This window comes from Callorhinchus milii, unplaced genomic scaffold (assembly GCF_018977255.1).
Source record: "Callorhinchus milii isolate IMCB2004 unplaced genomic scaffold, IMCB_Cmil_1.0 Scaffold2, whole genome shotgun sequence".
NCBI classification, from domain to species: domain Eukaryota; kingdom Metazoa; phylum Chordata; class Chondrichthyes; order Chimaeriformes; family Callorhinchidae; genus Callorhinchus; species Callorhinchus milii.
The window spans coordinates 101,660,833-101,732,921 of record NW_024704743.1 but is presented as its reverse complement, the minus strand read 5'-3'; the positions used below and the strand labels follow the sequence as shown (position 1 = coordinate 101,732,921).

At 41.7% G+C, this 72,089-nt stretch overlaps 1 protein-coding gene across 1 annotated transcript; it reads left to right on the top strand.

Annotated features, from left to right (window-relative positions):
- Nucleotides 1-15,819: 15,819 nt before the first annotated feature.
- Nucleotides 15,820-68,088, top strand: sybu (syntabulin (syntaxin-interacting)). The gene is made up of 7 exons (XM_042332248.1): nucleotides 15,820-15,888; nucleotides 17,672-17,867; nucleotides 24,886-25,083; nucleotides 47,863-47,965; nucleotides 51,827-52,024; nucleotides 62,310-62,462; nucleotides 65,905-68,088. The coding sequence occupies exons 1-7, from the start codon at nucleotides 15,862-15,864 to the stop codon at nucleotides 67,133-67,135; spliced, it is 2,106 nt and encodes a 701-aa protein (XP_042188182.1). The 5' UTR covers nucleotides 15,820-15,861; the 3' UTR covers nucleotides 67,136-68,088.
- Nucleotides 68,089-72,089: the final 4,001 nt, after the last annotated feature.

Genomic DNA, 72,089 nt, shown 5'->3' with positions numbered 1-72,089 from the left:
GTAGCGTAATGATAAGTGACTGACGGAAATCTTAAGACACCACCAATCGATTCATCAATGTTAGTAAAACTAAAAAAATACTATGATAAATAGAACGTCAGGCCCTCCTCTTGAATTTGAATCTCCTAGGAGATTTTTTTTTTGATAAGTGTAATGTTTAACTTACACAGAAATACTTCATCTCTATTACTGCAAAAATGCCTTTAACCCTTACAATGCCAGTATGTTTGCAGAAATTCATCCCATAGAGTCAGCAGCTTCTGCACACCCTTTGCTCGTGCACTCAAATCTTGAATAAAACGCCAGGCTTTACAATAATGAAACAGAAACTATCTTTAGTTAAACTCAGCAAGCTGTATCCAACCGTAAGCCGCAGTGAATGTCCTTTAATGTGCGTTATCTGCAATTTGATGACTCCAAGTCACTGTGTTTCTTCAATTATCACCTACATATTGCTGCAATTTACAGCAATTCTTGCGACTTGCTTTGAGATGTTTCCATGATGTTAAGGTGCTAAATCAAATGGAAGAATTATTATTACCATTATCAGGATTTACAGAAAAGGTTATAGGAGTGAAACAGGTTATTTGGTCCAACTAGTCCATGCTGGTGTTTGTCCTCCACATGAGCCTCCACCCTTCCTATTCCCCTCTCCTATACCCTTCTATTGCTTTGTCACTCATGTATACAAATTTCCTTTTAAATATGTTGATGCTTTCTGCTTTAACCATAGCCACAACATCAACAACTTGCATTTATATAGCGCCCTTCACACTAGACGCTCCCAGCAATGAGTTCCACATTCTCATCACCTGAAGAAATTTCTCCTAAATTCCTTTTAGATCTGCTGCTGGCTAGTTTGTATTTATGCCCCTTTGTTTTGGACTCACCAATAAGTAGAAGCATCATATTAAACATCTATCTTCTCAAACACTTCTATCAGGTGCCCTCTCAGTCATCTCATCTCCACAGAGAAAGCCTATCCAAACTTTCTTATTAGCTGTATCCACTCAACATTGTCAGTATCCGCTCAACATTGTAGCACCCTAGTAAATTTCTGCTCCACTCTTTCCAATGCAACATTCTTCCTGTTTGCTGTATGTCTTAACAGAGTTCCATATAATGAGAAGGTCCTCAATAAGAAACCTGTTAAGAGATCCTGTCACCCCACTGTGGGAATAAGTTGAAGAGGAGTAAAGTAGATGTTGGGGTGTGGCCATCACATATCTCTGGTTGATGGAAGAGTTCCCATTTAAACACTTCAGATTCCTTGTTGAAAAATATCACCAATTAAACCACAAATTTTATCCAGAGGATGACTAACTACTGGAATTGTTATTTATTACCCTTCAAGGAGGATAACATGTTGGATCGCTTAAGGGAAGCTTGCCATTCCATTGCCAAGCATGTCATCTTGGACCCAGCTCAATCCAAGGAGACCTACCATACCTTCCCCTCCCTATTAGTCAACCAGAGGCAAACTGCTGTAGCTTCTTAAGCGGAATCTAAAAATAGCATTAATATAAACCCCATCTCTTCTCTCCTTTGGTTTTGTTTTCCACAGCTCTTTCCCGGTTTATCTAATCCTCCTGACCCTTCTGTTGATATGTTCTTCTATCTCTGCTCCTGCTGTGTTTTTTTNCTGAGCCAAATCGAGACGATCTTCCCAAAGGAAAATACAACCCAATGCATTCTTCAGCAGAAACCTTCAATTAAAGCCTGATCGATGTTTCTGTTTTATTGAAGAAAATAAACGTTGCGAACTCGGAATATTGCCTGATTCCACAGCGTTGTTGGGTGGATTTTATTTTTATTTGAGCCCTGGGTGGGGTTTGGTTGAATATTGAACATGTTGCTCGATTCCAGGTTCAGGTACCTGAGGCTTGATCCTGTGCTAGAACGTCTCTTGTTAAGTTTATTCTCACCAGGTAATAAAACAACATTTTAAAAAAAACATTCCTTCTTCAAGGTAAATGAACAAATACCAGTGGCAAATCTGTGGTTCTTGTTCAAGCTGTGAGCATTTGGTTAAAGGATGTGGAGAGGGAAGGAAGAGACATGTTATATGATGCGACTTGAGGTGAGCAGAGAGCACACACACACACACACACACAGATAGATCTCCAGCTCCTGATCTTCACTCGAGGTTATTTATTTGTTGTGTTTAAAGCGATCGCATTAGCGCAAGGGTTGATTTGTGCAAAGGAAACGTGGGTTTGGATGCCCCGAGAGTAAGCAAGTTACTGTTTTCCCCTTTATTCAGATGTATTGCCCGAGGAGGTGTGTGGTGTCAGAGCCTATCTGCCTCTGCCCCTGTGAGTAGCGTTGGACACAGTGTGTGAGCTGCAGTCACTGGCATTGCTGACTGTGAGTCTGCGCCTCTTGCTCTCCTCCACAAACAGCCAGGGCTCAGTGTCAGTCTGCAGCTTGACACACGGCTCCTCTCCCTCTCTTTCCTGCTACAAAAGCACAGCGTTGCCATTCCCACCTGTAACAGATCATCTTCTGTGTGTTTTGCTGACAGCAACATCCTCCAGGGTTTCAGTGTCATTCAAGGAGGCCGAAATTTTTTTCTTTGACTCCAGGCTTAAATTTATAAAAGGCAAGTATTTTGTATTTTATACCATCCTAAATAACTGTGTCTTGTAGAACAGCTTACAGTATGAATCCAGAAATTATTTCGAATATATATATCCATACACATAATAATCTTTGCATTTGATCTGGCGCCTTATCATGTTGCAAAATTACAATGCGCTTCATAGGATTTTACTGTAGAGTGTAGTGACTGTGTGTTTCGTAGTGTAGTGACGCTGTCCGGCGTAAAGGGCACTATATAAATGCAAGTTGTTCTACAGTTGGTTGTTTTGAAGACAAAGGCGGCAGCTAATTTGTGTACAGTAATATCTCAGAAACAGCCATGAAGCAAATGCTCTATTGTATCAGGTTATTTTTTATGGAGTCCTGTAGCTCAGTGGTTAGAACACTTGCCTCGCAAGCGAGAGACTTGGGTTCTATTCCCAGCAGGGCGAAACCTTGGGCAAGTTTCCTTACTCCACACGCCTAATAATAATTCCTCAAGAAAAGAAAACAATAATAAATTGGCCACTTCAATCCCCGACTGTTTGTGGGACACTGCTGTACACAATTGGCTGCCGCGTTTCGCCCACAAATATACGGTCAATTCACTTTACAGTATATTCTTTGAAGCGCTTTGAGACGTCTAGAAGATGTGATAAGGCGCTATATCAAATGCAAAGATTATTATTATTATATTATTATATAAGTCAGAGTAAAGGTATCCAGGGAAAGGAATGTCTCTGTAGCATTTCAGAAGAGGTAAATGATGGAATGTTTGCTAAAAGTTGGAGAGGCGAGTCTCTGTGAGAGTTTGTTGTTAATTTGTGGAAGGCGTTTATCATTATGCATGCAGCAGTCAATAAAGTCATATCCTAATAGTAAATCATGGATACAGAGATGGACTGCACGTCATTCAGCTCCTGAAGAAGGATTTTAAGAAGGAATGCACATTTTTCTAGTGCCTTGTCAAGCCAAAAATTTTTTAAAGGAATTCAAAAGAAATCACTGTCAAGTGTAGTGATTGTTTTTGTAGGATAGCACAGCCACTAATTATTTGTCCCGCAAGGCGCCACAAATAGCCATGCAGAGAATGACCAGTTACCTGGAGTCCTGAAGCTCAGTGGTTAGAGCACTCGCCTCTCAAGCGAGAGACCTGGGTTCGATTCGAGGCAGGGCGAAACAATGGACAAGTTTCCTTATGCCTAATAATAATCCCTCAAGAAAAAAAACAATAATAAATTGGTCACTTCAATCCACAACTGTTTGTGGAACACTGCTGTGCGCAATTGGCTGACGTATTTCGCCCACAAATGTACAGACAATTCACTTTACAGTATATTTGGTGAAGTGCTTTGAGGCGTCTAGAAGACGTGAAAAGTGCTATATCAAATGCAAGGGTTATTATTATTATTATTATTATTATTATTATTATTACCTGGGGGATTATTGGCCGTACCTCAGGAGACACTCGCTTTTTGAACAGTTTCAAGGGATCTTATAATAATAATAATCCTTGTATTTGATTTAAAGCCTTAGCATGTCATCAAGACATTTCAAAGTCCATCACAGAAATCACTGTATAGTGTATTTTGTCAGTGAACTCGGCATTGTTTCCCCAACATTGTATTTCACCGTCACCTAGACTATGAACTGCAAGTCTCGATGTGGAGCTTGAACCCATAACCTTCTGACTGAGAGGCAAGAGAGCTACCAACTGAATCAGGCTGACATCTTTAATATCCACCTGAAAAACAGGAGGACAGGACCTCAGTTTAAGGATGAGTTACTATTCTCATTGTCAGAACCTGAGCATTTGAACTAGAGAGGCCAGACTAAGAAAACAAGGGTATGAGGAATATAAATTAAATAGAAACTCACTAACTACCTATACATACAGACAGCTATTGGTTCATTAATAGATTGTGAAATGCTGGAAAGGATTATCTTACTTCCACAACCCTTTAACACCAGCACTTCACAATCCTGGGCAGTAATCCTTGATTAGTCATTACTTCGCAACTGCTTGTGGGATATGGCTTTCTCCAAATTGGCTGCCACAGTCGTCTACAAAACACACAGTCAAATGCAATTCCCTTTGAAGTCCTTTAGATGTTTTGACATTCTATATCAAATGCAAGGCTGATCATAACCTGGCTCTCTGTGCATGTTATTTTGTTCTTTCTTTCTTCCTGATACCTTTATTTTCCTGATCTGCCCACACTTACCCTCCTCCGTCCTAATCCAGCTCTGACAAGATATTTTACCCAAAACACTAATCTACATTTTAGATACTGACCTGATTTAGATTCTGCTGCTCTGGCAGTTTTGAATTAGAATTTTAGATTTCCGGTATTCACAGTTTTCCTTTGTGATCTGTTCCTTAAATCCTAGTTGTGTTGTGAAATCAGGTGACCTGATTGTAGGAGGCAGATGTCCGTAGCTGTTTGTCAGGGCCACATAAACCCCAGAAATCACTGGTTGTATTTGATCCAAAATAACATACTGAGAGTGAAAAATGTGACAAAAAAAATGCTGGGGTTGAAAAATAATAATAGGTTTGATGTGACACTCATCAAACCTGGTAAGAAACAGCAGATTTTCAATCAATAATTATTGATTGGTTTGGGGTGTGAATAACTCCTAATGTTAGCAAATTGATTTTGTCCAGACCTTCCTTTCAATATTGTTGGGCCACCCACTTGACATACCACTCTGCAATAGCGTGAGAGAGTAATATATTTCAATCGACCCTGGAGGCAGCATCTGAGTGCTGTGTTACTGGATATCCATTGAGTTAAGGTCTCTGTGATCTGGGGCAAAGAAATTGTCAGACGGTTTCATTTCACCTCACACAGCTGGTGTGGAACCTTGGTGTCTTGTTTCACTCCCTCCCTGTAACTGACATTCGAATCCTACACCTAGGCTCTCACTCACTCAGTTTGCCCTCACCACAACATTATGTACCTTCACCACTACCTCTCCCCCTGGGATGCTTGAGACTCTTATCCATGCCTTCGTCATGTCCAGGCTTCATTATCCCAATACCCTGCTCGTTGAACTCCCAGCTCCTTCCTACATAAACTGCAGATAATCCAAAAATCTGTAGCCCATGTTCAAATGACGACCAAGTTTCCATACAAAATACAGTCACCTCACTTGAGGGTAGCCAGCCACCTCTGACAGTTTGAGACATTTGATAAGTACTTTAAAAGAAGTTCTTTCTTGCTAGATTCTAAATTATTATTATTCTTGCATTTGACATAGCACCTTATCACATTGTTGAGACATCTCAAAGTGCTTCAGAGAACTTCTTCTTTTGCAGTATCCAGTGACTGTATTTATAGACAAATGTGGCAGGCAATTTGAGCACAGCAATGTCCCACAAATAGTCATGAAGTGAATGACCAATTTTATTTGGGAGATTGTTGGCCTGGACATTGGGAGAAACTCCCATTTCTTTTCAAATAATGCCATAGGATCTTTAGCATCTACTGGACCTTGCTTTATTAACGTCTCAACTGAAGGATGGCACCTTTGTCAATGCAGTGCAACCCCTCAAATATTTGAAAGTGCATCTGTTTTTTACCTATTGTGCCATCTGAGGTAAAAATATTTTAGTTAAGATATTCTACAGTATTTTAATAATTTATCATGGAGTTGTTTAATGGTTCAGTGTCTGTGACAACTTAGAGGAAGAATAAATATTTTGTGAATATCGCAACTTTCACCCCTGAGTTTCCAGATTGTAAATAGAATATCTGGAAATTTATAGCGATATATATTTCTTGAAAATTAAAAATATATTTATTAGAAATAAAAATAATTATCTAGTAGCTATCAATAGCAACTCAGGTAACCTAGCTAAAAATATTTAAAAGACTATTTAAATATATGCTAAACACTATTTAAATATATGCTAACCATGTTAAATATATTCTAACAAATTCTCAATCGACTTCAATCGACTGTACAGTACTTCATCCTCCATTAATGTCCATCCTGCAGCTGTGATTTACTTGCAAATGCTTGCCCTGAATTGCTGCCATCAGAAAAGCAAGCATAATAGAACCTCCATGATGTTCACACTAAATATTATAGAAAATAATAGTTACTCTAGAGGAGTTTCAATAAAATCTTATTTGAAGGTTCAAATGGAATTACCGGTAAGAGTGCCGTCTTGCAATGATTCCCAGATTAGTTTCCGTTTCTCATATTTGTCCCCATGTTTTATTATCAGGTTGGCTCAGTTGGTAGCCCAGAAGGTTGTGGGTTTGGCGCTATACCAGGAACCTGAGCTCATAATCTGGGTTGACACTTCAATGCAGTGCTGAGAGAAAAATTGCATTGTTAGAAGTGCATTGCTTTGGATGAGTCCTTAAATTGTGATCCTAATTGTGCTGTTTGTAGAGCAGAGGATGTTAAAGGTGCAATAGCACTATGCAGAAGAACCAAAGGAAGTTCTACCTGTGTCCTGGCCAATATTCCTCCCTCTTCCAACTGTCAACTACTCTGGCCTCTCGATCAGAGGGTCATGGGTTCAAATCCCACAGAAATGCCATCCTTTGGACAAAACATTGAATCGAGGTCCTGTCTACCTATTTAGGGGGATATTAAAGATTCCATAGCATATAATAACCCATACAATTTGTTCAAGCAAAGGAAAATTTTCCCAGTGCCCTCCAACAGATAAAATTGGTCATTCATTTCAAGGCTGTTTGTGGGACATAGCTGTGCACAAATGAGCTGCCCTATTCACCATTAAAATACAATCATTACTACGCTTTATAGTTTATCGTGTGAAATGGTTTGAGACGAAAAAAGCGCAGTATCAAGTACAAAGAATATTGTTATTGATATTTGTTTAATATTAATAATAATACAAATCCTTGTATTTGATATAGGGCATTATGATGTCCTCAAGATGTCTCAAAACGCTTCACAGAGTATACTGTAAAGTGACTGTGTATTTTGTGGGCGAAATTCGGCAACCAATTGCACATAGCAGTGTCCCACTAACAGTTGTGGATTTAGTGACCAAATTATTATTATTAGGGATTATTACCCCTGGAAAAGCAATTCACCAATTGACTAACATGTGGGTTCCCACTTACTTCTAGGTAAACAGAGGCATATGGAGCAAGGAATCTTAATGCATAGCTAAAGAACATCTTTGTGACAATACTGTTTGCTGGCACTGGTGTAATATAAAATATCATAGCATACACTACTGGGATGAGGCCGAATTTTGCCACACAGTAAATATGAAGTTTCTTTTTTTTAATAAAGCAGAAATAAAATATGCACATGGAAAAAGAACTACACATCTTGTTGGATTCCTCCCCAACCATCTGATTTAAGAATAATCCACAAAGATTTACTGGAGGTATCATTAATTACATTGGTTTCTTTAAAGGTTAGGTAGTTTTATCTGTCAATTCAGAAAAAGAATTATTTCATATGATTACCTGCTAGATATTTCAAGCTGGTGAAATATCATTTAACAAGCTATTGTATCCTTGGGTTCAAGTCCTGGAATATTGTGATTCTAGTTACCAGAAGGAGTACCAGAATCTGGAACTCAGATTTCTTATTAACTCCCACATTACGACAACAACTTGCATTTATATAGCTCCCTTTACATAGCATAATGTCTCAGATCACTTTACACGGACTCTGAGCAAGGGTGTGTTCGAAAAGGTAGGATTTGAGGTGGGACTTTTCCATATAAAATGTCTGGATTAAAATGTTTCCTCCAGGGGTACATATACTGTAGCCACAGATGGTGCTGTACTTGCAAACAGTGGTTGAAGCGTAGGGTTCAATTCATTGGGGAAAACTAAAAATAAAGAATGATGACTAACCACTATTATTCAGGCATGGAAAAAGCTAACCAGGCATGTGAAACAATGTTCTGATTCCGAGTCAAGCAACAGCCAGGTGGACTGTCCTGGCTTTTTTCCAACCATGAAGATCAGAAACACAAGATGTTTGTTACAATGTGAACCTAAGGTGGCAATCCAGTGCATTACCGGAGAAACACATCATGATTGGAGATGCCATCGTCTGAATATCTGTTAATAATAACAATTATTTATATAAGCATTTATACTGAACCTTTCTTTAAAAACACTAAATAGCTTTATAAAATGTAACTCATCATAACTGGAAAGAAAAGTTATTATGTATTGTAAAACCATTTACTTTTCTTTGTTTTCATTTTGCTACTTTGGTTTGTTCCGCTATTTCTGTGCAAAATTACGGAGGGCCACGAAAAATGTTTTAATTTCAACTTATATTAAACAGAGCGAATGAAACAGGCACGGTCACCCAGGTTGCATGGAAATAAAGGGACGCAAAATTAGATTTAAAGCCCAGCTGTACGAAGGAAATCGGACACTAAAAATAGCCATTCTACAAGTGGTTAAAACGAGGATCCGTCAGTCTATTCAGGTGGACACTAAAGGTCCGGATTTGAAAAGAGAAGGTGGTGTCTTGGCCAACAATCCTCTAGGCAAATTAATCAGTTATTTCATGGCTGAATGTAGGAAGTGGCTTTGCGTAAAATGACTCCTACAAAAGAATCCCTTCACTTGACAGTACAGTAATATACTGTCCTTGTATTTGACATAGCGCTTTTCACATTTCTAGACTTCTCAAAGCGTTTCACAGAATATACTGTAAAGTGAATTGACAGTATACTTGTGGGCGAAAGGCGGCCGGATTTTTGAAGGATTATTATCCTGGAAAAGTGATCTGCCAATCGACTAACAACAGGGTTCTTACTTACCGCTAGATAAACAGAGGCGTGTGGAGTATGGAAACTTTACCATTTCACCGAGCCAGGAATCAAACCAAGATCTCTCGCTTGCGAGGCGAATGCTCTAACCACCGAGCTACAGGACTCCAAGTATTTTCTCCATGTATTTTCTATGGAAAAAAAACACATTTCCTGTTCCTTGACTATCGAATAGCATTAACATCAACAGTCTAGAGCAAAAGGGATTGGAACTGGGAAGGGAAAAGGTGGAAGCAATGTGAGAAAAATGATATCAGAGAAAGGCATTACAGAATACAGAATACACAACTAGATAGGGAATTTAGATGTTCTTATCTCCCCTCTCTCTCTTCTCCATACGATTGATCAACATGCAATACAGATGCTTGAAAGCTAAAGCTTGAAGGATGTATCGCAACACTGACAGGTGATGCCTCATGTGACACTGTGATTGTGACGCTGATGGTGACACTGTGATAGTGGCATTGTTAGTGACCCTGTAAACGAAACACTGTGATAGTGACAAAATGACACTGCAATGGGATTTCTACCCTGATGGGTGCTCTTTTGGAATAAAAAAACCCTTTCAAGAAATTAACCTAAAATGGTCAGTGAGACTGTATAGAATCCTACATGAGGTACATACAAATTTCCTTGTATGAACATAGGAAGACTGATTTGAGCATGTTGAACTTGTTCCGACATTTAATTTGATCATGGCCAATATTTTAATCCCACTTCCCTATATTTTCTCCACATCTCTTTTTATCTTTGCTACCTACATGCATGCCTGCTAGCCTGCCTGTCTGTCTAATCTATTTATACAAACCTATTTATTTCATGCCAATCAATCCTGCATCTGTTTTCTGGGTTGTGTGTAATTGCAGTTTATTTCTTGATAAGCCAACAGTAATTATGCTGCATTGAGTTGTTCTCTTGTGTGACCATCATCCAACTAAGGCATGGAACAGACTAACAATTACTGTCTATGTTGGAGATTGCTGCTGACATACAAATAGACCAAAAGTAGAATAATTACACATGTAGCTGAAGCCACATAGAACATTACAATATGTTCAATAACAGGTTCCAGGACTGCTTACAAGACTGAAATCTAATATGAGTTCAAACAATGGTAATAAATTGTACAATTGTTCACTTTGTTGTTTCTCTCAACATCTGAATCTCTCCACTAGACGACGGCCTTGTGTTCACTCAAGGAATATATTCATTTGCCTTTGTTTCTCTCATGATATAATAAAAAATTAAATTTTAGCATTAAATTTTAAATTATAGCGCTTATCACACAGGGAGGACATCTCAAAAAACTTCACAGGATTTACTGTAAAATGTAGTGACCGTGTATTTTGAAGATGAATGAAGCTATCAATGTATGCACAGCAATATCCCACGAACATCCATGAGGTAAATGATTAAATTTATCTGGAGGAATGTTCATCAGGACACTAGGAGGAACACCCTTCAAGTGGTGTTATGGCATCTTTAACCTCTGACTGGACAGCCAAAGGGGGGGCCTCAGTTTTTAACAGTTTATTTTAAACCTCCAGTATATTTGTATTTTTTGTTTCATTTCAACAACAACAACACATTTACATTTATATTATCTTTCACGTCAGGAGGTTAGCAGCAATGGAGTCCAAGGTTTGTGTTTGATCACGGTTAACATGATGGGATTATATAATTGTGGCTTTTTTTTAGTGTAGTAAAATGTCCTTTAATAGGTGAGATACATGCCCAGGAACAAGAGCAATGCAACCATTCAGTGTCGATGCCATGTATGGCAAGCATGTGCTCTGTTAAATAAAGATGTGAATTAAAGGCAAAGAGTTCTGAGGGCATCAGTCTATACACACCCATTTGCATTACTCTGATTGAATGGCTTTCTGTCATGATCAAACAGTTCAATCTTATATTTTATGATTTGTGGCCGATGTATCCACAGACTGGCATGACAGCTGTTGAAATATTGACACTAGTAGCAAGCAAAGCACTTTACGCGATTGGAGATGATTATACAGTTGATTTTCAATACCATTTTCGTAATAATAATACCTGGTGTTAAAATATACAACAGCAACAAATTTTCACCAAGATTTCTGACCATTTGTATTAAAGCAGTGATGGGGTGACAACCTAATGTAATTCCATGTTCTTCCAATGCATGCTGTGCTGTACAAACTAGATTATGCTTATTATTATGGTTAAGCGCCTTGGGACGTCCTCCTGACGTGAAAGGCGCTTTATAAATGGAATCTTGTTGTTGTTGTTGTTGTTGTTAAGTGTTGGCATAAACAGCACAGCTACTTCTGACACAAGCCTTGATTACTGCTCTTCATTTCTTCACGTTTGAATCAAGATCAAAAAAAGGAGGTTGTTTTGACTCCTTTGAAGGGCTCTAGACTAGATTATCAGCACTCTTAGAACCAAATATTGAAAAATTCTCCCTGTGGCATTCTTAATGACTGATTTATTGATAACACACCAGAAATAATAATAACATATAATAATCAATGCTTTGCATATAGTGCCTTTCACATGGGGAACACATCGCAAAACACTTCACAGAATTTTGCTGCAAAAACTGTATTTTGAAGATGAAGGTGGCTATAAGTAGAACATTGCTGGTACAAATACACAGTCACTACTCTTTGCAATAATTCTTTTCAAATGCTTTGAGTCATTTTGTAAATTTGCACTTAGTTTAGATTTCAGTAGAGTGCCTGGGAACCACTGCCATCAGAGGTAAGATATTGAACCAACACCCCATCTGCCTGTTCAGGTGGACATCGAGGGTTCATTGCAATAGACAAAAATGGAAGGGAGTTCCCCCCAGTGTCCTGGTTAATTATCCCCCGGATAAAATAGATCTTTCACTTCAGAGCTGTTTGTGTGTCATTGCTTTGTGCAAATTGGCTGCTGTTTTTGCCTATGAATACAGTCATAACCTTTACAGCAATTACCTAAGAAGAACCTTGAGATGTCTTGACTGTATAATAATTTTAATAATAATAGGTGGATTTCAACAATAATAATCGTTGCTTTGAAATAGCGCCTTATCATGTCATCAAAACACTTTGCAGGATTAACTGTATGTTGTATTTGTACGATTGTATTTGTTGGCAAACCAGCCAATTGATACACCTACAAACAGCCATGAAATAAAGAATCAATTTTGTTTGGAGGAAAATTGGCCAAAGCACCAGCATCTTTGACAATGTAATGTTTACCTAGCACTGCATGGAGTTTCAACCTAGAGTCAAGACACAACTCACAACCTGTAACTCAGTGGCAAAGCATGCTATTAACTGAGCCACACTAACACCTGTCTGAGTTGTAGTGCTACAAAGTACTTGTTTAGCCTTACTACGTGCATCAGGTAAAACCTTTAATTCTGGAGGAATATCATGGCTGATAATTGCTATTACCAGTGCGAGCAGTCCTGATAATTTGCAAGTTATGAGCTTCTGAATGACCTTAGATCAGTAATGTGTATAATATATGTGTATCAGTCTGCTATAATCTCACCAAAGAGTCCTGTAACTCAGTGGTTAGAACACTCCCTTTGCAAGCGAGAAACCTGGGTTCAATTCACGGCATGATGAAACCTTTGGCAAGTTTCCTTACTCCACACGCCTGATAGTAAACCCTCAAAAAAAAATTGGTCATTTCAATTCACGACTGTTTGTGGGACACTGTTCTGCGCAATTAGCTGCCACATTTCGCCCACAAATATACAGTCAATTCACTTTACAGTCTATTCTGTGAAGCGCTTTGAGACGTTTAGAAGATGTGATAAGGCGCTATATCAAATGCAAGGATTATTATTATTATATTATTAAGCACGTTTGGTTTGCATTCTTGATCTATAATAATTTGCATGAGACTGTAATAACTATTAGAACCGCTGAATTGCTTGGTTGAATCAATCGACATATTCTGTGTCTACAATAAAATGCTTTGCTTGTATATTCTTCCCACACTTGTAATTTTATGCTGGGGCTGCGCTATATAAATGTATAAAACATGTTTGCAATAAGATCCTTTCTTGTATCTAACACAGCCTCAGGTTAAGAATATCTTATATTTCTGGTCAATCAGTGAGCAAACACAGAAAGTTATAAATTAATAATTGCCTTTTAACAAAGTCTTTAACATTGCTAGGTGAGATTCTAGTAAATATGAATGCCTGGGGCTCCCTTATACTGATGCAGTTTGATATTTCCAAAATGTCACGGCTTCCTGTTTAGCCATTTGTCCATTCCGAAACACAAGCTGGTGAAAGGCAACATCCCTTATTTCAGTGCAGCACAACATGCTTGTGAACATCTGTATTAGTGCTCTGCTGCCTAAGTCCTGTTTAACTTGTTGAGAAAGATGGTGGGAACCTAAAATGAGTAGAGGAGCAAAGGTATCTGGGGATTCAGATTCACAAATTTCTAAAATTAGGTCGATGAGGCTATAAAAGTGTCAATGTTGTCTTGGATATTCCTATATCAGAGGAATAAAGTATAAAAGTGAGGAGATAAGGTTGAATTTGTGCAAAACCTTGTTTAGACCATATTTTGAGTATTGGGTTTAACTCCACACTATAAAAAGGGTATAGCTACAAAGGAAAGAGTAGTTTACTAGGATCACAAGTTATCAGTATAGACACAATATGTTAGGCCTTTTTCCATCAGAGAAGAGGCGTTTAAGAAAGGACCTAATAGAGGTATTTAAAATTATAAAAGGGTTCCATAAGGTTAGTATAAATAGGCTGTATCCATTAGTTGGAGTGTCTGTAACCAAGAGACGCAGATACAGGGGATCGAAAAGAGACTTTAGGAGGAACTTGCTCACAAAGAGGGTAGTGAGATTGTAGAACCCACCTCCTGAAGCAGTGGTTGAAGCAGTTGTTTAAGAGGAAGCTAGACATATACATGAGGGAGAAGGAAATAGAAAGGGTATGGGAGGGGGTTAGGATTGGAGGGAGGGTGTTAGGATTGGGCGGAGGCTCTTGTGAAGTATAAACATTGGCTTATTGGTTGAACATTGGCTGAACTGAATGGCCTGTTTCTGTGTTGTACATTCTATGTAAATCTATGTAAATCGTAATAGGATGTGTTTTTAATTTAGATTTTCTACTGTGTACAGTTTAGCTCACATTCCTGTTGGACTGAGCAAACAATTATGTTTTTGTTTGGGTCACAGTATATGTCAGTTTTTGTCATCCTTATGGAAAGTAGTAGAAGCAGGAGGTTGTTATTCATGGTTTCTCACGAGTCAGTAGTTTGATTCTAATCAGGTTCGATCCAGTGACAAGATCCTGTCATACCACCATTTCTAGTAATGTCTATCAGTGCTTTAACTAACCGGGTTAGAGTAGTTTTTATAATATTATACAATTATAATAATAATAATCCTTGCATTTGATGTAGCTCTTTATTAAATCATCAAAATGTCTCGAAGCGCTTCACAGGATTTTTACTATGCTGTTCAGTGACTGTATGTTGTGGGTCAAGTTGAAAGCCAGTTTGTGCAGAGTACTCCAGAGCATTGCCAGCCCAGCCTGCCTGACTCATCGGTAGGACTTGGGAGAGCAGACTGACGACAGGGATTTTTCCTGCTGAATTAATATTATTAGAAAATGAAACGCTGAAAGAAAAAAACTTCACCAACTTTGAGAGTGAAAGTTCACCTACTGCCAAACCGTGATGACTTTGAATGATGGGACCTATAATGTCCCTGTCCCATTTTATCGATTCAGATGATTGTTGGACCCAGAAAAATAATAATAATAATAATCCTGTGGAGTCCTGTAGCTCAGTGGTTAGAGCACTCGCTTTGCAAGCGAGAGACCTGAATTCAATTCCAGGCAGGGCAAAACCTTGGGCAAGTTTCCTTACTCCACACACCTAATAATAATCCCTCCAAAACCAAAAACAATAATAAATTGGTCATTTTTAATCTACGACTGTTTGTGGGACATTGCTGTGCGCAATTGACTGCCGCGTTCGCCCACAAATATACAGTCAATTCACTTTACAGTATATTCTGTGAAGCGCTTTGGGACGTCCTCCCGACGTGAAAAGCGCTATATCAAATGCAAGGACGATCATTGTTATATTATTAATACACTTGGTGTGGCACCTTTTACACGGGAAGCCCCTTCCAAAAGCACTTCGCGGGCTAATACCGCAAAGTGCGGCGACTCCGCAGCTCACGTGTGCCCAGCGATGCCTCGCGGACAGCCTGGAGGTGAATGACCATTGTTATTTCGTGGGGGTGGTGGTGATGGCCGGAGCACAGGGAGGCGCTCCCTCTCTCCCTGTTAGAAGGGAAAGAGATGGCTGTGGTTTTGCCTCTCAGTCGAGAGGGCAGAAGGTACCAGAGAGAGCGGAGAGTGTGGAGCTGATGTGCCACGTGGCCTCCAGTAACACGCAGGCGCTGATGCATCTCATTTCTTCCTCCTCTCCAAATGACAGGTTCCAGCGGGAGGGAACGGAATGGGACCTTTCAATGAATACCATAAGGTAAGGACATGGCAGAGGGCACCTGGTGGGGTCCCGGGGGGGGGGGGGGTCTCAGCAATGGAAACATCACCCCTCCGGTTTATATTTTCTCTGCATCTCACGTGAATAGATTCTCCCATCTCTGTGCAGTGTGTGTGTATATATATATATGTAAAAGCTGATGGTGCAGAACACACGACCGAGGTTTATTCTACGTGTCTGGCAGTGAAGTAGCCATTTGCTGCATCTGGTTCCCATCTGCTAACGGCTTCCGATGGCTTTTTGGTGCTGCGGGACCCCCCCCACACCCCCCACCCCCCCCCCGGCTTGGCCGGTGGGGGACTTGTCCCCCTGTGTTTTGTGGGGCAGAGCCGAAAAGGTGGTGTCCACAGTGTTGGCGCAGTGTTGCGATCGTGTCAGAAACTCCCTGAGGGGTGGACAGGGGGACACAGAGAGGGGGGGAGGGAGGGAGGGGGTTAGGGGAGACTTTTGGTGTCGCTCTCTGACTCTCTGCGGAATTGATTGAAGGTTCAGATCCGCTGATGTTTGTTGGAAATTTCTGCTGTTGAAATCGACAAATGTGTGGGTTGGGGGTGAATTACCAACAACAACAACACCGCCGCCGCCGCTGCGCTGCTCCTCCCGCACAGCCGACACTGACACAGGGAGAAGGCAGCAGCTCCGAGTGGAACATGTCATGTGTTTTGGTTAACGAAAAAGAGAGAGAGAGAAAGCTTTATGGTGGGTGTGAGTGAGGGTGTGTGTGAGTGTGTCAGTGTGTGTGAGTGTGTGTGAGTGAGTGAAGGTGTGTGTGAGTGTGTGAGTGAATGAAGGTGTGTGTGAGTGAGTGAAGGTGTGTGTGAGTGTGTGAGTGAGTGAAGGTGAGTGTGAGTGAGTGAAGGTGAGTGTGAGTGTGTGGAGGTGTGTGTGTGTGGAGGTGTGTGTGAGTGAGTGTGTGTGTGTGGAGGGTGGAGGCGCAGTTGCAAATACTGCGGCTCCATAAGATTCATAGCACATGTATGATGCTGATTAACTGGAGTGATGATGATGATGAGGGTGGTGATGATGGTGGTGGTGGTGATAATGGGATGATGATGATGGCGGTGATGATGATGATGATGGTGGTGATGATGATGATGATGGTGGTGATAATGATGGTGATGGTGGTTGTGGTGATGATGATGGTGGTGGTGATGATGGTGGTGATGATGGTGGTGGTGGTGATGATGATGGTGGTGGTGATGGTGGTGGTGATGATGATGATGGTGATGATGAGGGTGGTGATGATGATGATGGTGGTGATGATGATGGTGGTGATGATGGTGGTGGTGATGTTGATGATGGTGGTGATGATGATGATGATGGTGATGATGATGGTGGTGATGATGATGGTGGTGATGATGATGATGGTGGTGATGATGATGGTGGTGATGATGATGGTGGTGATGATGATGATGATGGTGGTGATGATGATGATGGTGATGATGGTGGTGGTGATGATGATGGTGGTGGTGGTGGTGGTGATGATGGTGATGATGATGGTGATGATGGTGGTGGTGATGATGATGGTGGTGGTGATGATGGTGATGATGATGGTGATGATGATGGTTGTGATGGTGATGATGATGATGATGATGGTGGTGATGGTGGTGATGATGGTGGTGGTGATGGTGGTGATGGTGGTGATGATGGTGGTGGTGATGGTGGTGGTGATGATGGTGATGATGGTGGTGGTGATGGTGATGGTGGTGATGGTGGTGGTGATGGTGGTGGTGATGGGGTTATTTTGTTTGGTGTTGAGTAGGATCAGAAGGTGCGAGAGAAGGAAAGCTCACGCAGCCGCATCCCGAGACTGGTCCTCCGCCCGTACCGACCCAAACACAAGGGATCGCCTTCTCCTGAATCCCCCTTTTCCGAGGAGGAGCGGGAGAGCCGCGATTACCAGCAGAGCCCCGGCCAACCCCGGGCAGCCGTCTCCAGCAGCCTGAGCTGCTGCTCCGGTAAGTCTGTCAGCCATGGGAGCAGGGCAACAGCTTACTGCTCTCTCTCTCTCTCTCTCTCTCTCCATCCCCCCCCCTCTCTCTCTCTCTCCCCTTCTCTCTCTCTCTCCCTTTCTCTCTTTCTCTCCCTGTCTATCTCTCTCTCTCTCTGTCTATCTATCTCTCTCTCTCCCCCTTTCTCTCTATCTCTCCCTGTCTATCTATCTCTCTCTCTATCTATCTATCTCTCTCTCTCTCCCCTTCTCTCTCTCTCCCCCTTTCTCTCTATCTCTCCCTGTCTATCTATCTCTCTCTCTCTCCCTTTCTCTCTATCTCTCTCTGTCTATCTATCTCTCTCTCTGTCTATCTATCTCTCTCTCTCTCCCTTTCTCTCTATCTCTCCCTGTCTATCTATCTCTCTCTCTTTCTCTCTCTCTCTTTCTCTCTATCTCTCCCTGTCTATCTGTCTCCCTCTCCCTCTCTCTCTATCTCTCTCTCTCTTTCTCTCTATCTCTCTCTTTCTCTCTTCCTCTCTATCTCTCTCTCTTTTGGGATTTTTTTCTCATTGCAGTGTGAGACCTTATGTTTTTATGTATATTAGCCAATTGCAATTTTTATTTATTTTTCACACACACACACAAACACAGCCCTTCTCCACTCCAAATAAAAATAAAACACCCCAATCCAAATGATCCCTCCAGCCTGAAACACCTCCCCACGTCTCTTCCTGCATCAGGTCACCTTTGGGGCCGTATTGCGGAGTCTTGTCTGCAGCATTGGGTGACTGCTGATGTTTGACACTTAGTCAAGGTCAAGGCACACTTTTGAGGCAGATAAAATGCAGCAGCAAGGCTGAGGTTACAGATCCACAACAATAATGGCTATACAATGCTGCACTAACAGCTGACGCGACTGTAGCCCACGTTTTTTTTCAAATCCGGCAGCTTGTTATCCCAGATCCACGTCAAGGGGGCACTGTAAGATCAATGAGAATGCAAGTGGTCAAGGTGGTTTTCTGCCAATACCTGTCTCTGCCTTAAATCGCTTACCAACGCTTCCTCACATCAGTTATGAGTGACCAAAGGACACAGGGATATCCCCCCCCCCCCCCCCCCCCCCCCCCCACCCATCCCCACTAAAGAAAAAGTGGCAAAACACTTTTTCAGAAACCCGATTTATATTGAAAGACTATCCAAAAGTTTCAGATTGTAAGACTGTTTTGCATTTGTTTCAAAATTTAGCATTGCAGATTTTTGGGAAAATTTTCAATATGGAGGTCATTTTTCTGCAGTTAAAAATGATCTGTCTCCTACATTAAAATCTGAACTAAAGTAATTTTCACGATTCTGCACAGTATTAATTATTTAAACAATATGATCATATGATAATAAAAACAATGATAACAAATTGCATTTATATAGTGCCTTTCATGTCAGGAGGACGTCCCAAGGCACTGGAGCCTAATATTTCTTACAGTTAGTTACATTTTCACATCAGGATGTTTCTTCACAGGATATGCAGTACTGTAAAGTCTAACGATTTTATTTTGTAATCAATGACCAGAGGAAATGAACCAAATGGGCAGTTTCTATTTTAACATTCTATGATTCTATGAAACATAATTTCAATGTTTACAAACAGAATTGTGCAATAGTGCCATGCATTGTGTAATGGTGTCTGTCTTAAACAAGATGTATTTCAGTTTATCTTTAGCCTGGCTTAGTTTCTAACAGTCTCACCTCTGAGTCAGAAGGTTATAACAATGACACAGTGCTGATGGCATCATTGGTGAGACATTAAAACAAGTTCATGTCTATCTGATCAGGTCGACTTTAAAAATCCCATGACACTCTTCAAAAAGAGGAGTTTCTCCTAGTGTCCTGGCCAACGATCCTAAGATAAAATTGCTCATTTACTTAATAGCTATTTTGGGACATTGCTATGCTGCCACATTTGCCCAGAAAAACCCAGTCACGAGACTTTACAATAAATGATGTGAAGTGCTTGGAGACATCCTCTTGATCTGAAATGCTCTGTATCAAATGCAAGGATTATTATTGGTATTAATTCTTATTTAAATGGTGAGGTGATTTTTTTCTAGCAGCTGAATGTAAGCTGTGAAATGGTTGCAACCCCAGATATTGAGACCACTTGAATTGAAATGTGAAAATGTGCAACTGGTCAATCTGTATCCGAATGCTGACATTTGGGGGTGATTATGGGACCAGGCTGAAGAACCCCCATTTATTGGGGATAGAGCAAGGCAAATTAAGCAAACGAAGTTACTGAATGGTGATCAGGAGGTGAAAACCTGTTTGATTAGGCGATTTGGCCCTCTCTAGCCCAGGAGCTCTGAGGTCAAATACGGAGTCCCAACTGCTGCCCTACCTGGGACCAGCTAAATCAGCATAGATCCCTATGATCTCCTGGGTCTGTTTTTGCTGCATCAGGCATTGTGTTTGCTGGGCCACTAGGCCATTAAATCTCGATCAGTGCACTTTACAGTATATTCCGTGAAGTGCTTTGGGACGTCCTCCCAATGTGGAAGGTGTTATACCAAATGTGAGGATTTTTATTACTTTACTAATGGGAACTCCATCTGCAGTATTGTGAAGGAGCAATTAAGTCCAATAGTTACAGATGTAAAAACAATTCTGCCAGTTATAGTCCATATCATATAAATTTTCCAATAATAAATACAATATGTGGTATCTTAGAATTTCAGTTTTAAATATTTAAGCATATAAAGGGTGTCACTATACAGTTTTCAATTATAGACTGTTAATTCTAAACATGTCAAATATCAGAACCTACTTTGAGTCCCAAAGGCATAAATGCGCTGCTCTAAAACACAATTAGCTTAATATCTGACGTAATTGGATCTCAGTAACATATGCCATTGCCCTTAAAGGACAAAGTGAAATGGGAAATAGAAACAAGATTTAAATTAATTATATCTGCATGCACTGTTTGGTGTACTATATGGGGAAGGAGACAAGGGTTTGAACTCCTAACCTTAGAATCAGAGAATTTTATTTTTATTTTTAATTAAAATGCAGTTAGTTTGGTCCTTTCTATTTTGAATCACTAGTAACAATACTGTGGGTAAAAGGCAATTGTATGAAAAGACAAAATGTAAGAGCAGGATGGAAGAGCAGGAAATTGGGATTAGAGGTTATACAATAATAATATTTGCATTTGACATGCATTTTGTCATGTTGTTAAAATGCCCTAAAAGCTTTATAGGATTTATAAATCCGATCTCCGATCACCACTTCATCTCCTTCACCACCTCCATCCTCCTCCCCACCTCTACCAGACCCACCACCACTTCTATCGCCCCTGGAAGAAGTTACCCCCACAATCCCTAACCGCTGCCTTGGAGTCCTCTGAACTCCTCTCCCTCTGGCCTTCAACCCTCACTGACCCCTCTTCTCCTCTCACCCTCCTCCACAACACCCTCTCCTCCACACTCGACACTCTTGCCCCCATCACCTCCCGTACTGTCTCCTACTCTCGCTCCTCCCCCTGGTTCACCACCCACCTCCGCTCACTGAAGAGCCAGGTGCGGGCCGCTGAATGTACCTGCCTCAAATCTGGCTTAACGGTCCACCGACAAATCTGGCTGGACCTCCTCAAAATCTACCGCTCCACTCCAGCCTCGGCCAAGTCTTCCTTCTACTCCAGGATAATCCTGGTGTGAAGAACAACCCCAGGCTTCTGTTTTCTACCACATTCCGACTCCTCCGTCCCCCCCGCCACCCCGCGCTGGTCATCTCCTCCAACCTTCACTGCGAGGAGATGTTGGATTTCCTTGAATCCAAAATCAAGGGAATCCGCTCCGCGGTCACTCCCCCTCCAACTGCCACCCAACCCCACCTCTCCCCTCCCACACTCCCAACTCCTACCCATCCTCCCCTACACACCTTCGAACCCGTTTCCCCACCTTCTGTCACCAAACTCATCCTGCCCCTGAAACCCACCACCTGCTCCCTTGACCCCATCCCCACTCCACTCCTTATCTCTAAGCTCTACCTCCTTGCCCCACTTATCACAGACATCATCAATCTGTCCCTGTCCTCTGGCTCTGTTCCCATTACCCTAAAAATTGCCACCATCACTCCAACTTTGAAAAAACCCTCCCTTGATGCGTCGCAGCTATCAAGCTACCGGCCCATCTCCAACCTCCCCTTCCTGTCCAAGGTCCTGGAATGAGTTGTCGCCTCCCAGCTGCGCTCTTTCCTCTCAACCCATTCATTATTCGAACCCCTTCAGTCGGGTTTACGTGCTGTCCATAGCACAGAAACCGCCCTGGTCAAGGTCACCAATGACATCTTGACCATCTGCGACCAGGGCTCCTTCTGCCTCCTCGTCCTCCTCGACCTATCGGCAGCATTCGATAGGTCGACCATGCTATCCTCCTCCACCGCTTGTCCTCCCATCTCAACCTTCAAGGCCCTGTCCTTGAGTGGTTTAGGTCGTACCTCTCCCACCGTTTTCATTTTGTTTCCACAAACGGCTTTTCCTCCGGCCCCCTCACTGTCTCGTGTGGAGTCCCTCGGGGTTCTGTCCTCGGTCCCCTCCTCTTCACCCTCTATATGCTCCCCCTTGGTGACATCATCCGCAGACATGGGGTTAACTTCCACATGTATGCGGATGACACCCAACTCTACCTTTCCTCCTCTACCCTCAACTCCACGACCCCCAATGTCCTGACAGCCTGCCTGTCCGACATTGAGTCCTGGACGAGAGACAACTTTCTTCAGCTCAACATGCGCAAAACTGAGGCCCTCCTGATTGGCTCACGTCAGCGCCTCCGCACCTCAGGCGCTGACAGCATCAGCATCCAAGGCTGCACTCTCCACCTCTCAAAGCCAGTCAGGAACCTCGGGGTTCTGTTCGACCCTGAGCTGTCCTTTCTCCCTCATATCCGCACCACAACTGGCACCGCCTTCCATCACCTCTGAAACATCGCCAGACTACGGCACTACCTCACCCCTCACGCTGCTGAAACTGGTCCACGCCTTTATCACCTCAAGGCTGGACTATGGGAACTCTCTCTTCGCCGACCTTCCCGCACCTCCCTCCACAAGCTGCAGGTCATTCAGAACTCTGCAGCTCGTGTACTGTCCCGCACCAGGCTTCGGGACCACATCACTCCCACCCTCGCTCGCCTCCACTGGCTCCCCATCCCCCAGAGGATCGAATTCAAGATCCTCATCCTCACCTACAAGGCCATTCACGGCCTTGCACCCTCCTGCCTCTCCGACCTACTATCCCCCTACTTACCTGCCCGTACACACCGTTCCTCTGGCTCCGGTCTGCTCCACATCCCCCGCCCCAACCGCCCTACCATCGGTGGTCGGGCCTTCAGCCTGTCAGCTCCCAGGCTCTGGAACTCTATCCCCCAGTGCCTTCGCCGCCTCCTCCCTTTCCTCCTTCAAGGCCGGTCTCATGACCTTTCTCTTTGACCGTGCCTTCAGCTCCCCTCTCTACTCTCTACCCCCTCCTCCCTCCCTTCCCTCCCCTCACCCTGACCATTTCCCCCCTGCTCGGGTCCTGACCCAACTGTCCAGCGCCTTGGGACATCCTCCCGACGTGAAAGACGCTCTATAAATGAAACCTTGCTGTTTTTGTTGTATTATAGACTGGTATATTTGTGGGCGAACATGGCAGCCAATTTGTACACAACAGCCTCCCACGAACAACCATGAAATGAATGACCAATTTTATTTGGGGGATTGTTGACCAGGAGAAGCTCCCTTCTTTTTCCAATAGTATCATATAATCTTTAATGTCTGTTTGAACAGGCAGATGGGACCTTGCTTTGACATCTCATCTGAAGGATGTTACAATGTTATTACTGCACTGAAATGTTAGTATAGACTGTGAGCTCAAAGTCCCAGTGTGGGACTTGAACCCGCAACCCACAATCCTATGAATGATTTTAAACTCACTGGAACTATCTTCTATGAATGTTGTACTTCATGTACATTTTCTCCATCAACTTTTTCTTCTCATCTTGTAAAAGGGAGTCAGTCCTCATATGTCCTCTTCAAATTCACCCGACTGCCCTGACCACCCAAAAGATCCATTAGTTATTTATCACATTGCTGATTATTGGATATTACAGTTTCAGATTTAGCTGCTTTATTGACAATCCTAACGATAGTTGTTTCATTTCGAAGTAAACGATTGTGTGAAGTGCTTTAGAATATTTCAATGTGCTGAGGCACAATATAAAATGGAATTCGTATTATTTCTCTCTGTATCCTGTCCATTCTCTACCTCTTGAGAGAAACCCATTTGGAAAGGGTTTTGGATCAATCCAGTGAACAAGGACCTCAAAGGGCCTTTTAATTCAATAGTGTTGTTTAGTGCAAATATCTCTGCAAGAAGCCATAGGATGGCAGATGCAGTATTGAGAGCTCTTTTGAGGAAGATGCTATACCAAATGTAAGGATTACTATTATTGTCCAATCATTCCAAAAATGAGTGTCTTAAATAGGAAAATGTTTAATTTCTAAGCAATACCATCCACTGCCTTAACTCGCACATGCATTCTCCATGGTTTCAAATTATGGGAATGTTACATTCATGATTTGTGGATTAACTGGGTACTTGTGTGGATTACTAACTGAAGATCTGAGATAGTACAAGACGTTTTCTTCTGATACAAGGGCTCTAAATAAGGGGGCCTCATGTTATAATTAACTCTAGGACAGTTTGAAGTGAGGTCATGAAACATTTCTTCACATAGAAGCTTACGAAAATATGCAATGTATTGTCAGTGAGAGTCAGAATGGCAGAATCAATAGGGATGTTTAAAGAGATGACAGACAGGTACATAATAAGGGAGCATCATATTAAAATTCATCACGTAAGTACTTGTATACTTGACAAGTAAAGTGTATAGAGAAATAGGAGTAATTAATCTGCTGTGATCTGATAAATAGGTTTGTTGGACTGAATAATCTCCTGTTTTCATTCCTAAGTATCTTTGCCACCCTTATTTGCTTTTGATGTTCTTGTTGAGCAGATGACACCGGGTGTCCCAGCAGTCAGTCAGTGTCTCCTGTTAAATCTCCTTCAAAATTGGCAAGCAGCCCATTGGCATTTCCTGCTGTGAATGAGGAGGAGGAGGGTGGAAGAAAATTGAACAGTGGCACTGAACCGGAGTGGAACACGCAACACTTCAGACACAAGAAAGACCAGAAGCTATGTCTGGTGCAGCCAGGTAAGATTTTTATATAATCCCCAGGTATAATTCTGCATTGTATATAAATAATAATAATGATAATCCTTTTATTTGATGTAGCGGGTTATCACATCATTGAGATGCCTCAAAGCATTTCATAGGATATACTTTTGTCTGTATAATTTTGATGAACCCCTCAGCCAATTTGTGCACAACAGTGTCCCACAAACACCGTGGAGTGATTGACCCATTTTTATTTTGGGGGATTTGTTAGCCAGGGTGACTGGAGAAACTCCTTTCTCTCTTCAAATAGTGCCTTAGGATCTTTAACGTCCACCTGAAAAGACAGACGGGTGTATATTTACTGATAACTAGAAAATAAGATGCTCTTGCTTCCTCCCTTTCCTCCTTCAAGGCCGGTCTCAAGACCTTTCTCTTTGACCGTGCTTTCAGCTCCCCTCTCGACTCTCTACCCCCTCCTCGCTCCCTCCTTCCACTCACCCTGACCATTTCCCCCCTTGCTCGGGTCCTGACCCAACTGTCCAGCGCCTTGGGACGTCCTCCCGACGTGAAAGTTGTTCTATAAATGGAATCTTGTTGTTGTTGGTAACATTTCAGAATAAAACACAGTCTTTCAGTGCTACAGAAACGTCACAAGTCATAAGATGGCAATTGTAACAGTCTCGCGTTAGGAGTGTGGGAAGATTCAGTCTTAAATTGCTCTATATCTGCAGTGCTGAAAACTGTTGGGCATCTCGCAGAAATAAGCAATTGAAGGAAGCGAGTATTTGAGCTTAACATAATTTGAACTCTTCCCTAATAAATGCTGATACCAAACTTAAAGCTTTATTTAGTAGTCAGCAGAAGCCATTCTGGCAGTGAGTTCCATATTCTCAACACCCTCTGTATAAAGAAGATCCTCCTAAACTCCATTCTTGCTGATAGCACTGCTATCTGCATCTTAATTTGCTTGTGCAGGTAGCATGTTGGCTGGTAGGAGATGAAATTCCCTTCAGACCAACAAAATAACAAAACAGTTCTGGTTGTTCAAGCAACTGAGCATTTGATTGTCAATGAGAAGGGCAGGAGTTTGAACCTGTATATTGAGCATGCTTGTCACATTCTTTCCTCAATTTTCACATTCAATTTTCACCTGTCTTAACTTGGAGGGATTAATTCCTTATTTGACCCTGAAAGTGCTGCTGTCCATGCATCCTCCAGTATCTCAATCAAGTACCCACTACTCTGACATGGGATTCAGGCTTATCAACATGCTGTTTGATTGTGAAGAGCATTACAGCCAAGCCTGATCTTCTCCACACCCAGTATCCTCACAGGGTACCTCCAGCGAAGATCACTTGATAGGGATCAAGGAGCAAAATAATCCGCCTTAATCTGAACTCCTCAGTCAGGTGTAACAGCTGGAGTCCTGAGATCAGGTGACACAGCTCAGACTGGGGATCAAACCTGAGACTTTCTCGGTCTGTATTGCTCAATCCTCTGTCGATTAAAATGTCTGAGCTATCAATGTAACTGAGCTCTTCGAGCAAAGCAGGCCTCCCCCTGACCAGTGTGCACTCAGATTTTAATGTTCCAAGTTTAGGTAAAGAGCCATGTAAATGGAAAGCTTTTGTTATTTGGAGTTGGAGGGGGAGTGAGGAAGTTTGCAGATTCCAATTTTGATTTTTGAAATGGTTGTTTCTTTCAATTGGTACCAGCCAGTCTTGGCCTGCATTCAGTTTCTTCATAAATACATTGATGCTTTCTGCTTGTACCATAATTTCTGGCAGTGAGTTCCATATTCTCACCACCTTCTGTATCAAGAAGATCCTCCAAAACTCCATTTTAAATCTATCTTAGATCTATCTAAACTCGATCTGCTCTGAGTTATTTTACATTTATGTCCTCTTGTTTAGACTCACCAGCAAGTGGAAATAGCCTATATCTGACCAGTTTGTCCAACCTCTTCATAATGCTAAACAAAATAACATTGAGCTTTTAAAGGCTATTTGTGCAAAGACTATCTTTGTTGTGACCTTCTGAAACCCTACCAACCCTTCCTCTCCCGCTGCTCAGCAGACACTGGCTTGCTTCATGTCCCCTGCCCTGTCCACCCCACCATTAGTGGTCAGCCATTTAGCCTTTCCACCCTTACTCTCTGAAACTATAACAATAATAATCCTTGCATTTGATATAGCGCCTTATCATGTTTTTGAGACGTCTCAAAGCGCTTCACAGAATATACTTCAAAGTAAATTGACTGTATGTTTTGTGGGTGAAAAGCGACAGCCAATTATACACAATAGTGTCCCACGAACAGTCGTGGATTGAGTGACTAAATTATTATTATTTATTTTTTGGAAGAGATTATTACCCCCAGAAAAGCGATCAGGTTTCTAGTTACTGCTGGGTGAACAGAGATGTGTGGAGTAAGGAAACTTGCCCAGTGTTTAGTCCTGCCGAACCCAGGTCCTCTCGCTCGCGAGGCGAGTGCTCTAACAAATGACCTACAGAACTCCACAACTCATCCTGGAGTCGCTTTGCCTCACCCCTTCCCTCAACTTCTTCAAGGTCTGTTCAAGACCTTCCTCTTTGACCACAACTTTGGTCATTTTCCCAGTCCGTCATCCCCTCCTTGGCACCCAGACATCCTAAATCCAACCCTCAATCCTCCAAACATGAAAGGTGCTATATGAATGCAATTTCTTGTTTGTAGTTGTTGTTGTACTATCTATTGCATGGATTATTGCTTCAACGAATGAGCCCATTGGAGAATTGAAATTCATGGGATGAGCATCCTTGCTGTGAGATCTAACACTACATCTTCTGCATATGAAAGACAAAGGGCTAAAGTTCATTTGCAATCCAATTGCTGCATTGGAAAGATTGAAAGATTGAGGCCAGAAAAGAGCAGCACAGCATCTTTCATTGTGGCTACAGTATGACATTTTTTAAAAATGAAGAAACTGCAAATGAGAGGAAGTAGCTCACTTGAAATGATGAATTTCAGAAGAGAAATTAACATAATTTTTTTTAACAAGCTTTGATTTTTACTTACAATGATAACCCTTCTGTTTTATATAGCACCTTTCACATTTAAGAGGACATCTTAAAGTGCTTTACAAGATTAAGGATTTCCTGTAAAGTGCAATCACTGATTATGCAATCCCCATCATGTTAACCTTGATTACGTGCAGGCCTTGGAGCTCATTGCTGAAATTGATCATGATGGAAAATGAAAGGAAAACAACCTGCAAATTTACTGAAGGTTCAAAGTAAACCCATAATATAATAACAATAAAATCCTTGCATTTGATATATCTGTAGTGCCTTTCACGATATTACCCAATGACTACTCTATGCTTCCCTGCCTATCTAGTCATCTGGAGAAGGAGAATATAGTTAAGAGAGTCCATCATGAATTTACGAAAGGTAGGTCATGCATATTAAATTCTTTGAAGATGTAACTGATAAAGTAGACAAGAGAAATGCAGTGAGTGTAGTGCATCTGGATTTCCAAAAGACCTTTGATAAAGTGTCTCAAGAGAGGCTCATGACTAAATGGAATTGTGGGTGAGGTAGCAGAATAGATTAAAGAATGGTTAGAAATCAAAGGCAAAGAGTAGGACTTAAGTGTGTCTTCTCAAGCTGGTAGGAAGTGGTGCTCCACAGGAATCCGTGTTAGGACTGCTACAGTTCACCATTTACATAAATTATTCAGATTCAGGAGGTGTGGCATCAAAATTTGCAAATGACATCAAACTGGGGGGGCAATTCAAACAGTGAAAGAGATTGTAGAAGAATGCAGAAAGACATCAACAGGCGAGCAGCAGAATGGTTCAGTCCAATGGCAAATCAAATTAAATGGCAAAGGAAAATTTGAAGTAATTCACTTCAGCAGAAGAAAATAAAAAAGCCATCTATAGTCTAGTTGTTAGGAACCTAAGAGCAGCAGAGAGATATGGGGATTCAAATCCACAAATCTCTGAAGGCAGAGGTAGGTAAGGCTATAAAAAAAAGCCCAATGGGGTCTTGCGACTTATATGCAGAGGGATAGATTGTAAAAATGAGGAGGTAATGTTGAACTTATATAAAAGCTTGGTTAGACCATATTTTGAACATTGTGTCCAATTCTGGTCTCCACACTATAAGAAGGATAGACGAGCGATGGAAAGAGAACAGCTTATGTTTGTTTACAAGGATTGATACCAGGGCTGGAAGGTTGCTATCAGGATAGACTGGATGTGTGGGACTTTTTTGCAGAGAAGAGGGGGCCTTATAGAAGTGTTTAAAATGATAAAAGGGGTTTGATACGGATAACATAAATAGGCAGTTTCCACAGGTTGGAGAGTCCGTAACCAGGGGACATAAACGTAACATAACAACGAGGCGATCTAAAAGATAATTTTGGATTAACTACTTCACGCAGAGGTGAGTGAGATTCCGAAACACGCTGCCTAAAGTGGTAATAGAATCAGTTAATATAGATACACTCAAGAGGAAGCTAGCCCTTCACATCAGGGAGAGGGAAATCGAAGCATGAGAGGGAATAAAGAATAGGTGAAGACTCATGTGGATTATAAACACCGGCACAGACTAGTTGGGCCAAGAGGCCTGTTTCCATGTATAATCTTTGTAAAGCCTATCCTCTTTCATAGATCATAGAATCGTACAGCACAAAAAGAGGCCATTCGGCCCATCGAGTTTGTGTCGGCTCTTTGAAAAGAGCAATGTAATGTCAATCCCATTCCCCAGCCCTTTCCCCATAACCCTGCAAGCCCGTCCTCCTCAAATACCCATCCACCGCATTATTAAAAGTTGTTATCGAATCGGCCTCCACCACCCTTTCAGGCAATGCGTTCCAGATTCAAACAACTCGCTACATGAAAAAATTTCTTCTCACCTCCCCTCTGCTTCTTTTAGAAACTTATTTTAAATCTGTGACCTCAAGTCACCGACACACCCACCAGTGGAAACAGTTTTTCCCTTTCTATCCTATCAAATCCTCTCATGATTTTGAAAACTTCTATTAGGTCTCCTCATAACCTTCTCTGCTCCAATGAGAATAATCCCAGCCTCTCTAGCCTTTCCTCATAATCAAGGTCCCTCATTCCTGGTACCATCCTTATAAATCTCCTCTGCACCCTTTCCATCCTTCCTATAGTGTGGTGCTCAGAACTGAGCACAGTATTCTAACTGAAGCCTAACCAATGTTTTATATAGGTTAATCATAACCTCCTGACTCTTGTACTCTATGCCCCTATTTATAAAGCCTTGTATCCCATATGCCCTTTTTACAGCTTTATCTACCTGTCCTGCCACCTTCAAGGATTCATTTACCTGACCCCCAAGTCTCTCTGTTCCTTCACCCCCTTAAGATTGTAATACCTAGTCTATATTGCCTTCCCTCATTCTTTCTTCCAAAATGCATTACCTCGCATTTCTCCACATTGAAATTCATCTGCCATGTGTCTGCCCATTTTACCATTCTGTCTATGTCTTCCTGTTGTTGGCTATTATCCTTCCCACTGTTCACCACCTTACCTAACTTTGTGTCGACCGCAAACTTGAAAATGGTACTTGCTACACCCAAGTCCAGATCATTTATATATATTAAGAAGAGATGTTGTCCCAATACCGATCCCTGGGGGATGCCACTGTACACTTCCCTCCAGTCAGAAAAGCAGCCGTTCACCACAACTCTCTGCTTTCTGTCTCCCAGCCAGTTCTGGATCCATGCTGCCACTGTCCCTTTTATGCTATGGGCTTCTATCTTTCTTATAAGTCTTTTATGTGGCACTTTGTCAAGTGCCTTTTGAAAGTCCATATAAACTACATCAACTGCACTACCTTCAACCACCCTCTCCGTTACCTCATCGAAAAATTCTTTGCTGCACCTTCATAGTTCTGACCTATTATGGTTGCACTCCTATCGACCCCAATGTCTCCACTTCGTCAAATATCGGTTTCCCCTCCTGCCCCAACACAGTCACATGCGGCGTTCCTCAGGGCTATATCCTCAGCCCTCTCCTCTTCACTATCTTTACACTCCCACTCAGTGGCATCATCTGTAGACACTTCCACAACGTATGTAGATGATACACACTCTGTCTCTGTACCTGTACCTTTGATTCCAGGACTATCGCTTTTCTGACTGGTTGCACATCAGACATCAAGTCCTGGTTTCTTTGAAAGTTGACAAGACAGACACTCTTCGGCTTGGCTCCCGGCATTAAAAGCGGGGAGGTAAGAGGTGTCTCCTTGGAGTTGAACTGGCTCAAAGGTGACATGTTTGGTAATGGAATGTCAGAATCGAGCCAACCCTCTGTGACAGTCTTCATAATCCAGTTCCTGAGGTATGCAGTATTCCAGGGCACTACTAATGGCCGCCCAGCCAGCCTGGCTCATCAGCAGGACTTGGAAGGGAAGACCAATCACTGGGGGAAGGACTCATCCCACTCAGATCCTGTTAACCCTGCAAGCTAAAGCCCTAAGGGATAGGCTGGTCCTAGCTGGATAAATAGTGGGAAAACTTGCCAGTTAACAGTATCAATGGCAAGCTGGTTTTAGCTAGTACTCCATCACTTGGGATCCCCAAGTATGGGCTCTTGCCAACCTGCGCCTAATACACTCCGGAAGAGGGTAAGCAGGATAGGTCCCTCCAGAGGGAGAGTCTGCATTCCATTCCAATAGATATCTCTGGAATCTCCATGTATGGGTGAGATGCATGGAATTCTCAGTTTAGTTTGGATACTCTTAAGCATGATGATGGGTTTCCACCTGTGTCAGACAACCAGCAGGCCCCTGGCAAGTTTTCCCCCCAAAATTCTACAGATATATTTAGTTAGCTTCCATTTATATTCTACTTTTCGGTTAATTTTTCATCTGAGGCCAATATGTGAGATAAGTGATTGTAATTCAATTTGAATTGTACTCAAAAATTTTAATTAATTATCAAATAATAAATAATAATAAGCCTTGCATTTGCTGTAGCACCTTTCACGTCGGGAGCTCATCACAGGATTTTACTGTAAAGTGCAGTGACTTCTCCTTTGAGGGCAAACATGGCAGCCAATTTGCACACCGCAATGTCCCATAAACGGCCACAAAGACTGAAAATGGAAGAAACCATCCTTAAATGAGAGCTTCATTTAAACTGTAACGTAACGTTGTTGGAATTCCCCCTGGATGGTCGAACGTGGCTCATCGTCTGGCTTGGAGGTGATCTGTTACTGTACTCCAATAAAGCTGTTTATCAAGCAGAGTGCTGTCGTCCCCTGACACCAGCATGTGTCTGATAGGTCCGAGTTTCTCTTCCTTTCTGTTACTATGGCAACGGGTGCGAATGTTTTGCCTGCTAACTGTGGGAACATGGAATTATTAAAGAGCATCTCTCTGAACGGCAGCAAAGTAGTTCGTGTTAGCAGCAAGAGAGGGAGAGAGGAGGAAAAAAAGCAAAGAGCACCTGCCCACAAATTAATTTTGTGCCTTATTTAAGGGAGATGGAAAGCAGTAGATTGAAAGGTAAAAATCCAATCTTAAAATGTTCAGCTTTTCGGTGTGAATCTGAATCTTGGTTTGGAGGGTGGGGCACAAGCTCCCTGCATTTCACCTTTTATTCAGTGCATTTGTTTTCCTCTAATAGTGGCTCACAGGTGTGGTCACCTACAAACAGCAACCAAAGAAACAATGAGCACCATCTTATTGACAAAGCGTACTGCTAGACATTAATTTTTCTGTTGCTTGTGAAGGAAATGTTATTTTAGTCATAGCGCTGTCTTGGATTAATTGATGGAGAAATCTGTTTTGACTTCATTTATAGTCTTGCGTCATGTTTGCCAAATCTTTTGTTGTAAATGAGCATAATAATAATAATAATAATTCTTGCATGTTTTACAAAATTACAGGGATAGGGGAGAAAGGGCAGGTAAATCCTGAAAGGATTGCTAGTAAAATAGCCAGCACAGATGAATGGGCTTCTTCTGTGCTGTCCTATACATTTCTATGGGATTTATGGTTTCAAATTCACATTGACGCCCCTTCACACCCCTTTAAATAATAAGAGATGGCAGGCAACATTGCACCTGAGGTTAGAGGTTAGGCAGTTGTTGATAAATGAGACCACATTTAGTTGCTATGAGCTAGATATTCTCACCAGATAGAGGTTTTTTTTTGGTCAGCCAGGTGTCATGCGTGCGGAAGCCCAAACCAGACTGATTGTTCCAGATATGTATACCATCTGCACATGGAAATTTCCCTGTATTTGGAATTAAATGCTCGGTTTTTCCCTGGAGGGATGCACTCTGCTTACCTAATTTTGGAGAGTGTTAGGTCTAGGTTCGCAAGATCCAAGGCTTGCGGACCCCAGGGTGTATGTTGGGGTAATGCTGGAGTTTAACCATATTGAGAGCTCTGCCTGGCTAGCTTTCCCACTGCTTGTCCAGCTAGGACCACTCTACCCGTTAGAGCTTTGACTTGCAGGATTAACAGGAGCCGAGTGGGAATATTTGCAATTCTCTTTATCTACCCCTTCAAGTTCTGCCAATGAGACACTTATCAGTCAGTCAGGTTTCACTCAGCCCAGGATATCAGTGAAGTCATGAGGCATTAGGTCATGTATGACGAGAGCTTAGTTTAATAATCCTTGCATTTGATATAGCACCTTATTACGTCTTCTACACATCTCAAAGCACTCTATAGAATATACCGTAAAGTGAATTGGCTGTATATTTTGTGGGCGAATTATAGTTTGTGTCAAGTGGACACTTACCAGAGTAACACAGATGAGAAGCGGAAAATGTGATGAGGGAATCCAAGGGCAAATGACAAATTTTATTCTTGGCGTATGTAAGAGTGAGGCACGATGTAGCTGTCACAAAGAATCACTTCATAACCACACGTTGCCTTCAAGGTGACCTGTTTGCATGCTCTGAATTATACATGTGGGGGTGTAAGGCACTAAGTGCAGGCCTTCAGTGCAGTGAACAGGGCTCCTTTTGGACACAGCTGTTTCCTTAGTTGATCCGACTGAAGTGCCTGGGGAGGAAAAGAGGTTCCAAATGATGAATTTCTAATAGCCTGAAAAATCAATATAATTTCACTAAAATGTATATTGTGGAGTCCTGTAGCATATTGGTTAGAGCATCCTCTCAAGTGAGAGGATCCAAATTTGATTCCCGGGCAGGGCGAAACCTTAGTTCCCTTACTCCACAGGCCTCTGTTTACCTAGCAGTAAGTAGGAACTAGGTTGTTAGTCGATTGGTAGATATTATCCATTAAAAAAATCCACAATTGCTGTGCGCAATTGGCTGCCGCATTTCGCTTTACAATATATTCTGTGAAGCGCTTTGAGATGTCTCAACGACATGATAAGCCGTGATATCAAATGCAAGGATTATTATCATTATCATTATATTTTCAGATTAACAATGGGGATATCTTTGAACAAACTATTTATCCCCACCTCACCCCGTACATCCTTCTCCCCTTTAAGTATGGTTGTTGAAATATAACACTGTTTAAAGATTAAAGAGGACTTGTGAGTTAAAAGTAGCTGATTGGTTTAGTTCCAGGACTGAATTGCTAGTACTGTGTATATTTTCTGTCAGTTTTGTGTGCTGTAAATTCAGGATGTTATGTAGCAAGCTCAGCAGAACTGAGTTGAAAGCAAAACAGACTGTGCTGATGTTGGGGAAAGTCTACATTCATTTATCCAACATCTCAGTTGGCAGCACTGTCCCTTCCAGTTTAAAAGTAAATCATGAATTCAATACAATGCCTGGCCAATATTCCCCCACATGAAATTGTTCTTTTACTTCATGGCTATTGTGGAAAATTGCTGTGTGAAAATTGACTGCCACACTCGCCTACACCTAAGGTGTTATAACAAATGCAAGGATTATTATTATTATATGGATTAAGTATCCTCATCAATGTTAATACAAAATACAATACAAAATTATTTTTGTTTTGCGCCTTTCACATCGGTAGGATGTCCCAAGGAGCTGAACAGTCAGGGATTGGGGCCCGGGTAGGGGATGGGGGAGTTAGGATCAGGGAGGGTGGATGGCAGAGAGGGTAGGAGGATGGCCGCAGCCACAGTTGAAGATAAGGGTCTCGAGGTGTGCCTTGAATGAGGCAAGGGAGGGAGCGAGGCAAAGGGAATGTGGGATGGAGTTCCAGAGGGTGGGAGCAGCGACTGAAGGCCCGATCACCCAACCATCGATGGTGGGGCGGGCTGGGCAGGGGACATAAAGCAGCCAAAGGTCAAGGAGGATGAGGAGGCAGAGAGGGCACTGGTCTCAGATGGACAGAATGTCATTTGTCACTTTGACCAGGGCAGTTTCTGCACTGTGCGCAGCATGGAAACATGATTAAAGAGGTTCGTAAAGAGAGTGTCAGGAGAGGAAGGAGCGTAGTTGGGAAGCAACAACTCTTTCAAGGACCTTGGAAAGGAAGCTTGGAGATGCAGTGGTAGTTTGAGAGCAGGGAAGGATCCAGGGGAGGTTTTCTTAGGATAGGGGTGATAACAGCTGTTTTTAGGCGGGGTGGGAACAGTGCCAGTTGACAGGGAAAAGTTGGAGGTCTGAGTAAAGGGGCAGGGAGGTGGAGATGGGAGTTAAGGAGTGGGGTAGGGATGGGGTTGAGGGAGCAGGTGGTGGGCTTCTGTCTATAGATGCATTCAAGAGCAAGCTAGACCTTCATACGGGGGAGAGGAGAATAAAAGGGTATGGGAGGGACTAAAGAATGGGTGAAGATTCGTGTGGAGTATAATGTGACCTGTGTGGTATATTTGAGCTGTTGATTGTGAAGATTGTTTAGAAAAAAATGTCAAATGGCTTAACCATTAAGAAATTGTCATCAAGTCAAAGATTAGCTTGAATAATGGCGTTGGCAGTGATCTTTGTCTAAGTATAGATTGGGCAGCATGAAAGTTCAAGAAAGCATATAGGGGTCAACAATTCTTCCAGTGAATCCATTGAGCCATCTTCACATAGCTTTGTCCTCCATCGTTCTTCAGTCAGAATAAATTTGTTCAAAACTTGTGGCTGCTCAATGATCTGTTGTTAATCATTAAGCCAAAATTTAGAAATACACACTATGTACCTCCCCCTCCCTCTCCACCTTTCAATCCCACTTTAAGACTTATCTTGTCGACAACACATTTGGTTACCTTTACACCCCGACCCCCACCCCACCTCAGCTCCTCAGCCCCAGCTCAAAGGCCCAGCCAGCCGTGCAAAACACTCTGATGTTTAATCCACTATACAAATTTATGTTGTTGTTCGTGTTGTACTCATGTTATCTTTAGGAGAAAACAATACTGTAGAATAGATTTATGATGGTTTGTTTGATTAAAACTAATAAATCTCGCCTGTAATACAGTGTACCAAATGTTGTATTTTGACCATAGTTAGTTGTTTCAACTTAGAAAGAGAATTAACTGCATGAGGTATTTTCGTCTGGCACGTGGATACAACTGGACGCAGATTAGCACATTTTTTTCAGAATATCAAAATACTGTATAACAAACTCAGCCTCTATAGATTCTGTGTATTTTGGACGAAGGCAATTTATAACCCACAAATAATTGAGGACAAAAAAGCTGCCCTCTGTCTATAGAAGGATTCAAGAGGAAGCTAGACTTTCACATGAGGGAGAGGGGAATAAAAGGGTATGGGAGGGAATAAGGAATGGGTGAAGATTCGTATGGAGTATAAATACCGACACAAACTGGTTGGGCCAAGTGGCCTGTTTTCATATTGTCTATTCTTTGTAATCACCAAATCTTTGCTTTATCACATTGTTACCCACCCACACTAATAGAAGCCCAATTTGTTTGGAGTGTAAAGCTCAAATTCATTCCAGATGTATTATTCTGCTTGGTGTATTTCCATTTTAGTAAACTATAACACTAACATGTTTATTGGGTTTATAGGGTAAGGGTACACAGGAGCAGCAAGTGTTGATCATATTCCAGTTATTCAGAACGCTAGAGAATAGACTTTTCAGCAGCAAAGCAAAGTGATCACCAGCTCCATGCTAAAGGCACTTCCAAGAACAATTAATTGCTGGTGCACAATAGGTTAAATGTGTGCCTCTAAGTATTTAAATCCATCATGTATTTGTACTGTAAATGTTCATCATTCATCTGCCCACACTTGGCCTGATCAGTGTTTGTGAGAACAATGCAGTTATTATCGCAAAATCGTAGTCAAAAGTGCTGTGGCAAGCTGAGTTCTTTAGCATTGACTCTAAAGTGTTTTTGTAATGAATGCTGTTGAACACTTGAGACATCTCAAATCACTTCTAGTTGCTTTGGCTTATTTTCTAAGTAGAAAATGGACTTATTTGTTCTTATCATTCTAACATGCACCTGAACAGGCAGATGGTACTTCAGATCATCATCCCATTCGAAGTAGAACAACAACAACATGCACTTATATAACGCCCTCAACGCAGGGTAGCGCCTCAGCGTGCTTAACAGTGGCGGAGCCTGACTCCAGGCGGGGGGTAGCAGGGTGGATGACAGCAAATGAGAATTATATAAGGAAATTAATAATAATAATCCTTGCATTTGATATAGTGCCTTATCACGTCATTGAGACATCTCAAATCACTTCACAGAATAAATCGTAAAGAGGAATTGACTGGGTATTTTGTGGGTGAAAAGACAAAATTAAAAGAAAGGAAAATAAATCGAAAGGCAACATTGGACTTACGTAACTTGTTTTACGTAGGTTGATGTCACAATGACAGGGTTGGATGCTGAGCGGGGAGACGGGGAGGGAGAAAAATGATTATGGGTGTTGTCAAAGAGGCAGATCTTTAAATTGGGAATTAAAGAGAGGTAGATAGGAGAGGAGGTGAGATGGAGGGGTAGAGCAAGGGAGTTTCAGAGGTTAGGGGCATAGTAACTGAAGGCTTGGCCACCAATGTTGGCACTGAAGGTAGTGGGGCACCAAGTTAACAACAGGTCTAAGTTAGAAGGGAGGAGCGGAGTAGTGGGGGAAGAGAAGATCACAGAGTTAGAGAGGTGCTAGAGAGTGGAGGAATTTATAGATGAGGCTGAGGACCTTGAAGTTGACCCATTGGGAGAAAGGGAGACAGTGGAGCTTGGCGAGGCCTGGGGAGGTAAGCGTGCAGAGTTTGAAGCGAGAGAAGATGTGAGTAGCGGAGTTTTGAATTTGCTGGAAGCTTCTCTTTAGGTTTTGTGTTCTGTTGGGTTCTTTTTTCTTTACCTAAAAACAATGGTTGTATTCTATTCAACTCAAATGCACTATCCTTCCTGGTATATCAGAACAGAGGTCTATTGGGAGTGTGTGATGCATATTCAATTACCGTCATCATTTAATGGCTATATATCCTGTATCAACAACAAGTCAGCTCAATAATACTATAATAATAATCCTTGTATTTGATATCGCACCTGTCGGGCCTGGGCAGATGTCTCAATGCGCCTCACAGATCTTTATGGCAAAGTGCAGTGACTGTATTTTGTAGGCAAACTTTAATTGATTGTAATAATGTGGCTTTTTAGATATAAAAAAACAAAAGTGTTTCTCTATATTTTTTAAATTTTACTCTGTTTGGTGCAACTTCTAGTGCAAAGTAGCGAGGACTCAGTTAAAAATCTGAAATGAGTTGCAAACTATTTTAATGTGAAATTATGTTTCAGCAGGGGAAGTGAAATTTTATCAAAAAAAAACCTTACATTCACTATAGTGCGTTTCACATCAGGAGAACGTCTCAAAGCGCTTCACAAGATATACTGTAAAATGTAGTGACTTTATGAACAAACTGTAGCAAATACAGTTACTACATTTTGATAGCGCATTGCCTGTGAAGCATTGCGATGTTTCAGTTGGATAAAGCACCGTCTATCTTACAAAGAAGTTTATCAATAAGTTTACCGACCAAAAAACACAGTCGTTATACTCGACAGTAAATGCTTCCATTTTATATGGCACCTTGCATGTCTTCCAACATGCAAAGTGCAATATAAAATGCAAGGATTATCATTCATATTTCTTAGAATTAATAAAGACTGAACAGGGAATGGCTGGCCCGATGCCCCATCCTGAAGCAGATTGTGCTGACCTTACAAATGTATGTGTTTTCCTTGTTCAGTCCAGGGACTTGCTCTCATGGTGGTTAGTGATGGTGCTGCAGATATTGAGGCTAGCAGCCCAGCTAATAATGTGAGATCAAAAACTCATTGAATGCATTGTTTGCAGTCACAAGGCAGAGCAGAAACCCTGGCCAGGCTCCAATCATCCACTCAGACAATCCAAAAAACAACAAAATTACAGTTGTATAGCGCCTTTCAGGTTGGGAGGAGTCGCAGAGCCTGGTGCGGGAGAGGACACGGGCTGCAGAGTTCTGGATGATCTGCAGTCTGCAGCCTATGGAGGGAGGTGTTGGGGAGGCCGACAAGCAGGGAGTTTGCGTAGTCAAGCCTGGATTTTATGAATGCATGTATGAGGATCTCAGCAGCCTGCGGTAGGATCTGAACCATTCATGGACAGAACCATGAAGGTTTAGGTCAGAGGAGAGGCGGTGGAGGAGGGCAGAAGCAGCTGAGCAGATTTCCTCGACTTTGGTTTCGAGGAAGTCCAGCATCTCCTCCTAGTTGGCGATGAAGGAGAGGATGGGCGAGGAGTGAGAGTGTGGGCGGAAGAGCCGGGGTTGTCCTTGGCCTGCAAGATTGTCTTGGAGTAGAAGGACGATTTAGCGGAGGCAAGGGCAGAGCGGTAATATTTGATAAGGTCCAGCCAGATCTGCCAATGGACTGTTGGACAAGATTGTAAGCATTCTTTCTCAATTGACTACTCTTATCCAGCACTGCTCAATAACTGAGTTTCAAAATTGTATTCAATATCATATAACAATATATTAATAATTGATATAATGCCTTAGCTCACAATCAAGACATTTCAAAGGACTTCACAGGATCTTTCCATTATATGCAGTCGTCGTGTATTTGTAGGCAAACTGTAGACGAACTCAGCACCCAATTTGATCACAGCAATGTCCCACAAACAGCTATGAAGTGCATGACTGTTGTCAGAAATTTCTGTGTGTAAATTTGATGCCAAGTTCATCTAGAAAATGCACAGTCATTACACTGCACTTTGAGACATCTTGACCTGATAAAGCACCATATCAAATGCAAGGTTTATTATTGTAAAAAATATAGTTTGTTGTAAGAAGTTGGCTTGCATTTATGTAGTTTTGTTATGGTTCTGATTAAGGTTATTTGTGAGCATTCACATTGAAAACTGGAGGGAACATGCAGCAAGATGTGAAAAGTGAGCACATCTGCTTCTGTTTTCCATTTGGATCTTTTAAGAATAGACTGATTGGTACCTTGACTCTGCGTCTTCCTTAACCACACGGTTGGAAGCCTGCAGTGCACTGCTTAACGTTCAGCTCCATTTTCATTCTATCCTTGAACGCCACTATAGCATCTACTGAATTCTAGCATTCTTGGTAAAGGAACCTCGCCTAACTTATAATAATAATAATTCTTGAGAATGGAAGTCTTCTGAGTGCTGAAATTCCTCTCAGTACAATACAATACAAAATGACATTTGTATAGTAGCTTTCCCGTTGGGATGATGTTCTCACGTCGGCTACTAAAACAACCACAAGAACAAGTTACAGTTATTTAGCGCCTTTCACATTGGGAGCACGTCTCAAAGCAGATGCGATATTAAACTAAAGTCATATCTGCCTGCCCAGGTGGATTTGAAGATTTCATAGTGTGACTCAAAAAGAGCAGGAAATTTCTCTTGGTCTTGGCCAACAATCCCCTAGATTGTCTTTCATTTCATGTTTCATTTCGCTTCATGGCTCTTTGTGGGACTTTGCTGTGTGTAAATTGCCATGTTCACCTATAAAATACACAGTTACAACACTTTACACTAAGTCTTATGAAGTACTTTGAAACATACTCTCGACATGAAAGGCGCTATTTCCAATGTAAACTTTATTTTATTTATTTATTCCATTATTTATTCTGTTACTAGTAGTATATTTTTACGTTTTTGAACCAGGATTCAAGGAAGAACAAAAACAATACGACTTAGAGCCTAGACTTGTGAGAAGCTTTCAAAGCTGACCTGTTCTCATTATAAAGGAGGCGGTTTGAGGGTAGAACTTGATACATGTCTTTGAAATGATAATTTGTTTGGAAGCAGACTGTTTGACTTATCAGTAGGGGCATAAATAGAGTGGTGGTTAAAAATGAAAGACCCTCAAGTGGGACTAGACTTTTTTTCCCCATACACTATAGTGGATCTGGACGAACAACAAGATAAGTTGATGCAGCATCTATTATCTGCTTTAAAAGTGGATAACTATTGGGTTCTGAATACACCACAGTATTGGAGGATGCGGGTTAGATTCAGACCAAGATAAACAAATGCTGTATAGAAAGTGCTGACTTCTCTGCTGCTGAGACTGGGGAAATTTTGACTGGAGTGAAGGATGTTTCAGTAATAGAAATGTGCGGATGGAAGAATATTGTGGATACTTTGCTGGATTTTGTTTGGACTTCAAGGAGTTGGCATGTGTAGATAGCATGGGTTGACAGGGTAAATTGACAGGGTAAGATTTGTGTGGTCTGTGGAAGGAACGTGCTTCATTATAGAGGAATTTTAGCCGCCAGGGTGTGTCTTTATGTGTTCAATGTTTTTCTTACTCAAGCTCTGCTTCCAAGGGAAGCATGTGTCACAGCACTATCCCAAGCTGGCAGAACATCCAGGCAGTGGAGCAGAAGTGTTCCTTTGGGTTCACTTCTTGCGAAAAGTATTTTTCTAACATAATGCAGTTTGTTTCTCTGCTGGTATCATTGCATAAGCAGCGATTTTCTTTAAGCAAAGCATGTCCTACATTTCCAGTCAATCCTTTTTAAGGATATAGTTTGATGCACCTGGGTACAATTTTGGACGTGTTGATGAGTGGAACAATTTACCATGAATGAATATAGCTGGCACAGCGATCGTTGGGGCCAGTAACTATAGTAATTTCCATTATGAAGTGTTCTCACTAAATGTTTCCACTCAGTAATAGGCTCATATAAGCAAACATTTTGTTTCCTTCATTGAAATTACTGTACTTTAAGTTTTGCGTGGACTTCTTCATCTCTTGGTAATATAATAATAATACTACCACTAATGATAACAATCTTTGCATTTCATATAGCTCCTTATCTCATTGTTGAAACATCTCAAAGCGCTTTTAGGATTTACTGCAGAGTGTAGTGTCTGTATATTTGTAGGCGAATATGGCAGCCAATTTCCAACAACAATGTCCAACAAACAGCCATGTGAGTGAATGACCAATTTTATTTGTAGGATTGTTGGCCAAGACATTGTGAGAAACTCCCTTGCATTTCGATTTTTGCCATGGGATGTTTAACATCACCTAAACAGACTTCAGTTTAAATGTCTGATCAAAGGATGGATATATTTAATATAGTATCTTTTGAAGTGGATCATCTGCCTCTACTTAACAATTTTTTAATATAATAATAAATAATAATAGTCCTTGCCTTTGATATAGCACCTTTCACATTGGGAGGACATCTCAGAGCACGTTTCAGAATTCACTGTAAATTGTAATCACTGTATTTTGTAGATGAATGCAGCAGCCAATGTGCACATAGCAAAGACCTACAAACAGCCATGAAGTGAATTCTGCGTATGTTGGGGTATGGGATTCAATGAGGTCTCCAGGAAGTCTGTATTTCCACCTGATCTCAGCCTGCAAAGGCCATTTGGCTACAAAATACAGTCACTACACTTTTCAATGAATCCTGTACCAGCTTTCAGAGCAAATTTTTGATTTACATTAATTGTAAATGTCAACAAAGTTGGGAAAAAGTTCCTGACAAACAATTCCCCAGATAAAACTGGTCATTCATATCATGGCTGCTTGAAGGACATTTCTTTGTGCAGTTTGGCTGCCGCTTTTGCCTACAAAATTCAATCACTTTGCTTTTCGGTCAATCCTGTGATGTGCTTTGAGACTTATTAATATGAAAGATTCAACATCAAATTTAAGGATTATTATTATAAATGGTGCCAAACCAGTAGAACAATGGTAACATTTAATTTAGAAAACTATCCACAACAACTCTCCTTAAGAATAAAGCATTTTTTAAAAATCCTTAAGCTACTCACAGAGCTATCTAAGCACGTCCTGTACATAGAAACATTGGAACAAGACTAGGCCATTCAGCCCTTCAAGTCTGTTCTGCCATTCTATAAGATCATCGCTGATCTGTACCTCAACTCCAATTACCCACCATTGCCCCATATCCCTGAATACCATGACCTAACAAATATCTATCCACCTCAGTCTTGAAAATTTATGATGTCCAGATTGTATTAATTTCACACCCCATTTCATGAGTGGAATTATATGCTAATAATTGCAGAACAAGTCAGCAGCTGTGTAACATCTGTTGCGAGATGTATTGCAAAGGAAAACAATTCTCATGCCTGTTCAGGGCCGAGGGTGAAAGGTCCTCCCCACCTAAACTGATTTGAATTAATTTGGACAGATTTGGAATTGTTTTCCAATCCATTGTGGTTTGAGTCCATTTCAGTCTTTGGAAATAAATCCAAACTGATGGCTCACTAGGAGTTTGAAGTTAAGCCAGGATGAGTTTCTAGATGTTAAAGTTTGTGCTGCAATGCCATTAGTTTGGCTGCGAGGTTTCAAACATGGGACTCTTTAATCCCTCACAAACAGTTTGATTAAATTTCATAATGCAGCTGCTGCCTCCTTACATTCCCAGAAAGAGGATTGTTTTCAGTATTCAAATATTTGATAATATACTTTTTAAAAAGCTTGGTCTACAGGATACACTGTCACAACACTCTACAATAATTTCCTGTGAAGAACTTGAAGACAATTCAACAAATTGATAAAGCTCTATGCCAAATGTAAACATTATTATTAATGTTATTTCAGTATTGTCAGTATTTTCCTGAAAGAATTTCAGTGTTGGAATTGTTTTCTTTCCACTTTCCCAGCAAGTTCCTCTACAGTGGTTCCCCTCATACTGTTGCCAAGGATTCAAGAGCTTGGCAATGTTGAGAAACTCTTTCCAACTCATTTCTTAATCCGCCACCCCCATCACTACCTCACTGTGATACATCAGATTTAACTCCATTTTGTAGGCAGAAGTTTGACTTGTGAATCTCACCTACTGAAGGGCTATATTTTGTGATTAGACCACTTCAATAAGCAGCATGAAATCAACTGATTCTTACAGGTGCTAGGTTTGTGTGTCCATGATGCATGCAAAAGAGCTGATATGTGACTCAGAGATTTCAATATTCTTTTAGTTGTGGCTCTACATTTTCTTAGGCTTGTTTCAAAAATAATCTGAGTGGAAGCACAAATGGGAATCAGCCATGTGTGTAGTTTTCTTAATCTCTGTTGTAGATGATGCTAAAATGGAGAATAAAATTGTGAATAAAATGCTCCCACCCCTGTCGGCTACCTACCACCACTTGGTTCTCCTCTCCCACCACCCTCGCCGACTCCTATCCCTGCTTCACCATCCCACTGCCTCTTTCTGCTCCAGACTCCGAATCCTCTGTCGGGTCCACCATGGCAGAGGCTGCTGGCTATCCAGCAGCAGTCACTCTGACTGCCCTATCCCCTATTCTCACCGCAAGGTCCATCGGTCCCCGACCACGGGACCATCCTCTCCCTCATTCACATCCACACCCTCCCTGTCAGTCCTCCCCCTCCTCCCACTCACCCCTCACATTCCGCCACTAACTGTCCCCTCCACATCAGCCTACAAAATGTCCCTCCCCCACCTTCCTTCCGACATCTCCACCCTCCTATCCTCCCTCTCCCTTTGCTCCAAACACCTCCTAATCCTAGGCGATTTCAACATTCGCTTCACCCCCTCATACTCTACCTTTGCTAACTTCTCCTACCTTATCTCCTCACTCAAAGTCTCCCTCCACATCCACTCCGACACGCACGTCTGCAGTCACCCCCTTAATCTGGTGATCACTCGGGGTCTCACCGTCTCAGACCCACAATCATCGACAAAGCGATCTCGGACCATCACTTCATCTCCCTTAACTTCTCAATCCTTCTCCCCATCACCACCCAACCCACCTCCATCTCCTACATCCCCCTCCCTCTCCACTGCCTTGGAGTCATCTGAACTCCTTGCCCCCTGGGCTCCCTCCCATAAAGACCTCTCCTCCTCGGTCACTCTCCTCCACAACTCCCTCTCCACCACTCTTAATTCCCTTGCTCCCCCCACTTCCCGAATTGTCTCCTACTCACGAGAGTCACCATGGTTCACGAGACACTTCTGCTCCCTTAGAGCACAGGTGCCACTGCACGCACCTGGCTTAAATCGAACTTAACGGTCCACCGGCAGATCTGGCTGCACCATATCAAATCTTTCTGTTCCGCCCTCGCCTCCGATAAATCCTCGTTCTACTCCAAGACAATCTTGGACACCAAGGACAACTGCAGGCTCCTCTTCTCCATCACCAACAGGCTCTTCCCGCCGATCCTCTCACGCCTCGTCCATCCTCACCTCCAATGCTAACTGCAAAGCGATGCTGGACTTCCTCGAATCCAAAGTCAGGGGATCTGCTCAGCTGCCTCTGCCCTTCCATCTACTACCCCCTCCCCATCTAGCCCTCACACCCTGGCCCCTACCCATCCCTCCCTCCACACCTTCAAACCTGTCTCCCACTCCTCTCTCTTCACCACTATAAGCCGCATGAAATCAACCACCTGCTCCCTTGACTCCATCTCTAGTCCTCTCCTTACTTCCGAGCTCCGCTTCCTTGCCCCTCTACTCCACAGACATCATAAACTTTTATGATGTCTGGGAGTAGAGGGGCAAGGAGCTGGTACCATTCCCACCCCTTTAAAAATGGTCGTCATCACTCCTCTCCTTAAAAAACGTTCCCTGGACTTATCTCTGCTCTCAAACTACCATCCCATCTCCAACCTCCCTTTCCTCTTCAAGGTCCTAGAATGAGTCATTGCTTCCCAGCTTCACTCCTTCCTCTCCCACCACTCCCTTCACAAACCCCTCCAATCGGGTTTCCGTGCCACCCACAGCACCTGGTTAAAGTGACAAATGACATTCAGTTCATCTGCCTCCTCATCCTCCTTGACCTCTCTGCTGCACTTGACACCGTTGACAACTCTATCCTCCTCCACTGCCACTCTCACCTCAACCTTCACGGTTCTGTTCTTGAATAGTTCAGATGGTTCAGATCCTCCATACCTCAGGCACTGACAGCATCACCATCCATCGATGCACACTCCACCTAACTAAGCCAGTCCGGAACCTTGGCATCTTGTTTAACCCTTTCTACCCCACATCTGTGCCATAACTCACTCTGCTTTCTCCCACCTCGGCAACATCGCCCAGCTCTGCCATGGTCTCAACCGCAGGCTGCCGAAACCCTCATACACGCATTCATAACATCGAGGCTTGACTATGCAAACTCATTGCTTGTCGGCCTCCCCAACTTCTCCCTGCATAGGGGGCAGATCATCCAGATCTCTGCAGCTTGTGTCCTATCCAGCACCAGGCTCCGTGACCTCGCCCGATTCCATTGGCTTCCCATCACACAGAGGATATAGTTCAAAATCTTGGTCCTCACCTTCAAAGCCCTCTGTGGCATCACTTCCTCCTCCCTCTGCAACCTCCTAACCCCCTACCATCCCTCCGCTCAGCGGGCTCCGGCCTGCTTCATGTGCCCCACCTCGTCCACCCCACCATTGGTGGGTGGGCCCTTTGACACTCTGCCCACTCTCTGGAACTCCATCCCACAGTCCCTCCACCTTATCCCCTCCCTTGCTTCCTTCAAGATCCATCTCAAGACCCTCCTGTTTGACACTGCTTTCGATCACCCTCCCCAATCCTGACCCCCAGCTTGGGTCCAAAATACTGACTGTCCAACGCCTTGGGACGTCCTCCTGATGTGAAAGGCACTATACAAATGTAATTTTGTTGTTGTTGTTGTATTTGATACAGCGCTTTAACACATCATTGAGACATATCAAAGAGCTTGACAGGATTTACTGTAAAGTGTAGTGACTATATTTGTAGACAAATGCGGCAGCCAATTTACACACACCATTGCCCAACATACAGCCATGTTTTGGGTTAGAATACCAGGAGATATTACCTTCTCTTTTTGAATAGTGCCATGGGATCTTCAACAGACACCTGAACAGGCACATATGGGACTAGGTTTAACATCTCATCTGAAAGACAGCTCCCCGAATGTATTGAATGATTGAGAAGACCGTTTGTTCAGGTTGTTTGTGCTTCTACAGTGCACACATCGCTTACAGAAAAGGATACGGTATAATGGGATCCATTTAATTAGAGCTGATTTCACTATTCCACTAAATTAAAATTAAAGGATTAATGCCATCCAGATGACAGCCTTCTATCGGCAAGGGGAATTGAAGCAGCTTTTGCTGGATGATCAGAAAAGGCGTAGCCACCTTTGTTCAGTCACAGAATGTCTGTAATCTGATAATATAGCTGGGCATCACAGAAGCCACATGTAGTGGCTGAATTAAATTTAGATCCATCAAATCCATCAGAGATGTTTAAGCTTAACCCCTGACCGAAAGATCAGACGAATTTCAGATTTAATTTTGTATCTGTCTAGTTTGTTATTTTTTTTAGCGGTAGGAAAACAGGCATTGAGCCTTCAGTGCTCTGTTTGCTTTAACTTTGGAGTTGATCATGTATGCGTGGTGTGTCTAATGCCTTCTTCACCCTGTGTGCAGGCAGTGAAGCTGACTTCAGTTCCTCCAGCAGCACTGGTAGCATTTCTGCACCTGAAGGTCTTATGTCCAATACAGGCAGCAAGCGGAGCTCAGCCTCCCGGAGGTAGGACATACTTTCCTCTTAACTACTCACTCACACAATGATGAACAAGGCTTTGGATGTTGTCCAACATAGGGGTGGTGGGGGCTGAGATCTGAACTCGGTCTGTCCAGCACCTTGCGATTCTTCCCGACATGAAAGACGTTATACAAATGTAATTTTGTTGTTGTTGTTTTGTTGTTGTAGTGTGAGAAATTCCACCTGGTTTTTATTTCCTCTTATTAATGTAAGCATCCTGAATTTAGCTAATTCTTAAACTTCGCCTGTTTTTCTATTTAAGTTTCTTTTCAAATACAGAAATAATAGTTTCAAAATTAAAACTGCGTTTAAGAATTTTTCCAAATTAGGAATGCTCTGAAATGCTACTTAACTGGAGTAACCCCAGATGGTATTTCTCCCCCACAGTGTAATTGATCTAAACCTAAATTGCACATTATTTTCACTTACCAAACGGTTGTTATGTTAATGAGGGTGCTGCAGAATTCGTAAATGTAACAGAGGAGGAGGTGAGTGAATGCTCGTGTGTGTCTCCATTGTCTCTTGTTTGCCATAATATGTGTTTTAAAACTGTTATTAGAGGCAACCTGAGAGCAGAGAATGTATTGAGCTTCCCATGATAAATGAGAGTAAAATAAAATGACAGTATGCAATTTACTTAAGTACCGTTGCATTAACAGTAGAAAGGGGCTGAAGTCTATGGGCAGCACTCGCCCCCCCTCCCCTCCACCCCCCATGTCTTCACTGGAGCTGTAAATGCTGTCAGCCCTTTTCAGCTCCCCAGCCACGGAGGAATAAATTATTGTAATTGTTTCATTTTGAATAGGCCACCATTTCCGGCATTTCTGGGTTAAGGCCACTTTCAAGCCTTAATAACAAATAAATTATAATTCTTGCATTCGATATAGCTCCTTTCACATCAGCAGGCCTTCTCAAAGAACTTCATTGGAATTTACTGTTAACTATAATGACTATTTGTAGGCATAATGCAACACATAGCAATGTCCCACAAACATCCATGAAGTGAATTACCAGTTTTATCTGGGGGATTGTTGACCAGGACACCAGGAGAAACTCCCTTTTCTTTTTGAATAGGGCCCTAGGATCTTTAACCAACCTGAACAAGCAGGCAGGACCTTGGTTTAACGTCTCTTCAAGGATGGCACTTCCAACAATGCAGTACTGAATTGGAGTGTCAGCGTACAGTATGAGTTTAAAATTTGTTGGTAGATTTAAAATACTCAACTGGCAATAATTTACAACCTTGTCTGCAGGAGTGCAGCCACGCTGGGCAATGCTAGTTTCCAGTCGGTTTAAACTTTAAAGTCTAAAATACCCTTGCATTTAGAAAAATCTGTCTTAATTCACAGCTTCTCTATTTTTGCTTCTGTCCCTCACAAGCACTCTTTGAGAATTACAGCCTTAATTCTTCTGCAATCAAATCACAAACACCAGGATTACGGCTTTGTTTTATTTTAAGTATAATGTACTTATGCACATGTCTTCATATTTCTGTTTTATTTCTATGACAACGGAAGAGTCAGCAACTGATGCTGGACTGGAATGGGGGGAGGAGCAGGGGTAGAAATACACAGCTAACTCTCCAGTATGCAAATAACTAAGTAATGTGAGCTGAGATTCTCTCTGAAATACAACCAGATCTAGAGGTAATGATTGCTCACTCTGCTACGTTTACTCAGTCTTCCCAGACTGTGGGACACTTTCCTGGGATCAGTGCCTATTGTCTGGCTAATTGAAACCCTTAAATAGCAATTCATAATCTTTGCAATTGATATAGCATCTTACCGCATCGTTGAACATATCAACGCGTTTCACAGGATGTACTGTAACGTGTAGTGACTCTATAATAATAATAATCCTTGCATTTGATATAGCGCTTTTCACATCTTCTAGACGTCCCAAAGAGCTTCACAGAATATACTGTAAAGTGAATTGACTGTATATTTGTGGGCAAACGCAGCAGCCAATTGCGCACAGCAATGTCCCACAAACAGTTGTCGATTGAGTGTCCAAATTATTATTTTTTAAGGATTATTATGAATATGGCAGCCAATTAGCACACAACAATGTGCCACACATTTCACAATGTCAGCCTGGCACACTTGGCACTCTTGCCTTTGAGGCAGAAGATTGCAGGTTTAAGCCCCACAGTCAAGGCTGATGTTGAACCAATAATTATAATAATACTCCATTGCATTTGATTTAGTGCTCTTCACTCTATTTGTGGGCGAAACGTGGCAGCCAATTGTGCACAGCAGTGTCCCACAAACAGTTGTCGATTGAGTGACCAAAATATTATTGTCCTGCATGAAAGCTGCAATATAAATGCAAGTTGTCATTGTTTAAAACTCAAATCAGGTTGACTGAGATTTAAAATACCACAAATTCTCATAGCACTCCTTAATTAAGGACCCCAAGCTGGACCTCTTGGTAACCAGAAGTACATCACTCCCAGGCATTCTGCTCCAGTTGTATATGAAGGTGTTGCGAGTCCCCCTGAGTTCTAGGATATTGCATTCCGGTGTGTTAGAGCTTGTTATTGACTCTCAGTGCCGTGACCCACTGCAGTGGGATGTTAGTTGCTGCTCTCTGCTGCCAGTCAGTAATTGTGCACAAAAACTGGATTGATATTTTTTATCCTCCTAGATTAATGTTTAGAATATTTACTCACAGCTGAGGCCTTACTCACGGATCTTGATGTACTCCAAACACACTAATTGGATTACAGCCTTGTAATCTACTCCTCACTATCCAATATCCTCCACACAGTATATTGATAGAGTAATTTCTTGACAGTGGATGTTACATCGACAAAAACAGTGTCTGCTTATGACATTGAATCCTTCTTTTAATAAGATAATAATAACCCTTGCTTTGATCTAATGCCTTTCACATCAGGAGAATGCCTCAAAGCACTTCATATGATTTATTGTAGTGACTGAGTATTTTGTAGGCAAACTTAAACGTAGGACTAAGGCAAAATGGAATCAAAAGCAGCTCCCAGAAACTGCAGTGGTATAAATCTATTTTAGAGTCTAGAAAACAGTAGTAGCTTGATCTAATTATTTCTCAAATTTATCTTAAAAATGTTTTACTTTCAGTACTGGTCACTTCATTTAGTTATCATCAGAAGAGCACCAAACATCGCATTCTTCCAGATGAGATGGTAATACATCTTCATATTACTGTAATCAGTTGTTTCTTAAAGGAGTCCAGGCCTCAACCACCCTTCCTAGAAATAGGATGGTAAAGCTTGTTGCATCTCCTTTCCATGCGCCTTACACTTGTTTTCACTTATCTCCCCTTTGTGGAATCAAGGATCCTCTGTAATGTCTGGGAGACAGATGTTCTATTGAACTGCACATGTTCTGTTGCTTCCAGCAGGGAAATTTCCATTGCATACACCAGGTAGCCAACATTGATTGTAATTAATATATAAATCCTTTAGCTTTCTCTTGAAAGCAGTCAATTCTGCTTATCTCTGGGAGCAACGGTCTCAAAAAACTATCTGCCAGTTTCTCCATAAAAGACATCAATATGCCATTCAATAGCTGTATGCACCACACGCACCTCTTCTCCTCCATACCTTTTGCCATCAGATTGTCTGTACTACTTCACTGTTTTCATCAGATGTCTGTCTCTTGGTCTATACAGAGGAGTTCTTCTACTAACACTGGTTCCACAGGTAGGAAAACAATGTGTGTGTGTACGAAGTACATTGTGAACTATCATGAATTTTGTCCTTCCGAAATGTATGATTTTAGCATTGAAAAAGACATTGCTTCAGACATGCATCTAACTTGGTCAACAGTGCAATGAATAGTCCTGTTTTTGTCAAATTGCCAGCCGTGGTGTGTACGGAAGAAGTAATGCTTCCAGTGGCCATAAACAGCCAGGGAGCCCAATTATTCCACGGGAGAAGGATACTGTTTTGAGCGTCTATCGAAATACAGCCGGTATCCGGGATACCTATGGAGCTTCGTCTCGCAGTAGCAGCAGTAACTCCGGTTCATACAAGGGCAGTGACAGCAGCCCAACCATCAGGTATGTTATCTCCAACAGACATTTATGTAGGAATACAACAATGGCAACAACAACTTGCAAATTTTATAGGGCCCTTCATATAGGATAATGTCTCGATACCAGGTATACAATAGATCCAATATAATATTTATAATCCTTGCACTTGATACAGCACCTTATCGTCAAGACATCTCACCAAGCATTCACAGGATATACTGTAAAGTGGAGTGACTGTGTATTTTGTGAGTGAAGAGCGCTATATAATAGCAGGTATACAAGAACCACTTACAAACACACACACATTCACACACACTAACACACACCCTCAGTCATACGCATTCACACACAGGCACTCAAATCACTCTCACAACCAATCATACACATATACCTTTTCTCATGAAATTGTCTGTATTTTTTTNGCTGTGCGTAAGTGAAGGGCCGTACCAACTGAGTCTGGTTAAGTTTTATTTTGCCCTGTTAAAAATTAGGAGTGTATATTCTGTACTTTGAGTGCAACTGATTCCACAAAGCCTGATCAAAGGTTTGAATACTTGAGCAGCCAACTTCAAGCAAAGATTTGACTAAGTGATAGTATTTAACAATTACTCATTTCTTAAGTGAATGGTACTTTATTTTACAGTATGCTTTATTTTAATGTTGTATATACTGCGAATGTTACTTTGCGAATAAAATGTAAGATATTTCAGCTCGCCCCCTCTTCTACCCCCACTCCAAAAGATGATGTGTTCCCATTTCTTTGCCAGGAATGTTAGCCTGGAATAGTGCTTCTGGCTTCCTGCTGTAGAATGCAGGCTGCCCGACCACACATTAATGATTGTGTTCCCAGTGGGCAGTCCACTGTTGTATCTGACCCTGGTTAATCTTGAGTGCTGCAGAACTAACCATCTGAGGATGAAACATATTATATGATTGTAAACTGAATGAAAAAGAACAATTGAGAAGATTAGTTTAAGGTGAAGGTAAATGTAATCTTCAGTAAAACGATTTATGTAAATACTCTTTGTGCTTGGAATTTGAGATTAACTGGGTTTACTGCCCTATTTCAGGGGGTAAAATAATTGTTGAGACGTACGTACATGGTACCAGGGAAGAGGATTGATGCTAAAACAATCATGGTAAACTCCTGAATTGCAAATGACTTTAGTTACTGCCATTACTCCCATTAGATAACCTGATGTACTTTTTCAATATTTCTGGCTCATTCACCTCTAGAAACTCAGCTAAGTCTTTGTTGGTGTATAGGTACCAGCTATGGGTGTCAGCTATCTTATGGTACCTCTCCTTCCTAGGGAGGGAGGTAATTAGAAGTTGAACAGGGTACAAGGTGAGATGTTTGGCAATGGAATGGCAGAATTGAGTCAACACGTTGTGGTGGTCTCAGTAGTCTAGTTTCTGAGCTAGAACTGTACTAGCTGTCCCAAGTACTGCAGGACACTGCTGATGACAGCCGAGCCTACCTGGCTCATTGGCAGGACTTGGAGGGACAGAAAGGTCACTGGGAGAGGGAATCTTCCCACTCAGTGTTGGGTGGTGCTAACTAGACATCAGCAGGAAGTTTGCCAGTCAATGCTCTCAATGACAAGCTTTGTGGTTTTAGCTGGTTAAACTCCAGCCTTGGTTCTTGCCAATCTTCAGACTGAGCACAGATTGGCATTTAAGCCTGTAGCCTCTCCAGTAGTCTTTGTGCTATACTGTGTCTTACTGATCAGGCCAGCAAGGATCACAAAATAGATTTTTGTAAAACTAGAAAACAGTTGGAAATGTGAAAGAAAATTGTCTCAGTAGCTTGAGCAGGCAACGCACATTGAAAACAATCGTAAAGAAAACCTATGTTCTGAATATGTCTGTGGGATAGGGGACATTTATAAACAACCGATCAAAGTGATGTTAATATAATAATCTTTGTATTTGATAGCACCTAATCACATCATTGAAACATTTCCAAGCACAGGATTACTGTAAAGTGTAGCGACTATATTTTGTAGACAATGTAGCAGACCATTTGTACACAACAGTGTTCCACAAATGAATGATTAATTGCACCTGTAAAGTGAAATGACTGTGTATTTTCTAGGCAAAGTGCAGCAATTTTGATGCACAATTATAACGGGGGAATCCCATTAGAGGTTGACATTATTACAGAACACAACCAGAATTTCAGCCCCTATGAAATTTTTTGTTTGTGCAAGAGAGAGAAAAAATTCTGTTCCCTTAAAAAAACGTTCTGTGTGCATATATAAATAAAGGATGATGCATTTTGTTTACGACTGCAAGGAGCTTGCTCTCATGAATCATCATGAATCCCTGGGTAGATTTTGAAAGGTAGCATCAAATGGAAATTATTGACTGGTCGGAAATGCTTTTAATTAAACTATGCGAAAAACGAGTCATTCTCCTCCCAATACATGCCCTCTTTCTCGTTCTTGCTCTCTCTTTCTATGTATGACACAGCCCCAGACTTTCTGTCAGACAGGCAGATGCTATAGTTTTCTCACATTTCCCCGAGCATCCCCTCTTCCCCAGCAGAGTCATGTTTTCTGCATTTAGATCAAAGTGCTGAGATCAAAAGATTTAATCTCAATGATTCCATGGCAATTTATCTATTCATTCTCAGGTTTTCTTAAGAATTAATTAATTAAATTGATTCTAAGATTTTCTCTTCACTTCAGCAACCAGCACTAGATCTTTAATGATTTTATACAATGTATCTTCCATAGATTCAAAGGCAAAACTACATAAACTCCTATGAAGTGATTTGTTTTGATGGTCCAGACTACGGGATGTGCGTCTCCCAAGCTATCATTCATCCATTATTCAGCAGAACCCAGAAAGCACATACTGTGTATCGTTTCTGTTCAGTCAGGCCTTTCAACCACTGAAAATAGCTCATATGAGAGAGAAAGTGACGCATGCCTCACTGTTTAAAAATAACAGTAGTTTTACATAAGGTGCAGTGTGAAGAAAGTCAGAAAAGTTTGAATGAGTAGCTGGAAGAAAATCAGAACATAGCATAGGTCCATAACTGCTGGGCTGAGACTCACTTGCTATTCACCAGCACTAATGACCTTTTTGTTCTATGCTTATTAAAGGAAATCCCTTGAGTCTTTTGGCTGGAAGTAATACCTCTTTCTAGTCCTGGCTATATCAGAAAATCATCACAAAGATTATATTTTTAACAGTGATGTTTTTTTCCATTCCCATCAAAATCCAATTTGTTTTGGTAGTTGGGAAAATTCCAAAGTTTCTCAAACAAATGAATATCTGGTATAATTTAAGCTTGTCTGCACCTCTTGACCTTGTGTAAGTAATACAGGATATGTATTTGACTGAGAAAGTTGGATGAGATAAGAAACAAACAGCTCTCCAAAAATATAGGGGTAGTAATTCCACCTGAGCAATTACTTCGCAACCACATCACTCCCACCCTCGTTCGCCTCCACTGGCTCCCCATCCCCCAGAGGATCGAATTCAAGATGCTCATCCTCACCTACAAGGCCATTCACGGCCTTGCTCCCTCCTACCTCTCCGACCTACCATCCCCTACTTACCTGCCCGTACCTCCGTTCCTCTGGCTCCGGTCTGCTCCACATCCCCCGCCCTAACCACCCTACCATTGGTGGCCGGACCTTCAGCCTCTCAGCCCCTAGGCTCTGGAACGCCTTTGCCTTGCTTCCTCCCTTTCCTCCTTCAAGGCCGGTCTCAAGACCTTTCTCTTCGACCGTGCCTTCAGCTTCCCTCTCGACTCTCTACCCCCTCCTCGCTCCCTCCCTCCTCTCCCCTCACCCTGACCATTTACCCCCTGCTTGGGTCCCGACCCAACTGTCCAGCGCCTTGGGACGTCCTCCCGATGTGAAAGGCGCTCTATAAATGAAATCTTGTTGTTGTTGTACTCTATTAATGTAGCATTTCAAAGCATCTAGAATTTTACAAATTCTTAAAAGAATCTTCATTTCAAAGGCATTTTTTTGCAAGTCTCTTTTAAGATCTACAGAAAACTGACTTCAAAATTAAGGCTGAATTCAACAATTTGACAATTTCAGAACATGCTAAAATACTATATTAATAAAAAATAAACCCACAGCCAGCAGTAATGAACCTGAACTAGAACCAGGTGGAATTTCTTCCCTGTTGCAAAATGATTGCTGTCTTTTTGTGTCAATTTCCCTTTCTCTTAAAAGTATTTAAGATCATTAGGTTCCAGCTGAGACACCATCTGGTACCTGGCCCAACAGGTCATTCGCCATGTGTGAGTCTCTACAGTACAGGGCTGTAACTCTGCTTTTGGTCCTTCACATGGTTCTGAGTGGAGCAGTATCACAGCAGTTGTTGGTGCATATTCATACCAAGATTGAAACACCTGCACCTCAAGATCTGAGGATTCAGATCCACAAATCTCTATAAGTAGCTATACATAGCTATGCCCATAGAAAGTGCCGTTGGGGTTCTGGGCTTTATATCCAGAGACATAGAGTATAAAAGTGAGGAGGTAATGCCAGGGCTGGCAGATTTTACTATTATGAGGATAATCTGCAAAAGTCTTTTTCAACAACAGATTGCATTTGTATAATTACCTTTCATGCCGGGAGGACTTCCCAAGGCACTGAACAGCACCCAAGCTGGGGGTTGGAATCACAAAGAGTAGAGAGCAAGGTGGGGTGGAGATGGGAGGATGACCGAAAGCATGGTCAAACACATGAAAAACGACATTTAAGGGGGGATCTAATAGAGGTGTTTAAAATTATAAAAGAGTTTGATGAAGTTAGCATAAATAGGCTGTACCTAGTTGTTGAGGAGTCTGTAACCAGGGGAAACAAGCATAAGATGATGACTAGGGAATCTAAAAATAAATCTAGAATAAATATTTTCACGCAGTGTGAATTTAGAGTCTGGTGGTTGAAGCAGATAGTGCACATGCATTTAAGCTAGAAATACATCATGAGGGAGAGGGGAATACAAGGGTATGGGAGGGAGTTAGGAGTGCATGAGCCTTGTGTGGAGTATAAAACCAGCACAGACTGGTTGGGTCGAATTACTTGTTTCCGTGTTGTGCAATCTATGTAAATAATAATAATGATAATCCTTCCATTTGATATAGTGCCTTATCACAACTTTGAGACGTCTCAAAGCGCTTCACAGAATATACTGTAAAGTGAATTGCCTGATATGTTGTGGGTGAAACCTAGATTTACATAATTCTATGTAAACCTCAACCTTCTATCAATATCCAAATCTCTGAGGCTACTTGCCCTGCTTCTCCTGCCTGATCTACTCCGCCCCAGATAGTTTTGTTTGAAACCCTGCCCATCTTTTTAAAAAAAAGATGAAGGGTTACCTAATCCAATGCATATCTGGTGTTAAATGTTTGGAAATTTCAGGACATTAGGAGGCACTATGCCTGTGCTAGATTAGCTCCCCAGTAGGTACTGCCAACAGTTGATGGAGAAAGCACTGGTACTTCTGCTGTGGAAACTCCCTAATGTATCCTAGTACTTTTTTTTCTAAGACTATACTTCCACTCAGCACCAGGGTGAAATGTAGGAAATGTTAGTTATCGCCCGCTGCTCTCGGTTGTGCCACCAAATACACACAAACCACTTGCACCTCCAGTCAGATTTGTAAGTAATATCACCTATTCCATTGACTTGAGAATCATAATCAACACGCTTAACACCCAACAAAACTGGATTAGAAAAACAACACCCTGGAAAATAATTTAAAAATTCTTCTCTTCTGAAGGCTTTGACTTGCAACTGTATATAGTTATAACTTGACACCCTCTAGTGGGCATTTGAAGAAGGCCCTTCAGCCCATCTGACCTCATCCTTCCAGGATACTTTCACTGCCCTCCTCCGTCATCAGGCTGTTTTTTAAGTGAATCCAGAGTCCTGGCCTCACCAACTCTACCTGGTAAAAATTGAACTTCAAAGGTTTCAAAAGCTCGACCTATTCCTCCACTGATATCAATACGTACGGGGTAAAATTACACCTGGGTCGAGATTTACTCTATACAGGATTTGAGTAACTAGGATTTGACCAAATTTGTGACAAGTGCAGCCTTAATTTTGAAGCCAGTTTTCTGGAATTTCTTTTAACACTTATAGAAAAACAATTCCTGGACACTCTGAAATGCCACATATACAGAGTAAATCTAAACTCAGGTGGAATTTTTCCCCAACAGACCATCCAATAGGGATCACAAGATAGTGATCATTGCCAGAAACTCTAGGTCTGGGTCTGAAACTCCGAGTCTCCCTTCCTTTGTCCATGGGTTGTTAAGGCCAATTACAGCAACTCCAGCTGTTACCTGTAACCCCAACTAACTCAACACCATCAATCAAATCTGTGCCTTTAAAAAAAAATACAGTAAATTAGAAAATAGAAAGCGTAGAACCAAACAGAAAGCTTAATGGCAAATTAAAATGAATGCACAAAAGAACAAGGATAAATAAGCTTAGTATAAAATAGTTGACTATGTACAACGACAACAATTAATTTCTTCCTTGCATACATACACTCAATGAAGAAGGGACATTCTGAGATGTGAATACTTGCGGTGGCAACCTCATGAGCTGAGAGGGCAAGTTAATTGGCTGTGGGGGGACGTGTACCTATCTAGAAATGGGGATCAAATCTCTTGAAATTTCTGTGTTTACATTTTTAGTGTGCAGATTATGTTTTCTGACTGGGATGTATCCTAGCGATGGTGAAGCCACATATTTCCACAGTTGCAATATACATCTTTCCAGCAGCTACTGATGCTGCCTGTGTCAGTTTTCCCTTAGATTTGTCAACATGTATTTCTGGGACTGGACCCAGGAGACACAGAGCAGGGTCTCTGGATATTCTCAGTCCTGACATTCTTTGAGTGAGGAGCACTTGTGAAGTTCCAGTTTGAATGGATAGTGATAGTAATACACCAGATAGTGTCTCTACTCTCCATATTATGCTTATAACCAAGACAACACCATCTTAGAATTAGAACTTACAATCCTGAGGCCATTACTGAGGAATTTTATACTTTTGAGACTTGGTAGAAAGGATCTTTTGGTGTTTTAACTCAAGGTGCTGCCCAGCTGAAAGGCCTGAACTCCACTCCTCTAACCCTGAAAGGAGATTGTGTTTTTAAAAAGAGAGCTGTAGTGAGCGTTCAAAGGTTGGATGGGATCACAACACGAGAAGTGGAGAGAGCTGAGGAAAGCGTGGGAGGGCAGGGAAGGATCATCAGAGACAAGGAGCTGGGGGATAGATGCATTGGATGTTGCAACAGATGGGAATCTTGAATGGGCTGCTTTGACACATATGGGGAGTAGTGTGTGTGAGTGTCTTTATGGCTTTTGTTGCTGTAGTGTGCGCCTAACCCAGCTGTCTCAGTAAATCCCTGATGAGTTAGCTAGAACAGATGTGATAGCCAGCCTAGCACATCTGTCCCACGGGCACTCAGTTGAACTTATAACCTACCCCCACCCCGTGCTTTGACTCATTTGTAGTTGAATGTGGTTTAATTTGTTTTTAATGTACATTCATTGTACATCATTTACTTACTCAAAACTCAAGATTTTCTACATAATAAATACATTCATGGTTGTAATTGTTTGTTGCCAGTGTTTAGTTTTTCTTCCCAGTGGCCAGGAAAACTATATATGGGGGGTGGGAGACAGACAGAGAGAGAGAGAAAGCAAAAGAGGGGTTGTTTAAAGCTATCAGACATGCCAAAACTCATTGGGGATGGAAATGATTCATGTGTACTTAAATGTATAACATACTTTGACTCTTGAAAAATAAGAATTTCATAATAAATTGGTTTGCAATCTCTGACACTTTTGCTGGTGATAAATATCACCCCTAATACTTACTTGATGTTGATATCTCCGAGTTGTTCAGGGAGGATTCAGGAGGAGGATGATCAGGAGATAAGAACTTTGCCGCAATCCCATGAGAAGTTATGTCTGGCGGCAAGTACTTCTGATCTCACAACTAAATTAAGTCCAAATGGGAATATGCTTTTTTTTATTTTAAAACTATCCTATTTTGGGAATTTTGACATAGATACATTTCCCGTGAGCATCAAGCTTCAAGCAATCTTAAAAATCGAATCTTAATATTAGAGCTCAGACGATTAAAGGTGACTATGGAAACATTTCTCTCACAAAGCATTGTGAGAACGTGGAATGCCTTGTCCTGGGAGGGTATAAATGCCAAATTGATTCAGATGTTTAAGAGGGACTTAGGTGGGTACTTGGGAAGTAAGGGTATCAGGGCTATGGGAAAAAGTCAAGAAAATGGGATTAAAAAGAAAGAGCTGCCATGAACTAGTCAACCAGAAGAGCAAGCTAATAGTCTGTTATCCTAGCAAGATGGACTTGAACAAGAGAATCATTCAATATTACAGCACAAAAGGAGGCCATTCAGCCCATCGTGCCTGTGCCTGCTCTTGGGAAGAGTTATCCAATCAGTACCACTTCCCCATTCTTACAGAATCATAGAAGATACACATGAGCCAGATTCGACAAGTAGAGAACTTCAGTGAAGTCTGCAATGATTTAGGAATCCATGGGTAGAAATTTCAGCTAAGGCTATATTTACTCTATTAACGTGGCATTTCAGAGAGTCAAGAATTTCAAATACGCTCTTTAATTTTGAAGCGGTTTCTGTAAGTTTTTTTTAAACATTACAGAAAATGAGCTTCAAATGTTAAAACTGAATTCAACAATGTGCCACACTCATAGCATTCTACGTTAATAGAGTAAATCTCATTCCAGCTGGAATTGCTATCCACCAGTTCTCTAATGCTGAGGCAACTTCTGATCTCTCGAATCATTTTTGAGTTTTGGAGTGTTAGGCTAGAGCAAATAACTTTTGAATTAGTCAACTCTATTTTGTCTGAAAGGTGAGTAAAACTTGCACTTGGCGCCATAAGCAAAAAATAGCTGGGAGAAGTTTAAAAAGTCTTTTTAATCAACTCCTTCCCTCTCCATACTCGTAACTAAACACTGAGGTTCAGTACAGTGATCAGGCTATACCTTAACTATAGAAATGCAAAAAATTAAGGAAAGCCAGAGGACATAGCTGGCTAAGAGTCAGCATTTTGTGGCATGGTGTCTTGAAGTACCAATAAATGCACTATTGAGTAATAAGCGATTGTAAGCTTACATTTCTGCTGCTGCATTTCCCTTCTCTCTTTCACGAGCTAAACTCCCTGACCCCTACATTGTCTGAATGGGGAGATGTTGAGCTCCCTGCTTGGCACTCCACAACTGAAGAACAATTATTTCCAGGTCATTGTCACTCATTCCTTGCAGCTGGATCGAAAGCAGCATTCCCATTGGACTGGGAGTACATGGCCTGCAAGCAGAAAGGGAATGTTGCTATTTAAAAATAGTTCAAGATGTAGATAGCCAGTGCTGTACTAGCATCATTGAATCAACGACTTTATCAACGTTTGTTGCTCAAGGCACCATTTAATGCTTAGGTTTATAATATTTTGTAACGTATGGTTTAATACGTTTCATTTAGACCAAGAGGCAAGCTATTGTTAACATTTACGTGCAAGAGGCAATGAGCAAATCAAGGTGAAGAAAGGTTTTAAAAACTAGTAAGAAGGCTTCCAGATAAATCACATACGATGATATTTATGAATTGTCATTTTCTGATCAGTGTTTGAAAATTGCTTAAATACAAAACCAAAAAATGTGGGCGTTTTCCATCACTTTTTTACTGGTGTGCGTAAGAGGATGAAACCGTTATAAAGTAGTATAGTGCATACGGAGTTGCTGGATTTTGTAAAGGCTGCTATGCTATTATAGACTTCTTCGTGTCCATTTTTCTCTCTCTCCTTTCTCTTTTCACTGTCCATTTCAGGAAAAAATGATGAAAAGAAATGTTTTAAGATATGTGAATAGTTCTGGGTAAACAAAACACTAAATAGGGAGTCTTGCCTGCATTTGACATCTTTTTTGTCTCCCCAAAGGTGTCTGAAGATATCCTCAAAGCAATTGCCAAATAAAAAAAATACAACCCAAATAACTGAAGTTTTCTGACTTGATTTAGTGTTAATTCAACTGACAAACGACATTCAGTGACACTTGGTGTCAAAGGCACTCACTTTTAAATATTGGAAAATAAATGACCAGAATCATGTTGATGTAGTTCAGATGTAACTTTGCATATGCTTCATTTTTTAGGCTTCGGTAAGACTCCCTCTTTGGAACCTTCAGCTGTTGCGTTTAACACTGGCTTTAGCAACTCACTCTTCTTTCCTTTTACTGTCATTATCTGCATTTTCCAGGCGAGCTGGTAAATACACCTCTTGCAGTGATAATCATGGCATTAAGCCTCCAAACCCGGAGCAGTACTTGACCCCACTGCAGCAAAAGGAGGTCACCATTAGACACCTGAGGACAAAACTAAAGGAGTCAGAAAACAATCTTCAAGAGAGGTGGTAATTATTTTGAATCTAATATTAGTTTCAAGTGAATTTCAACCTAAAAGTAAGTCATTTACATTCAACCTGGAAGTGTACTCCTTAATTCTTCATCCCCAAATTGCATCCCTTTTCCTGAATGAAATCCTCTGGTGAGCAGATCAGCCATTTAGTGCAGGTGTTGGTCAGGCAAAATATATACAGCAGGTGCCACGGAATTCAAGTGGTCTATCAGTTGTTTTGTTTACGTCTCGAGGTGAGAGGAAGCACGGAGATTGGAAGTAACATTATAGTTCCTGACCCATTGTGATCTTCAAGTTGGTCACCAGAGTCACTGAGCCCATCCACATCAGGCAGGACATCATCACGTGCTACCTTTAAATTCATTTCCAATTCAAAGCTTTTGCTTGAGATTGAAGGTTCAGTAAACTTGAGGTTTCGGTTACCTTGGTAGCATTATTGTCTCTTTATGGTTGATCTGTTTAAAGATGATTTTATCGATCCAATTATCCCACAGCTTTTTAAAAACACCCTCCCCCACCTTCCCCACAAACACAACTCTTGGTCTTCATTATTTCAAAATGTGGAACAAATGTGTGGGCCACTTTTTTTTTATTTACTGCGTGTGGCATTATCAAGGGACCAGTAGAAGGAGTACCTTCATCCCCAATCTCTTGAAAAGAAAGACATTTAACCAGAACAGATGAGTAATTTCAGCCACTGTCCCATGTCTGAAGGTTAAGAGATATGAAAGAAGGTTACCAATTGTTTTTAAATGTGTCCCTCCTTCCCCCCACCCCACGCCCCCCGAAAACTGTATAGTTTACCTAGGAACATTACTCCCATGAAACAGAAATCCCATGAAACACACGTAAGGTCAGAATTCTCCTTCTGAGGCCAGCGATACAGAAATTATTCTGTCATATGTCTTATTGATTCATCTCAGTAGTAGCTACAGTGCTCCTATATTTCCAATATTGTCTCCTACCATCAACAGCTTTGTTATGAATCTATTCCCCAACACTGCCGAAACAATACATTCCTTTTAAACTAGAGTTGTATCTCAGAGTGTTTTAAGTTTAGACCTACACTCTCTAGCTTTCCTCTTGCAGTCCAAATCCAAGCTGACTTACATCTATCTATCTCTCGTCACCATATGCACCCTCTATCATCTTTTCCGATGCACTCAGCTCTACAAGCATTTGGACAAGTCCTAGAATCATTGCTCTTCTCCGAACCATTTTCAATGTTTCAATCTTCTTAATCTATAAAAGTTTAGGATTTGCTTTGCTTTTGCTTTGTAGTCAAATGCCTTCGGGATAGAACCTTGTGTTTGTTTAGCTGTGGGGACAGTGGTTTCACATGGACTGGAGACCCATCAGTGAATAATCAATAATCAGTCATATTCCATTTCCCTTTTCATCTCTGCTAATGTACACCTCTTTGTTTTATCTTCCGGTTTGTTTCTGATGGTTTTTGTAATTAAATAAATCATGAAAATGTTTTCATATACAAACTTGGAAATTCTGCGTTCCGAATTTGATATGCAAGTTATGAGTTGAGTTGGTTTATTAACTGCACACTCTTTGTAGATTGCAGTCCTGCTTGTGGTAGTGATGTATTCAGCGCAGTTCCACTGGGAATCAGCTTGGCAACATAACTCGAGATTTGTAGGGCATTATTATTGAGAGCTATGCTCTTGAATCTACATGACCTTCACACTGATTACAACACAATGACACAGCAATCTAGTCATGAATTGACTAATGTATCTGAGGATTGTTGTATTAAAAATGAAATAATTTGAAAATTGACATGGGCTACGGATCTGGGTACTGAGACATTGCATCATTGGGTCACCTGCATTAACTCTGCATTGAGTAAGTAGGTGGCAAGAATGCTCCATAAAAGCAATGTATTTTAAGTGTGCAGTCATGCCCTCGTTTCTACTGCTTTGGACATAAGTGCCTTCTGTTCACAATTGAAATGTGATCAGCTGTTTTTTTCCCTGCTGATAACTAGTTACTAGTAGGGAAATTTCCATGTATATTTGGCATGCAAATGTGGAATTCTTAGGCTGGTTTGGATGATCTTAAGCATGATGATGTGTTTCCACATGTGTCAGACACCTGGCTGATCAAAAGAGAGTAGTTACCACATTGATCGATAGAAGTGGGTAAAAGAACAATTGTAAAGAATTTTAGTACAGTATATAGAATGGTACATAATTAGTAAAGTAATTTTTTTTAATATGCTTGCTCTTTTTTAACTGAGATATTGGACCCTGACAATCACATGATAGTGGGGTTACCCTGTATTTGGATCTAATGTATGGCTAATTCTAATGGGATTCCTGAATAAGGATAAGAGTGGGGACTCCTTTATGATCTGAAAGTATGTCCCGAGAATCCATGGGAAGTCGCTTTGAAAATAGATTGCTTCAGAGTGGAGTTCTTGGAGCTCGGTATGACGAACTTCTGCTTTTCTTATTAAGGAATCCAGTTAGAAATTGTGTAGAGTTCTACACACAATTCTGGGGTTTAGCTTTTGAAGACCTAGCTAAAAGGTTGATAAATTATATATCACCAAAATTAATCGCAAGTGAACATGACAAGAGAAACACTAGACAAGGATGAAATATCCTGAAATATTTCGATGTATAGGTGGCATACATGGATCTCTTAGTCAAGTTTGGATACTCTTCCGTGATGGTTTTCCACGTGTCAGATACCAGGCTCACCCACAAAAAAGAATATCGTTCAACTCATGAGAAGAATCTTGCATTGATAATTTGCTCAACAAGATCTTTGTAATTTCTATGTGTGTAGGTTGGGTCAAAGTGGTTCCTGTATAAAATATGCTCCAGTAAATGTTGTACTTCCTTTCTTTGTACACTAAAGATTATGGTGTGTACAAGTGCCACTTCAAACAATACACTTACTTTTAAAGTCTGTTTTAGTGCCTCAAAGTTTTGCAGGAAATAGTATTGTGCCAGTGAGTAAGGTTATGTAGAAAATGTGTTGGAACAACCTCTGTCTGATTAGAATTTTGTTTTTCCATAAAGTTTTCTTATCTTTGCTGTAGCTTTTTATCCCGCACAAATCTGGTTGGTTTTTAATATTGCGTCACAAGAAATTTCCTGGTTTTATTTTCCGTACAATGCATTTACTAAAGTCAGTAGGGTTTTGATGAAGGGAACTTATTCTTTATATTTCTACTGACACGAACCTTGCAAATATGCATTTTCATTTCAGGCTTCTTGTAGCAAGTTGCCAGGATTGCACTTGCCCTGTCTGTAAAATTGGCTGATGACCATATGCCATTTCCCCGAGTTTAAAACCGGTTGTAATTTGGAATTTAGTTTGTCAATGTGTTTCTGGGTTAGTCCAGTTTGTTCTGTAAAAACAGTAACCACTTTTCATACCTTCCTTTATGTACATTGTAGCATTTGTTTTACCAGGGAATCTGAGGTTGTTGATCTCAAGTCCCAGCTTGCGCGCATGCGAGAAGACTGGATTGAAGAGGAATGTCATCGAGTTGAAGCCCAGCTGGCACTAAAGGAAGCTCGGAAGGAGATCAAACAACTGCGGCAGGTGATTGATACCATGAAGAACAGTCTGGTGGAGAAAGATAAAGGAGTGCAGAAATATTTTATTGATATTAATATCCAAAACAAAAAGCTTGAGTCTTTGCTGCAGAGCATGGAGATGGCTCAGAATGGGGCTCTAAGGGATGACCAAGCTGTGGACTATATGTGCACTTCACCAGTGAAGGCTTTAGCACGTAGCACAACTTACACAAAAATGACCGAAGGCACAGGCTTGGAAGATCAAGCGGTTGAAGCAATGGCTGATAGTGGTCTGCTTGCCAATGATGACATGGCAAGCAGAGCAGATCTCTTTGACCAAATTTTGAAGTCGACAGCCATTGAAGGTGTCTCTGGAGGTGTCTCCTGGGTGCAAGCTAATGAAATGCCAGTCAAGCTTGCTAACAGTGCCACATTTGACATTTCTGCTCAAAGTGGTATGCTCTTTGTGACTGATGACAATCGACTGGTCAGGGAGCAGGCCATCCAGACTGATTTAGTGCCCTATGGACCTGATGTACAGAAGCTCATTCTACACTTACTGAAATCACAGGACAGCAGCCCGATCAGTCCCATATCTTCAACCTGGATGACAGATGCTGGTCAAGCAGCATGTGCACCCAAGTTGGATACTATGATTACCAATGCTTTGGTGGATTCAACACCAAACAATCCCAATATTGGAATTTTAGTGTCTAAATCAGAATCTGTTAATCTCCTTAACAGCCCAGAGACCTGTAATTACAGCGAACAAACCGAGCTTTCACCTAGAATAAGCAATGTGATAGATCTTAATTTTGCATTTGAACTAGCTGGAAATGAGCGCAGTGTCTCTCGAGCGCACCTTTTAGAGCAGCCGTCTGCAGTGTGTGAGAGAAGCTATTGGAGCAACCATTTTATCATCGATCTGTTGGCAGTAGCTGTGCCAGTAGTTCCAACTCTGGCCTGGGTACTTGCCACACACAGGGGTGGAATGGACCCACTGTACAACATCGGCACTCTGATGCGTGGATGCTGTTTGGTGGCTCTGCACTCGCTGCGTCATTCACCTCGTACATTGTTCCGCCGTCCCAGTAATGCACAGAATCCCACTAACTGCACTTAAACTTCATGTTAATTCAGTACACTTGAAATTACTGGAATTGGCTGATCAAACCTCCTTTTAACATGTGGCTAGATACCATTTCATCACATCAGTAGGTTTAATTTGCACTGTTGATAAATTATAAATATATTCCTTTATTTAAGATGTGCATTTTAGAGATCACAGGCTATTTTGAAAGGATACTTTATTATATGGATGCTTCGCGAATGAGAAAAGAAGAAACTTAGTGGCCAAACTGAACCCACAAACAAGCCTTAACAATAAATAGGCTTTGTGTTTGCTTATTTTTAAATGTCATGATAATGGTAGTTAAATGTAAAACACAAAGTGTAAGGGACCGAGAATATTTAAAACTATACTGTCACGACTCTAAAGTACATCTAAGCACAGGTTAATTCCAGAGTAAAGCCTGCCATCAAGGCTTTTGAACAGAAGATACTGAACATTGAACCTTCTGAGGCAGCTGGCTCCAGTCTGCTTTAATAAGATTTTATGATTCACATGTGTCTCATGTTGTCGCTTGTGAGAATGTGCAGTTGAATGGTTATGCTGTTTTTTACATAGATGTTAAAAACTGATTGCAACCAATGCTTCTTAGCTTTTCGCCTGTGGTTTCTTTAGTAATACCAGAATCCTGGCACTTCTGTTACAGTTACGGTCGTTTTTGCGCCAGCATTGATTACTTGGAACGTAATGTCACAGTGACCTGTAGAAGTGTTACTAGGTAATATACATGGAGATGTTTTAAAATAGTGAACAAGTTGCTTCCGTGTGTGTGTGTTTGCTTCTGGCAGAATTTGCATTTTTATGATTTGTATGTTTGTGCTGTGTATGAGCCACGTGCAATATTGCTGAATAATTGTTTACTTTCAGTCACTTTTCTTTACTGTACTTCAGATGTTTCTAAATTAAAGACTATAAATTTATTATTAAATTAAAGCATGCCAAAAGTTTCTTGGACTCAGGTCACTTATTTTCCAACTTCAATTTTTTTTTAGCTTAGCATTCCAGTATTAAAATCATGTTAAGGCATACACAAACTGTACAGATCAATACACATTAGTGCCAAACTCAGCATTTAGAGAAATGGGTAATTTATGTATTCCACACGCAACTGGAAAACAGCACTATACAATCCTTATGATCTTTCTGAATTAGAAATAAAAAATGCCCTTTTCACAAACATGTCTCTAGTTACTTGCTACTGGTTACACTCATCAATGTTTGTTTCAAACAATTTTGGAAACCAATCCTGGCTAGATCGTGAAAAGTTAGTCAAATTGATGTTAAAGTAATAATAATCCTTAATAATCCTTGCATTTGATATAGGGCTTTTCACGTCAGGAGGATGTCCCAAAGCGCTTCACAGAACATACTGGAAAATGAATTGACTGTATATTTGTGGGCGAACGCGGCAGCCAATTGCGCACAGCAGTGTCCCACAAACAGTCGTAGATTGAAAATGACCAATTTATTATTGTTTTTGGTTTTGGAGGGATTATTATTAGGCTCTGTGTGGAGTAAGGAAACTTGCCCAAGGTTTCGCCCTGCCTGGAATTGAACTCAGATCTCTCGCTTGCAAAGCGAGTGCTCTAACCACTGAGCTACAGGACTCCCAAGTATCATGTTTTCACATAAAACTGAATGAAATTATTAGTGTATAAAAGTACAGATTTATTATAGTGCTGTACCATATTACAGACGTGCCCCAAAGTGCTCACTTATAAATCAGGTGGCCTGCAGACCCATGGCTAGCTTTGGCAGGAAGCAACATTGGCTGTGACCTGATGACTCGGGAGTCAGCTATGTTGGAACGCAGCCAGGTTTCTTCACACAAGCACAATGTCACTACCAATCATGTGAGACTATGATGAGCACAAGCACTGATCGGCAATTATGTTAAAAGACGGGTTTGTCATTTTATGAACCCTCAACCATTATATCAGGTTAGAATGTAATCTACTATAGAACAAAACAGATACTATTATTAAAAGAATTTAATGGCACACTGAAGTTTCAAGTGCTGTATGGCATTCATAGGTAGAAAGCATTGTAAGAGGATTTTGGGGTTAAGACTCTTCAGCCTCAAATCACATCTTGGAAGACTTCACAGAGGCACAGCAACACACTCACTAACATGCAATATAGATCAGAGTTTGAAGTAGAAAATGTTCCTCCTTTCCAACACCACTTTATATGAAAGCCCTCTAGTGGTCATAAAACTTATTTTTTCCTTAATAATATTGTAAATACAGCTTGCATTTATATAGCGCCCCCTAACGCAGGGTAGCGTCCCAGAGTGCTCGACAGTGGTGGAGCACAACGCTAAGCTGGTGGGAGTGACCGTAGGTGCAGTCGAATACGAAGGTCTTCAGACGCGACCTGAAGATAGGGAAGGAAGGGGCAAGGCGGAGGGATAGAGGAAGTATTGCAGAGCTTCAGGGCATAGTGGCTGAAAGCACTGCCACCAATGGTGGAATGGGTGGCACGGGGGACATGCAGAAGGCCGAAGCGAGTTGAGCGGAGGCAGCGGGTTGGGAGGTAAGCAGGCCGGAGAGGTAAGAAGGTGCCAGGGCATGAAGGGATTTGAAAAGGAGATGATCTTGAAATTGATCTGTTCGGCAATAGAGAGCCAGTGCAGCCTGGCTAGAACTGGTGTGATGGAGGTACGGAATTTAGTATGGGTGAGTAAGTATGTGGGCGGTGGAGTTTTAGATCAGCTGGATCCTGTGTATGGTGGAACTGGGGAGACTGGCAAAGAGGGCACTTGAAAAGTCAAGTTGGAAGATGACGAAGCATGGACGAGTGTTTCGGGTGTGCCTGGGATAAGGTACGGTCGGAGGCGGAGGAAGGTGATCCTGGTCAGGGACCAGATGTGGGGAAGGACAGCTGTGGGTCAAACCTGACGCCTAGGTTGCGCATTGGTTCGGTAAGTCTGAAGGAGAGCCTAGGGAGGTTGAGGAGGTCAAAGCTGCAGGATAGAAGATGTTGACTGGAGCCAATGAGTATGACTTTCGTCTTGTCAACATTGAGTTGTAATAATAATAATAATCCTTACGGTTGATGTAGCGCTTTTCACGTCTTCTAGACGCTTCACAAAATATACTGTAAAGTGAATTGAATATTTTTGTAGAAAGGTTTTGCACATCCAGGCCCTGATGTCCATTAGAGAACCAGAGAGAACATTGGCAAACCTGGAGTTGGAGGACAAATAGATTTGTGTATCATCTGCGTACATGTGGAAGTTTACCCCATGTCTGCGGATAACATCATCAAGAGGGAGCATATAGATGAGGAAGAGGAGGAAGCGAAGGATGGAGCCCTGGGTTCCCCTCAGGTGACTGGGCGTGGACCAGAGGAGAAGCAGTTTGAGGAGATAAAAGGAAGACAGTTTGTTAGGTAGGACTCAAGCCAGGCTAGTGCAGTCCCACTGAGGTGGATGAAGGAGGAGAGGCAGTGAATGAGAATAGTTTGGTCGAGGAGGCAGAGGGAGCGCTGATCAGAGAGAGAGGAGGTTGTTTGTGACCTTGACAAATGCTGTCTATGCTATGGGTAGGGTGGAAACCAGACTGGAGAGGCTCGAGGATGGAGTGGAGGGAGAGGTGAAAGTAAAGCTGGTTAGTGACAACACGTTCCAGAGCTTTGGCCAAAAAGGGCAAGTTGGAAATGGATCAGTAATTTGTGAGGTTGGAGGGATCAAGAGGTTTTTTGAGGGGACCGTCTCCTAACCTCTACTCTACCAGCTTGCTTTTTTCTTTCTTACCCATTAACTCATACTAATTGGTCTAGTTATGATGAACAACCTCCCGACTATGACATGTATCCTGGACCAAAGTTACCTCGTTTTCTTCCGTTTTCCCTCCTTTGCCAACGTATCTACATTTTGAGCACACATCCATCTGTTACCCCAGCTAGTGTTTCTCTATTTCTTCTAATTGCCTCTCTTGAGATTCTGTCTCGACTATTGTCCTGATTCATTGCTGACAACCCCCAACATGCACCATCTGAGAGTACTGTATTGGTACTTCCTTCAACATCCTGCTGATTCTCCACAATCACCAACTAAACATATGGATTAACATAGAAGAGAAAAATCTGTTTTATTATAACCCTAACATACATTTTATATTGATACCATTTTCATACATTTTATACGGATACCGTCTTCTCCCAACAATTTCACACATTTCTTCACGCACCGGCCTACAAAATGCCGGCTCCCTATGCAACAAGGCTCTGACCATCAATGACCTCATCATTGATCAAAATATTGACATCATGGCCCTGACTGATATCTTCCCTCTCACTGAGGCCACACTACCCAGCTATACCTCCCATCATACCCCAAGTCCCAACCACAGTGGCAGTAGTGTGGCCTTCCAGGACCTCACTTGCTCTATCCCCTACTACTCTGGCTCATTCCCCTGATTTGAGCACCTTACACCACCATCCCTCCAATCTTTCCCCTGAAAATTCTCCTCATTTAACCCAAAACCTCCTCCACCTTCATCTCTGATGGCTCCACCCTCCTAGCTTCCCTCTGCCTCTGTTCTGAATGCCTCCTCATCCTCGGTGACTTCAACCTTCACTTCACCCCTTCCTGCTCTATCTCCTCAGACTTCTCTCCTCTCACAACCTTTCCCTCCACATCCATTCTGACACCCACGTTAATGGCCACCCACTCGACCTGGTGATTACCTGGGGCCTCAGTGTCTCGGATATCACAATCAGAGACAAAGCCATCTCCAGTCACCATTTCATCTCCTTTAACTCCTCAATCCCTCTCCCCACTGCCACCAAACCCACCTCCATCTCCTACCGCCCCTGGAAAAAAAATACCCGCATTCCTTCTCCACTGCCCTGGAGTCATCTGAACTCCTCCCACTCTGGCCTACCACCTGCACTGATTTATCTTCCTCACTCACTCTCCTCCACCACTCTTGATGCCCTTGCC

Excerpts from the sequence above, each read along its gene's own strand:
- sybu (XM_042332248.1), top strand. The coding sequence starts at position 15,862 with ATGGGACCTTTCAATGAATACCATAAG. Across the intron at positions 15,889-17,671 it reads CTTTCAATGAATACCATAAG|GATCAGAAGGTGCGAGAGAA; the intron begins GTAAGGACATGG and ends GGTGTTGAGTAG. Across the intron at positions 25,084-47,862 it reads GCTATGTCTGGTGCAGCCAG|GCAGTGAAGCTGACTTCAGT; the intron begins GTAAGATTTTTA and ends CCCTGTGTGCAG.